Source organism: Chionomys nivalis, chromosome 21, assembly GCF_950005125.1.
Source record: "Chionomys nivalis chromosome 21, mChiNiv1.1, whole genome shotgun sequence".
In the NCBI taxonomy this organism is placed as follows: Eukaryota; Metazoa; Chordata; class Mammalia; order Rodentia; family Cricetidae; genus Chionomys; species Chionomys nivalis.
The window spans coordinates 40,584,710-40,656,798 of NC_080106.1; the positions used below are offsets into that span (position 1 = coordinate 40,584,710).

At 40.3% G+C, this 72,089-nt stretch overlaps 1 protein-coding gene across 2 annotated transcripts; it reads right to left on the reverse strand.

The window, feature by feature from the left end:
- Positions 1-11,889: 11,889 nt before the first annotated feature.
- LOC130864046 (zinc finger protein 25-like) lies at positions 11,890-40,199 on the reverse strand. Of its 2 annotated transcripts, XR_009055766.1 has the most exons (7): positions 40,063-40,199; positions 35,116-35,242; positions 32,424-32,516; positions 30,865-30,974; positions 29,600-30,371; positions 16,273-16,488; positions 11,890-15,789 (listed from the first exon to the last, which is right to left on the reverse strand). XR_009055766.1 is itself a non-coding variant. In XM_057754422.1 (6 exons), exons 1-6 carry the CDS (start codon positions 40,081-40,083, stop codon positions 15,767-15,769), a joined length of 1,146 nt encoding a protein of 381 aa, XP_057610405.1. In that variant the 5' UTR covers positions 40,084-40,199; the 3' UTR covers positions 11,890-15,766. The 2 variants fall into 2 exon arrangements, 1 of the variants encoding a protein (XP_057610405.1); XM_057754422.1 differs by lacking the exon at positions 16,273-16,488.
- Between the last annotated feature and the right edge of the window lie 31,890 nt (positions 40,200-72,089).

The window sequence follows — 72,089 nt, forward strand, 5'->3', positions numbered from 1 at the left end:
GGTGAAATTCCAAAATAAGAGAAAAGTAATGATCAGTCTTACTCACCTGCTGTGGACCCTGTGATCTATAGAAATGACTGGTCTGTTGAGGCATGTCCACTCATGCAATAGTGGTATGAACATCATGGGAGTAACTAACAACTTTATGATTGGAATTAAGTCTGACTTCACAAAATGAAACCCATTTCAGGGCCAAAAACCTGTGACAGATTATAATTTAGGGGGACCTATAACTACATTCTGCTAAATTGACATAGGATTAGACCAACACCTACTAATTTGTCATTCTAACCAAAGATTAATGCATCTCTCTATCTGCAGTAGAAGGTGATTCACACAGAGACTCTCAATGGGCCAAGGTGCCATGAATAAGAGACTGTGGAATGTTCTGTGCTAAATAGGGCGTTAACATCACACTCCTCCTGCCTGGTCTCATGGATCACCGCAGAAGGGCGAGTAGAACAAGTGTAAGAGCTGATGCAGTGGATGACCACAAAGAAATAGTGTTCTCTGGATACAGCAGGGCAGCTGCACATCTGAATTCACAATAGTTATGATGCATGGCATGCAGAAGACTGCAGAAAGTTCAAGCCAGAGCCAGTCTCAGGGTGGAGAGGAGAAGTGAGCACAAAGTCCCATGCCTGATTAGGAGCTATTTATAGCTGGTATCTTCTGGGGAAAGTAGAGCCCCTTTTCTTTAGTGTATCTAGAGTGGAAGGTCACATGCCTATGAATACATGAGCAGCACAAATTGAACTTGATGTGTTAAAAAAAAGTCAGAGGACACAAATTTGGGTGTGTGGTGAAACAGTGGATCTCAAAGGAGTTGGGAAGGGATGACTGTGATAGAAATGCATCCTATGAAATTCCCCGAGAACTAATAGTAATATAAAGAACAGCTTCCCTCAAGTGGACATGTGTGAGAAAGAAGCAAAAAGGTTGAATTTCCTAATCTAGCTCAGCCTTGCTACAGGTAATCAAAGCAAATTTAGGAGAAAAGGAGAAACTTTCCCAAGGCCATCAAGTCAAGACCCAAATCTAAGCCTCCTAACCCACACAGCTGCTATCAGCAAAGACCCAGTCATTAACCTTTTAAAGCAGAACATCAAATACTAAGGAGAGATCATCCAGTGGTCTCCCATTAACATCAAGGGTCTCATGTCGGATACAAAGCTTGGGTGATACTGAAACTCATACACATATGTAGGGGCTCCCACATCTATGGAGACATGGATTTATACACAATTCCTGTTACCAGGCATGCACCTGAAAATGTCCCCAATTCTGTGGCAAAATCTGTTACTTACACAGGAGAGAAACATTTTCCAAAAGTCCCATCAGCTGGCTTAGGGCTGCACAGTTGATTGATGTGGGACTGTGATGTGAATGAGACGATGATTGAATAAACAATGAACAGATTGGTGCCAGCAGTGAACACACAGCGTGCGTGTCAGGGTGACACACGTGTGCACTGATTCCAGAATCTACGCTTCACAGCTTTCTTCCATGCAGCCTTGCTTTGAACATCTATAGTGGTTTTACAGAGACAAAAACAATTCCAGCTGCTTCTCTGAAAATGGAGATATTTAAATACAAACATATGCAGAGATGAAATGATCTGTCTCTTGTGTGTCAAGGAACCATAAAACTCAGGGTTTGTATTTCATATTCTGCTTCCTGCTTGGCCCATTATACACTGAGAGGGAAACAGAGAAGAATATGCAGAGACAGAACTACCTCTCCCCTGACCTCCTTCCTCCCCTCTGCCTTTCCCACCTTCTTCCTCCCCTCTGCCTCTCTCACCTCCCTCCTCCTTTCTCCCTCCCTGACCTCTCTCCTCCCCTGCCTCCTTGAACTCCCCTGTTCCCCTCTGCCTCCCTGACTTCCCCTTCTCTCCTCTTCCTCTCTATCCTCCCATCATCTTCTCTGCCTCTCTTCTCGCTATCAAAGATAATCTTACCAAAGTGTAAAGGTGGCACTTTTATTGCTTAGAGGAAAATTGAAGACACAAATCTTTGTGCTATGTGGGCTAACCCATGCACCCCCCAATCAGAGAACCTTAGAACCCTGCTGTGGCCATATGAGCATAAATTCCCAGGGAGAAGAGACTCTGAGGGAGAAAAGAAGGTTCAGGTCCCTTATCAACCTGGTAGGGATATTTTACACATGAAGATAGTGGGAAAATTGGATAATGTAGGAAAAAATAAAATTCACAATCATATCAGAGAGAGCGCCTACTATATTGTAGGTTATATGTAGAGATTTGAGTTAAATTGTGTATGTTACATTTAATATACCATTATCACTTCACAGTATTAGCTACCCATCTAAAAAAGGCTTCAACAGTAAATGTCATTGTCACATGGGATGTAATTATTTAATGACCTCCCACAGCCTCCATCACAGCAAGCACAAAGAATACTTTTGTTAAACAGGTAGTTCAGTATCAAGAAGGACTTGCTAAAACCAGGAGTTAACATGTCTCTGCCACTCACTCAGATAAAGAGGAACTCGGACCACTGAGTAGCTTACTGCTACGCTGACTTGACATCATCTTCACGTGCAGGCGACAGAGGTGACACTCTTCAGGCATCTGAGAAAATTACAATTCACAACACCACTCTGGATCACACATGTTCTTTAGGTACTTACACTGGACATGCAAGGGGGAGACCACATGCTGACCCTGAGTCTGCTCCTGGTAACCACACTGGTGACACCATGAACCCTCTGCACAATGCTGACCCTGTTCTTGAAACTTGCTTAGAAGAGAACACAGCGTGGTAGATTCACTATTGATTATTAATCTGCTCTTGTTTGTGTTCCAGGTGACACTTTGGACCCTCCTCAGAACGCTAATATAAGTTTTCACGATGCAAATCCAGCTGACTACACCTGTTATACAATGAATACAAGTTTTTTCCACTTTGGGCAACAACCATGTCAATGGTACTGCTAAAATCTTCAATATGTTTTCTGAAATTCTTGGCATTGGTGATGATATGGGTAAATAATGTAATTTGGCAAGTGCCGGTGCAGTTAAAAGTACCATGAGCTTAAGAAGGTAAGTTAGACAGTAGCAATGGTTTAAAATAGATGAAGATTTTTGTACTAGAAATCCAGTTCTCTTTGGTACTAACATGTATGTTAAATAAATTTTGTGCTGTGTATAGGACTCTTTAGGCATTACCTAAAACTAGAAAAAATACTCATCTTTTCCAATCATATTGAAAATACATCACATAAAAGAAACAGAATCAGTTTAGTCCAACCAAACTGATCAAGTAAAGTTGATACTTTCTTTCACAGATGTCTCCTACGCTGGAATGGGGGAATAATTTTCACTCCTAACGTACAACTTATGTTTTCTAAATGGTTAAGCAGAGAAATGTAACTGTTAAGTATTAATTTCTATTTTCCTGTGTCCATACACTGTGACTTATATGGGTAGCGTCATTTTTTAAACAATCACCCCCAAAGAAGCAACATCTGAGAATAAAACCAATGTAATAAGAAATAAGATACCACTTCTCAAAGACAAAGATATTCATTGCGTCATGACACTACATAAGATTCTACTGATGATGTCTCTGTTACTGCTCATCCTGACGATGCCACCATGATGTTTTGGATACTACTGATAATTCTTGCTTTTCTGTTTAGTTGCTCCTGAAGCACCTATGAGGAGCTACTCACATGAAGTGACAATATCAGGAATATTTTACAAAATATAGAAATTTTAATGTTAAATATTTCTCTGAAAGTTGACACAGAATACATTGAATTCTGCATATAAGTTTATAATAGTTTCCACTAAAATGTGTTGTAAAGTATTTCAAACTGTTTCTTGGTATTGTACAAACTGATGACATGACCTTTTGGTGACGTGTTTAAAGAGTGGCATTAAGGAGAAATAAAAGCACTTCCACTGGGAGTCATTTCCAGGAATGAATTTTCTACAAGTCCCCTGTCTTCCCTTCTCTGTCTGTTGCATGGATCTCAATCTGCGCCTTTCTGAAGAAGTCTGTCTGTCTGTGTCTGTCCCCTATATCTGTCTGTCCCTACATCTGTCCCTGTGTGTGAATGTGTATATCAGTCCCCCTTTTTTGTTCTCTTTTATTGAATTTTACTGTAAGAATCACGTGGTGGAAGGAGCGGAATACTTTATAGAAATCATTCATGGAATCTTACAAGGGAGTAAGATAATGACTGCAACTGAACCCAACTCACCCAGACAACAACAACAAAAACATTAAAACACCATGTCTGCCCAGTAATGTTTCTGTGTTCAATTATTTTCGTGGATATTCATTTAAGAGTGTTTTCAATATCTGTGTTTGCCATTTTATACCAATGATACACATTTTTTCTGGATTAGGGAGCACAGAAGAGAACATAATTTAAGATTACAGTTAAGTATTAGTTTAGTTTGTAAAAGGTGGCTATGTAGGAAGACCAATCATAGTAGTGGTAATTGTTACATTATTCTCTTAAAAGTGAGCTAAACAATCAGTTTGAGTGCACAGTAGGGCAGCAGCCTTATGTCTTAGTGACATAGAGGTGTGTTATGAATTCTGTCTGTGATATACAGCAAAGGTTTCAGTCTCTAGAATCAGAGAGATTTCTGTACATCACCCTGGCCTCAGTCACTGGGCTTTGAACCAGGTTTACAGAACCACCCAAGAGTTTCCTACTGTGTGGTAGACCTAAAATGTAATCCCAAAGTTCATTGTTCCTATAATAGTCAACACACAATCACACAGATGTAACGTGAGGTCCTGCTCGTTGGGGTTTCTGTCCCACCCGGTACCCCACAGCTGGCAGGTCCCAAAGAAAATCACACGGAAAGTCTACATTAGGTTATCAACTGATTGGCCCATTAGCTCAGGCTTCTTGTTAACTCTTCTAGCTTATATTAACTCATTGTTCTTATCTACGTTAGCCACATGGCTCAGTACCTTCTTCTGTGGTCTGGGCAGAGTCTACAAATGGGTAAAATCATTGCCAACTTTCCTCATCCAGTAGCTTGCACAGAAGCTTCTAGTACTGCGAAAGCTAGCCAGCATGGATACAACTGTCCTGGTATAGAGAGCTCGCCTAAGACAGGGATTAAGGCCTCCCGAAGATGGGTAAGAGTCTCTATCTGGGGGAGCCCTAAGACAGGGGCTCTCATGGTTTTAAAATAAAAAGGGGGGAATTGTTGGGTCCCTAGAGGACAGGCCTTTGCATCCCCACTTGATCTGTTTTGCACTCTTGTGCAACACTCATTCATTGTTGGTGGGAATGCAAACTTGTGCAACCACTTTGGAAATCAGTGTGGCAGTTTCTCAGGAAACTGGGAGTCAACCTACCTCAGGACCCAGCAATTCCACTCTTGGGAATATACCCAAGAGATGCCCAATCATACTACAAAAGCATTTGTTCAACTATGTTCATAGCAGCACTATTTGTAATAACTAGAACCTGGAAACAACCTAGGTGCCCCTCAATAGAAGAATGGATAAAGAAGGTGTGGCACATATATACTTTAGAGTTCTACTCAGCAGTAAAAAACAATAACAACCTTGTCTTGTTCCTGATTTCAGTGGAATCGCTGGGAGTTTCTCTCCATTTAGTTTGTGGTTGGGTGTTGGCTTGCTGTATATTGTCTTTATTATTTTTAGATATGTTCTTTGTATCCCTGCTCTCTCCAAAACCTTTATCATGTAGGGATGTTGTATTTTGTCAAAAGCTTTTTCAGCATCTCATGAGATAATCATGTGGTTTTTATTTTTCAGCTTGTTTATACAGTGGATTACGTTGACAGATTTTCGTATATTGAACCATTCCTGCATCTCTGGGATGAACCTGACTTGTTCATGGTGGATGATGGTTCTGATGTGTTATTGGATTTGATTTGCCAGTATTTTATTTAGTATTTTTTCATCAATGTTCATGAGTGAGATTGGTCTGTAATTTTCTTTCTTATTAATGCCTTTCTGTGGCTTGGGCATCAGGGTAATTGTAGCCTCATAAAAAGAGTTTGTCAACGTTCCTTCTGTTTCTATTGTGTGGAATAATTTGAGGAGTATTAGTATTAGTTCTGCTTAAAAGTTTTGTAGGGTTTTTTTTTTTGTTTTTGTTTTTGTTTTTTGTTTTTTTGTTTTGTTTTGGTTTGGTTGGGAGAGTTTTGATGACTGTTTCTATTTCTTCAGCAGTTATAGGTCTTTTTAATTTACTTATTTGGTCTTGATTTAATTTTGGTAAGTGATATTTATCCAGTAAGACGTCCATTTCCTTTAAGTTTTTCAATTTTGTGGAGTACAGGTTTTCTAAATATGACCTTATGATCCTCTATATTTCCTCTGTGTCTGTTGTTATGTCCCCCTTTTCATTTCTGATTTTGTTATTTAGGATATTCTCTATTTGCCTTTTGGTTAGTTTGGATAAAGGATTATCTATTTTGTTGATTTTCTTGAAGAACCAACCCTTTGTCTCATTTATTCTTTGTATTGTTTTATTTGTTTCTATTTTGTTGATTTTAGCTCTCACTTTGATGATTTCCTGCTTTCTAGTTCTCTTATGTGAGTTTGGTTTTTGTTTATTCACCAGTGTGGGGTTTTTCCAGCTTCTTTATGTGGGCGTTTAGTGCTACGAATTTGCCTCTTAACACTGCTTTCATTGTGTCCCATAAATTTGGGTATGTTGTGTGGTCATTTTCATTGAATTTTAGGAAATCTTTAATTTCTTCCCTTATTTCTTCCTTAACCCATTGAAGATTCAGGTGGGCATTGTTTAATTTCCATGTGTTTGTGAGTTTTCTGGAATTAGTATTGCTGTTGACTTCTAGTTTTAAGCCATGGTGATCTGATAAGGTACGTTGGGTTATTCCAATTTTTTTTTGTATTTGTTGAGGTTTGTTTTGTTACCAAGTATGTGGTCAATTTTTGAGAAGGTTCCATGAGGTGCTGAGAAGAAGGTATATTCTTTTCAGTTTGGATGGAATATTCTATAGATGTCTGCTAAGTCCATTTGAGTCATAATATCTGTTAGTTCTTTTATTTCTCTGTTCATTTTTTTGTCTGACTGCCCTGTCCAGTGGTGAGAGGGGAGTGGTGAAGTCTCCCACTATTAGTGTGTGGGGTTTAATGTATGACTTAAGCTTTAGAAGTCTTTCTTTTATATATGAGGGTGCCCTTGTATTTGGGGTATAGATATTCCATATTGAAGTTTCCTCTTGATGGATTTTTCCTGTGACTAATATGAAATGACCTTCTTTGTCTCTTTTGACTGATTTTAGCTTGAAGTCTACTTTGTTAGATATTAGGATAGCTATAGCCACTTGTTTCTTAGGTCCATTTGATTGGTATATTTGTTCCCAACACTTTACTTTGAGACAATGTCTGTCTTTGAGGTTGAGATGTGTTTCTTGTATGCAGAAGAAGGATGGATTTTGTTTTCGTATCCAATCTGTTAACCTTTGCCTTTTTATAGGTGAGTTGAGTCCATTTACATTAAGGGATATTAATGACCAGTGATTGCTATCTTCTGTTAATTTAGTTTTCATTGTTGGTGATTTTAATTTATACATTTTTCCCTTCATTGGGATTTGCTGCTATGAGACCATCAATTGTCTGTGTTTTTGTTGGTGTAGTCAACTTCCTTGGGTTGGAGTTTTCCTTCTAGTATTTTGTCTAGGACTGGATTTGTGGTTAGATTAGAGAAATCTAGATTTGTCATGGAATATCTTGTTTTGTCTTTCTATGGTGATTGACAGTTTTGCTGGGTATAGTAATCTGGGCTGGCATCCGTGGTCTCTTAATGTCTGTATAATCCTTGACCACGACCTTCTGGCTTTTATTGTCTCCACTGAGAAGTCAGGTGTAATTCTGATAGGTCTACTGTTATATGTTACTTGGCCTTTTTCCTTTGCAGCTCTTAATATTCTTTCTTTACTCTGTATGTTTAGTGTTTTTATTATTGTGTGGCAAGAGGACTTTTTATTTGGATCCAGTCTATTTGGTGTTCTGTAAGCTTCTTGAATCTTCATAGGCATATCTTTCCTTAGGTTGGGGAAGCTTTCTTCTATGATTTTGTTAAATATTTTCTTCTGTGCTTTTTGAGTTGAACTCCTTCTTCTATACCTATTATTTTTAGGTTTGGCCTTTTCATGGTGTCCCATATTTCCTGAATATTTTGGTCTAAGCTCTTGTTAGATTTAATGTTTTCTTTAACTGATGAGTCTATTTCCTCTATTGTATCTTCAGTGCTTGAGAATCTCTCTTCCATTTCTTGTATTCTGCTGTTCATGCTTGCGTTGTGGTTCCTGATTGTTTCCTCATGATTTCTGTTTCTGTAATTCCCCCAGTATATGTTTTCTTTATTGCTTCTATTTCCATTTTCAAGTCCTGAATCGTTTCCTTCCTAGGTTTGATTTCTCTTTATTGGTTTTCTTTAAGTGACTTGCTGATGTCTTTCAATTTTTTGTTTCTCTTTTCCTCCATTTCTTTAAGGGAATTTCTCATTTCCTCTTTTAGAGTTTCAAACATCTCTTGAATTTATTTTTTTATGTCTTTTTTATTTCTTCTGCTTCATCCATATTTTGGTTGTTCAGGTCTTGCTGTTTTAGGGTCTTTAGGTTTTACTGGTGTGGTGTTGCTCTTTGTGGTGTAGCATGTGATCTTATCTTTTCTATTCATCTTTTCCTCTAATAGGTGTGGTTTGGGCTGTCTGAGATTCTGTTGCATAATCTTCTAGGTGCCAGTGAATCCAAAACTCAGATGGCTGTTCCTCATGGTCCAGTTAGTGTCACAGTTCTAGTTACCCCTCGGTTACTCCGTGTTCCTGGAGATAGCTCAGAGCTTCTGTGCTTTGCTCTGCTTTCTTGCAGTTTGCTGTCTCAGGCCTACTTTGGCCTAGGTTGCCAGATTTGCACTGTTTCTCTAAACCCTGGTCTGGAATCCCTCCTGCAGCAGTCCCTGGGTTGGAGTTGGACCTGGAAAGATATGTGGTTCTGGTCTACTGCCTCAGAGGTCCAGGCTTGGCTGTGCCCGGAATTGCAGAGAACCTGCTTACTCCCTCCGAGGTCCCAGACTCACGCTCCAACCTGCAGAGGTTCCAGGTTCCTCCCTATTCCCTTTGATGTCCCAGACCAACACCCGAACCCATAGAGGTCCTGGCTCAGGCTTACTCCCTCTGAGGACCCAGACTCCTGCCTGGCCCTGCTGAGATCTCTGGTTCCTGCCTATTTTTTCGGAGGTCCCAGGTTCACTGACACCCAGACTGGCAGAGGTCCTGGCTCAGACCTAGTTTCTGGGAGGTCCTACACTCACGCCCAGACCCACCGGGGTCCCAGCTTAGGTCTACTCCCTTGAAGGTCCCAGATTCACGTCCAGGCCCTCTGCGGGCTCTGGTTCTGGCTTACTTACTCAGCGGTTACTCCCCTGTAACTGTTCTGGTGGAGATCGCTGACTCTGGATCTGGTTGCTGGCTCAATCCTGATCTGCCTGTGTCCTGGGACTGGGTTGGCTTCCAGGGCTGGATTTGTCCTGGCTTCTGCTCCTGGTGGAGCTTGTTCGCTCTCTGTCGTAAGTAGCTGGTTCAGTCCCACTCCAGTTCCAGTGGAGATTGCTGACTCTGAGTCAGGTTGCTGACTCAATCCTGGTCTGCCACTGTCCTGCTACTGAGTTGGCTGTTTCTTATTATTTTATCAAATTTATTTTAGCACACAAAATATCGCTTCATTTAGTCATTCTAATAATGGATCTAGGCTCATATGTAAGTTTAATTTGTGTATACTCATTTATTGTGTGCCTTCTCTCTCTCTCTCTCTCTCTCTCTCTCTCTCTCTCTCTCTCTCTCTTTCTCTCTGAGTGTGTGCACGTGTGAAAGTGTACGTATAATAGCCCACAAATGGAGGTCAGATGGAGACTCACAAGGGTGGATTCTCTACTTTTACCTAGGTCTGTGGAGATCAAAGTCATGGCATCAAGTTTAACAGTAGCTATAGACATGAGTGAGGGAATGGGGTGGGAATTGGGAAAAGCAAAAGTGTGGGGTTAGAGCCTGGCCTGATGGAAGGTGTCTGATTGCAGGGGCTTTTGAAGCTGTGCCTGGGTAAGACTGGAGGGGCCGGCTGGACCCTGAGTGATGCTCTGTGCCTTGAAGCTGGCCAGCAGTGGGGTTCAAAGCTGAGGCATGACTCAGTTTAGCATCGCATGGTGAAATGTTTTTCCATCAGCCTCCTTGCCCAACCCTAGCTCAGGTCCCTGGTCTCTTCTTACCATGTAGGGAAACCACAGACTGCCCAATTTCACAAAACTTGGGCAAAGCTGTCAGTGTAAGTTAGTGTAAAGAGGAAAAGCCTGAAAAAGAAATGTAAAATGTACTGACTAGCAATAAGTACTCTCTTGCATATTTACAACTGTTTATTGATAATATCATAATGCATTTTTTATCTTTTGTTAGTATTTTATTTTTTATTTCCAATAGATAACCTCTGTACAAAATATCCTCTTGGGTTAATCATGTGATTCATTGGTAAATATCAGGTATGCTGCAAAAGCCTCATTATATTACTCAACCACATGTGTCGCCTGGCTTTTCTTCAGTCTGTGTAATCAACACTTGATGCTCATAGGCAATATGTGCCCGCTGTCCTTAATTGATGTGGGAGGGTCTTCTTTTTGTGTTGATTTCATTGGTTAATAAAGAAACTGCCTTGGCCCATTTGATAGACCATTTGATAGGTGGGTGAAGTAGACAGAACAGAATGCTGGGAAGAAGGGAAGTGAGCCAGATGCCATGCCTCTCCTCTCGAGGTCAGATGCAATGGAGCTACCCACCAGGTCAGACATGCTGAATCTTTCCCAGTAAGCCTCCACCTCATGGTGCAACACAGATTATTAGAAATGGGTTAAGCAAGATGTGAGATTTAGCCAAGAAGAGGCTAGATATAATGGGCCAGGCAGTGTTTAAAAGAATACAATTTGTGTGTTGTTATTTTGGGGCATAAGCTAGCCAGGTGGCCAGGAGCCGGGCAGCAGGTACACAGCCCGCAGCTCCTACTACACTTAATTTCCAAATATGTTTGGGAAATGTTGAACACAGAAGGGCTAAGCAAGTTTCTTCACTACAGGTCATTCTCAGAGTTTTTACTATGCTACTGTTCACTGTGAGTGTGCAACGAGGGGATACAGTAAATAGTTGATCAAATATGATCACCAGCTGGGGTGTATTGTAATGCTAGTGTGTGCAAAGCTCTGGGCTAAATCCTGGGCACTAAAAAAGAAAGACATTGATTGTCCAAGGGAGCACTTCTGCTTTATCATAAGGGTCCTTTTTTCCTAGAGATGCTCATTTTGCTCAAGTTCCATGAGGGCTACAAATATGCAGTGAATGAGAAGTGTCTTCATTTAGCTAATGAAAACAAGAAGGACTTATGTACAATACAGGGCATAGATGATATCACATGGGAGAGGAACAAACCGTGCAATGCTTGGCTGACATCTCATGAGCTCATTCATACTCACATGCAAGTGCCCATTCTTGGATTATCACGGTACTAAAATCAAGGGCCTAGACCTGGATTTGCATACATGCAGGCCTAGAAGAATTGGGGTATTTGGTGGTTATGTCTCCACGTTCCTATTCTTGTTCTCAATTTGATATATTGGCAGGTTTGAATGTTTTCATACTTTTCTTGGTCCAATAAGACTCTTAGTGGTCAAAGAACATTATCAAACACTCCCTTTATACATCTATACATCATAAAATCATGACATACTTTTACAAACATTACTATTAATGGGGGAAAAATGGATGTAAAGAGCAGTCTTGGTCCAAGCACTTTGGAAGTTGAGGTAAATTCAATGAGACTTTACTCACTAGAGTGATCCATGGCACAGATTTCATCATCCCAAGTAGCTCTTACTGCTTATGAGAGGACCTCAAGTCCCCCAGAGATGGAGGCTTGGTTTATTGCAATGCACTTATTCCTGGAATCTTGATTGCTTGCAGACACTGTGGGAAGTAACCCTGAAGCTGGACATAGCAGGGCACTGTGTCATCCTAGAACTTGGGAGGCTACAGCAGGAGGATCAGGAGCTCAAGGCCAGTTTAGGTTGCATGAGAACCTCCATCCAAGTAAGTGCTTACCCAGTGAAGCCACATCATTCCCGCAAACAAGTGTCCCTGTTGTGTATGATCAGGGTTTGCCTCCCAGTTTCCCCATTCTCACCTATCCTGGTTTAGGAAAGTTATCCCCTACTCTGCTCTGTCATTTGAACTGGACAACCCCAGCCTGGGTGTAGGTTTCTTTCTGTGTTTGAGACAAGGGCTGGCTATATTGCCCAGGATGTCTCAAATTATCCTCTAAACATAATCTTCATCATCACATTCTTCTTGTCCTTGAAGGTACCAGGCAGGCATGTGGTCCACAAATATACACAAAAAAACTCATAGACATAAAAAGCAAAAAACTTAAATTAAAAAGAAATTGAAGGACAAATGAATAAAGCTCGTAGAGTCAGGCATGGTGACCACACCTTTATTCCCAGCACTGGGGATGCCAAAGCAGACTGATGTCTGTGAGTGTGAGGTCAGTCTGGTCCACATAGTGAATTACAGGAGCTATAGCAAAAGACCCTATGTCAAACGAAAAAAGACAAATAAACGAGCTAAAAGAACAAACATGTACCTTTATTTTTTATGAGCTGTAGTTTCCAGGAAGGCTGAGGAGATGGTTAGAGCAACATCTCTGTGTCCTCCTGCTTCAGCCTCTGAAATGCTGACTAGAGGTACACCTCCAACCCCACCCCTGCTGTGGGTGTATAGTCAAGGGGAACAGATCCAGGATCTCTGGCATGCTAGGTCAGTCTCTGTGAACTGCGCAAATCCCTCAGCTCTATCATAGCTCTAAAAGCTCTAAATTCTTTAATATACTCGATGACATCAAGTACGATGTTTTGTGAGGAAGCTATTTTGACGCATGGGCATTGTTCATGACATACCCAAGCTCCAGAATTTTAACTAATTTGCATATAATTTGAATTTAAGTTTTGATATGGTAGTCTCCCATAAGTAGGTTATATTATTCTTATTGATTCAGAGCTGATTTTTTGTACTCACATTCTTAATAATTTTAAAATAGAAAATTCATGGTAAAGCAAACAGCCAAATAGTAGGTATAATAGTTTAAGAGTTTCAATCTTTTGGTTAAAGGATGAAACTAAAATATGGGAACTTTTTAATGCAATAAGAAAGTATAAACAAGATTATAAAGGATGCTAGGGTCCCACTCCTGGATGCCAGAGCAAAGGGCAGGCCATGTGTGCATATGGTAAGCAATGCTAAAAGCATTCCACTAGAAAGTACAAAATTGAGATTTCTATGACCTGTCAGAATATAGAGACAAATACTGTTACTTCTGTTACTGGGAGCATTGCCCAGGAAGCAATGGGAAGGTGTTTATGTTTGTAGACAGGCTCCTCAGCAAATCTAGGGGATCCCATTCAATGTCTTGTCCTTGTGGCTTTTTCACCTTAGTATCTGGCCATTGCAAATGACTACTGCCCTATTGGCACAAGGAGACACCACAGGGCAGATAGCTCCTTCAGAAGGAAATAAGATGATGTAATGGGGCCCTGCCTTCCTCCTTTGGCTCCCTTGATCAGTCTTCTGACTCTGTTGATCATTCAGAAGATGAAAAGTTCTCTGCTAATCATCCATTCCTCTGCATCCCTACAGTTGGTGTTTCTGGACTAACCCTAGAACTCAGTTAGCTCAAAAGCAAGAGGATCTGGAGCCATACTATCTGTGGCACCTTGAAGTACCGGTACATTTCTAACCCTTTAGACTCAGAGTTGGTGATAATTTTTCTAAGAGGGGAATGTGGGCAGAATAGAAGCCTATTGTGTATTAGATACTTAGTGATTTTAAACAAGTCATCTCCACTTACAGAGCTACATCTCCATGTATGATGGGATTGTTGAGTGGGATAGCTGAAATGCAGCAACTGATCCCCCATGACTGGGGCTAGTTGGCCAGAACTTGTTTAAACCTGCTGAATTCCTTCATTTCAGGATTTGGTGACATGAAAAGGTGGGTTTTCAATCTGATCTCAGATATTATAGAAATGCTGGCCTTTGACAATGTTAGCAGAGAATGTCAACAGCTAAATGTTCAAACAGCTAAAGGCATTTGAAAAGATTACATAGGAGCCTGCAGCAACATTGAGTCTCCAAGCCTGCTGGCTCTGCTATAGGATAGCCTTCGTGTTCTTGGGTCTCCTTGCCTTATGCCTGTTGTCTGCCTTTGCTTCTGCTTTACCAAGCATGAACATCCTTGCTTTTGTTTATACTTTTTAATTGTAAAGACACAGATGTCATCACTTTCTGGGTCCTTAGATGTTTCTTTTAAATGCCCTTTGGGCACAGATAATATTTAAAATGTATACAGGCACATGCTGTTTTAGTTCTCTGAAAAGCTGACTCTCAGATGGGATTGGTGTTATGGTTTTCTGTCTCTTTAAGAGACAAGCCACGCCCACTCCCTCCCCCATCTGCTGAGGCAGGCTGATTTTCAGCTTCTCGCCTGAGCTCACTCTCTTTTCCATCTTCCTCTCGGAGAGGCAGCTTCGCTTCTGCCTCTCTCCCCACTTCTCTGCTTCCCCCCTTCTCTGTCTCTTTCTCCTCTTCTCTCTCTCTCTCTCTCTCTCTCTCTCTCTCTCTCTCTCTCTCTCTCTCTCTCTCTCTCTCTCCCCTGAATAAATATTCAACCTCACCCTGCATGTCGTGTCTATCCATGTCTCTGTCTCCTGCCCGCCTGCCATGTGTCTCCCTGCCTGGGACCAGCCACTGCTCAGGGACCGGCAGCCATTTCTGCCTGGGACTGGCTGCTCCCAGAGCCCGCTGCCTGCCACCACATGGCCCATTACCACCATTTGGGACCTACAGCATTTCTGCTGCCTACTGCCGCGGGGATCTTGCAGCATTTTTTAAAAGAATAATAATTGGCCCAACTACTTCAGACCCAAGCATGCTTGTCTCAAGTTTCTTTCCAAGCTCCATGACTCAGGCTGTACCTCTGACTCAGTGACAGGAACAAATGGAGAGATGATAGATAGATAGATAGATAGATAGATAGATAGATAGATAGATAGATAGATAGGTGAGCATAAAAAGAACTAATGAGAAGAGTTAATACTTTAAAACATGGCTATTCTGTTAGGAGAAAATGAAGGAATTTTAAACAAAACATGAACTGCTACTAATTATTTACTGGTAAAACATGGTGCTGACTGTTTACTAAGCTGATTTGGAATGAGTAAATGTTATATACTGTGGTAGTTGGAATGTAATTGGTTCCCATAAGCTCAGAGGGAGAGGCATTATCATTGTTGGAGTAGGTGTGGCTTTGTTGGAGGACGTGCATCACAGTGTGGCAGGCTTTGAGGTCTCATATGTGCTCAAGCCTCATCCAGTGCTTCAGTTCACTTCCTCTTTCCTGCCAATCAAGATGCAGGATTCTCAACTACAGCACCATGTCTACTTGCTCGTCATCATGTCCCACCATGGTGATAATGGACTAAACCTCTAGAACTGTAAGCCACCCCATCAAATGTCTTCCTTTATAGGAGTTGCTCTGGTCATGGTGTCTCTTCACAGGAACAGAATCCCTAAGACATATACCGACATCTCTCTAGCAATGGATGTGATCAGTAGGGTGTTGACTCCTTCTCCAAACTGTGGGCAGATTCTGATGTAGTTCAGGTTCAGTGGGTTCATCTTCATATGCTGTTTTTGATTTTTCCTGGGAAGACACAAAACAAACATCCATTTACCCTAGGCAGTGCACCAACAACGGACCAAAATCCAGCTTGATGAATAAATGAGATTACATATTACTAGCATAACTTACAGAAGCCTGAGAAATGAGTGACTTACATAAGCATGGGCAACTCAAAGGCAGATGTGCACTGGCAAGACCGTACCGGCATAGGGATAACTCACAAAAGCTACAGCCCCAGATTTTTCTGAGTAACCTACAACCAGCTTATCAGATCAGTTTCCTCCAGACAGCTCAACTGTTCAACCTCCTCTCCTTAGTGTTTGATACTGCCTATATCACCTTGGGAGAAATGGACCTGGTGAATCTAGTAAGTTTCAGGGACTTCTTGACACTTGTGAGTTTATTTCCTGAGTACTAAGGAGCCTCCCTCCAGGATGGAAATGTTTCAATTTAGAGGATATTGATAAAAAAAAAAAAATACTCCAACCTTCCTACAGCTCTTACATTCTTTCAAGCCACCTCTTCCAGAACATTCCCTGAGGCTTAGATGGATGACATAGGTGTCTGATTATTTTCCTCCATCTGAGATTGAGCATTGGATCAGAATGTCACAACAGTCACTTAGTCTCAGGAGTTCAGGTGGTTATGAGGCTCTGTGGTACACTACTGTAAAGAGGAAGTTTCCTCCCATGGCGGATTGGAGTTGACAGAAGCAGTGACCTATGGGCAAAGCACAAATATGTAGGAGACAGTTTGATAAGGTCACACCCTCTCAACACAACAATAGCAGTCGTTTGCCCACAGAGACCTGTGACTCCTTACCCATGGGTTTTACCCCTGGCTTAAGTAGCAGATATGAGTTCCTGCCTGCAGGGTAGCCTTAAAATCCAATCAGAAAGCTGTCATGCCACCTGGGCATTAGCAGGCACCTTGCCTAGCACACAGCCAAGCAGCCAGCATGGAGCCTCCAGGCACTACCCAGTTCCATCACACTTTTATTTTCCTGAGTCCTGCAACCAAAGCATGTGTCATCTTCAGCAACCAGGTTTCACCACATAGTTCTGATGTACACGTCATAGCAGTGACAGTAACCCTTACTGTTTGGGGGACTCTGGGACCTTCCTGATCATAGCTCTGACAGTGGACACTTTATCCAGCCACGTTAAGTCTTAAAAGGTGTGCCTTTTAACTAAATCTTTTATCTTAACTTTAACTTTTATCTTAATTGTGCTTCTGGGTCCTTTTAAATATCCGTGAGGACGTGCAAAGGTGTAGACAGGATCCCTGAAGGCTCACCATCATCCATTCCAAACAAAGGCATTTGATCTCAGACAAAGTCAACAGTAATGGAAAGACCTCACTGCTTCTATCTATCGTTCCATCATAAGAGCCACGACGGGAACAGCAGCACAGATGTCGGCAACCATGTCTGTTAACTCATTAAGCCGGTGAGGAGGAATCACTCTACATTCGAGAGTGATTTATTTAAGGAAAAGCTCTATAATAGTGTTTGTTTAGCTGGGCTAATGCCTAAGGAGAGTTGGACATGAACAAAAGAATTTACTACTGTACATATACTTTTGGATTATGTATTCCATGAACACTGTCACCCATAAATCTGTTTTGGTCCCAAAACATACTTCAATATATACTTCAGAGACAAGAGACTGCAAGTTTGACCACTTAGGCAGACAGGAGATTTACACAGCATGGATCTTATATATTTCACAGAATTATTTTAAGCATACCAGTGTTGTCCTTTTAAGTTTTTTTTTTCAAGAGAGGGTTTCTCTGTAGCTTTGAAGTCTGTCCTGGAACTAGGTCTTGTAGACCAGGCTGGCCTCGAACTCACAGAGATCCGCCTGCCTCTGCCTCCCAAGTGCTGGGATTAAAGGCTTGCACCACCATGGCCTGGCTTAATTTTTTTTTTTTTTGAAATAGTTGTTACCAAGGGTCATCTTGTCTACCTGGAAGAATTATGCTTTTCTGATAAGAGAACAGGAGACTTAATGGCACAGTTGTGAACCTATGCTACCTTCCAGAGCTGCCCTTCAGAATCTTTGGGAATGGTAATCAGGGTCTAATGGCTGAATTTAAGTCAGTGCTGTTTCTTTAGTCTTGGGAATAGAGTCTAATGGTTGCTCAGCCCTGCTAAACAAACATTCATACCCTAGCATCCTATAGTTCCTTATTTCTAACAGGCCTGGTTGGCAAACTAATCTTCGGAGTATTCGGGGGGAGGGGGGGGCAGTTTTCCCCTAGCTAAATTCTACTTGTATGACTTACTGTCTCCTAAGCACATCTATTAACACGTCATTTCTAGCATCAATTTTACTACTTTTTTCTTCCTCTTTCTTTGACTTTTTTCTTTTTTTCTTTTTTGTTTTTTTGTTTTGTTTTTCAAGACAGAGTTTCTCTGTATAGTCTTGGCTGGCTGTCCTAGAACTTACTCTGCAGACCAGGTTGAACTTGAAGAACTCAGAATTCAGAGATCTGCCTGCCTCTGTCTCCTGAGTGCTGGGACTAAAGATGTATACCACCATCAGGCAAATTTCTTTTTCATCAAAACTACAAAAACAAGATTTATGTGACCTTCATTATATAGACAAATACTATGATTGGCTTCCAACACAGGGAACGTTGTCCAGAAAGCATTAGGAAGATATTTGTGCTGTTTAAAATAGGCTAATCGGCAGGGAGTAGTGAGCCCCTTAAATGTCTGGTCTCCTTCTAATCTTTGGATGGAAGTATTCAGCCACTGCAAGTGATCCTTGTACAAGAAGACAGAATGGGACAGTTCACCCCTTCAGACAGAAAGAGAAAAGATGTACATGAACCCCATCCTAATCCCTTGGCTCTTCCTACTTTCCAGTCTTCTGACTCTTGATGATTCAGAGATGAAAAGTTCCCTGCTAGCTGCTCCTCTGCATCCCTGTGCTCCTGCACCAGCCCAGGGAATTGGTGAACTCAAAGGTAAGGGGGGTTTGGAGGCTCACCTAAGCTCCTCTCCTGTGGCCCTGGTGACTTCTAGCCCTTTATACTGAGAGCTGATAATTTTCCTCAGGAGGAATACATGCAGAATGGAAGCCTATACCCTATAAAATACTTAGGAATTCTAAACAAGCCACATCCTTTTATTACAGACTTACATATTCAAGTATGATTGATGGAGGAATTACTTTCAATTAATAAAGAAAACTGCTTGGCCCTGATAGGACAGAAAATTAGATAGGCGGAGTAAACAGAAGAGAATGCTGGGAGAAAGAAGCTGAGTCAGGAGTCACCATGATTCTCCCACTCCAGACAGACGCAGGTTAAGATCTTTCCTGGTAAGCCAGCTCGTGGTACTACACAGAATATTAGAAATGGGTTAGATCAATATGTAAGAGCTAGCCAATAAGAGGCTGGAGCTAATGGGCCAGGCAGTGATTAAAAGAATACAGTTTCTGTGTAATTATTTGGGGGCATAAGCTAGCCATGCGGGCGGCTGGGTGCCGGAGACTCAGCCCCACCGCTCCTATTACAACAGAGTGGCACCCAACGTGCTAATGAACTCCACGTAAAACCTGAGAGGGCTTAAAAAGGACACAGAGAGAATTTAAGACAGCTTTTTGCTGTTTCTGGGTTGCGTGCCGCAAAGAAATTGTCCTGACTCAGCAACAGGAAAAAACTGGCTGTTTTAAAATGCCGGCTTTCTGGGCTGTGCCGCCATCGCGATCTCTGTCTGGCTCCTGCGGGAGACAGAGTCTTTGAACGGGGCATTTGGAGTAAAGTGCTACAGCTTGCTTGATCGCAATGTGGACTGCTTTGTGCCTGGAACTGTGTGTGGCTCAGGGACACCAAATGGCTCTGAGGCAGGAGCGGCTCAACTCCGCCATGCTAAACTCTGCTGGTCTCAGGCAGGAACTACCGTAATTATCATAATAACAGCGCAGTTAAGGTTTAAACTGAGCTGGACACAGGTGGTACCGTATTACCCCTACATGGTGCAACTTAAGTTTTTAAGAACTGCTTAACATTTTAAGAAATGCTCCTGGAAAAAAAAATTACAGATTCACAATAAAACAGATTCAGACATAAAAGACCTCTATGGGTCACAGTGTAGGATGAATGTACGTAGGCTTGAGAGAGAAAAAAATACATATATAGAGAGAATAAAGTTAATGCCCTTAAAAAAGGGGGATAAAGTCTTTAAAGAGACAGAGTACAGATAGTTATAGATTAAAAGAAATAAAGAAAAATAAGCCACGTAAAAATGGAAAATTCACAGAGAGTCTGGATTCTTTGTATTATTGTGTTTTCTTTAAAATTTTTGACCGTGAAGGAGCTAAGTGCAGAGAGACATTTCATTATATGGGCTGCCAAGCTAAACCAGAATGGATATAAGGGTATTATGATTTCAGAATTTGGGTCTAAGGATATGATGCTTTGGAGAGGGTCTTCTTTTGTTTTCACAGAGGATGAGACTCTGTGGATTGCGTCTATCCCAACATGGTATGATAGACCACGCCCTCCTGAAAGGTTGCTGTGAACACCTTCAGAAAATTACTTCACTCAACTGCCGACTGAGATGACCCTGACACACAGGTTACACCATGAAAGATCTAAATACAACGCCCCCATTCAGCAGGAAGCAGTTTGGAGAGAAAAAAACTGCGCCCATGTTCCCAAATATTGTTTATAAATGTTCTTTTACATTTAAAGGGGGATATGATATAGATATGAATAATTTGCATTGGTATAGATTTTAAGGTCAATTTTGTTATATGTATATGTATTTCTGATCTTGATTACTGTATTGTGATTGTATAGTTTATTTAAAATGTAATGTATAATTAGGAAATATAGGTTGTTAATGGACAATCATCAATAATAGTCAAGCTTTTAGTCATGTTAGATTTTCTAGATGTGCATAGATATATTTCAGCTAGGGATATATATTTCAGTTGGATAGGCATTCTTCATATCTTTCAAAGACTACAGAATATGGCATTTAATGTTTTAATAATTTAGGGCTTTTCATGACAATGAGACACGTCTGCTTCTGGCAGCACCAGCTACTTCAAGAGGAAGATGGGCATTGAAGAGGCTCCTTATGGAGTTTGATAGCCATTTGGGCAAGAAACTGCTCTTGCATGGACTGATGCATAAACTGGACACAAAGAACCCACAGAGAGAGGACTGCTGAAGTTGCCTAAAGGTGAGATGGTTTTTCGGGGTTCCTGACTCATGAAAGAGTCTGCGAGACATTCTGCAGGACACAGCAAAAAGTGACTGAACTGTCTTTGGAATTTCCTGCTTGATGAAAATGTCTGCTGGATACTATGGGCCTGAAGGCTGAAGATGGATGCCCCAACAGTACAAAAGAACTTTGGGTGACTGTCCAGGCAGTGAGATGTCTCTGTCATTTCTAGTTTTTGGATCTCTTGTTTGCTTAGGTAATATTATATCCTTCTGGAGTCTTTGATGGAGTTGAAGAATGGTTAGTTATAGTTTTCATTAGTTATGATAAAAGATAAAATAGATATAAATATTGTAACTGTAATTCTTGCTTAATAACTGTTCTATGTAATTTTACTATGTTAAAGTTAAAGCCTTTCTTTTTTGTTTAAACAAAAAAAGGGGAAATGATGGAGGAATTACTTTCAATTAATAAAGAAAACTGCTTGGCCCTGATAGGACAGAAAATTAGATAGGCGGAGTAAACAGAAGAGAATGCTGGGAGAAAGAAGCTGAGTCAGGAGTCACCATGATTCTCCCACTCCAGACAGACGCAGGTTAAGATCTTTCCTGGTAAGCCAGCTCGTGGTACTACACAGAATATTAGAAATGGGTTAGATCAATTGTAAGAGCTAGCCAATAAGAGGCTGGAGCTAATGGGCCAGGCAGTGATTAAAAGAATACAGTTTCTGTGTAATTATTTTGGGGCTTAAGCTAGCCATGCGGGCGGCTGGGTGCCGGAGACTCAGCCCTGCCGCTCCTATTACAACATATGATGGGATTGTTGAGAGGGATAGCTGAAACAGAGCAGTGGATCTCCCATGACTGGGGCGAGCTGGCCAGGTACAGTACTTTGAATGTAACTGGCCCCCTAAATGCCATAGGAAGTGGCACTATCAGAAGGTGTGGCTTTGTTGGAGTGTGTGTGTTTGTATGGCCTTGTAGAAGGAAGTGTGTCACTGTGGGGACAGGCTTTGAGGTTTTCTACGCTCAGGACACCCCCTACTGTCTCAGTCCATCTCCTGTTGCCTTTGGATCAAGACGTAGCCAGCACCATGTCTGCCTGCAAGCGGCCATGCTCCCCGCCATGATGATAATGGACTGGAACACCGAACTGTGAGCCACCTTCTCGATGAAATGCTTTCCTTTATAAGAACTGCCATAATCGTGGTGTTTCTTTAGAGCAACTGAACTAACTACGACAGCAGGACTTGTTTGAACGTGCTGAATCCCTTCATTTCAGGACTTGGCAGCATGAAGAGACTATTTCTCAATCTGATCTTAGATGTTATTAGAAATGCTGGCCTTTGGTGATTCTAGCAGAAAATGTCAACAGACTGTACCCACAGTTCCAACAGCTAAGGAAGCTTACACAGGAGCCTGTGCCTGCGATGACATTTGGTCGCTAAGCTGCTCCCACTAGGATCGGATATTTGTGTTCTTGGGACTCTTTGCATTACGCCTGTGGTTTGCCTTTGTGCTGTGGGATATTTTTACACTGTGTGAAGACGTGTTGTTGTGATTGGTTTAATAAAAAGCTGAACAGCCAATAGCTAGGCAGGAGGGGTTAGGCGGGACTTTCAGGCAGAGAGAGGAACTGAAGGGATGAATCTAGGCGTGTGTTTTTCACCAGTGAGACATGGAGGGAGCTGAATGTATGCAATGGAGGAGAGATAAAGAGCCACATGGCAATCAGTAGGTCAATAGAAACAGGTTAATTTAAGTTAGAAGAGCTAGTTGTGAGCAAGTCAAGGCTAAGGCCAAGCAGTCATAGCAAATGCTAGGTCTCAGTGTCATTATTTGGGGGCTGGTGCTCCAAATAAAGAACAATGAGAAAGCTTACCACACCTTAGTTCATGCCTTACCAAGCCTGGATACATCTGCTTCTGTTCCTTCTTTCATTCATAAAGACACCAGTGGTTCTACTTCCTAAGTTCTTTAGGTGTCTGGTATTATCAGCTCATTGAAAAGCTGCATCTGAGACAGGATGTGGCCTGCACACTGAAGACCCAAGCATGATTATCTCAAAGTGGACTTCCTAGTTCCTGTCCTGGGTCAGGCTGAGCCCCTGATTCTGTGACAGGGAGAAACAATCAAACACCTAAGGAAGATACTGTGTCCTTAAAACAGTTAATGATGTATGTTCATGGTCAAGAAAAAAAAAAATCCTGCCTAAAAATCTTTCATTAATAACTTCAGCTGTAGCCTAGCGGTGGTGGTGCATTCCTTTATTCCTAGCACTCACAAGGCAGAATCGGGCAAATCTCTGTGAGTTCAAGGCCAGTTTGGTCTACAAAGCAAGTTCTACAACAATCAGGGCTACACAGAGGAAACACTGCCTCAAGAAATAAAAACAATGAAAATCCAGCTATGCCTGCTTAAAATAGCCACAGCTGTGTATACAAAATATATTTGTGTTGGTTTGAATAAGAATGGCCCCAATAGGCTCCTACGTTTGAATATGTGGTCTCTACTCAATTGAACTGTTTGGGAAGGATTAAGAGGTGTGACCTTGTTGGAGAAGGGTGTGTCACTTGGGATGGGCTTTGAAGTTTCAAAAGCTCACATTATTCCCAGTTAGTGCTCTCTCTGTGCCTTTTACTTGCAGATAAAAATGTAAGCTCTCAGCTACCGACTTTAGCACCATGTCTGCCTGCTATCCAGAATAAAAGTGTCACAGAATGTCAGCAAAGGCACTCCTGAGCAGCTCAGCTTTGAGCTCCCTGGTTCTGTTTCATCTTGAATTGCATGGGTACTGGTCGCCGGCAGGTCTCACCGAGAGAAACATGAATACTAGAATAGCTCTGACTACAATGGGGCTTTAGATAGATATTGTACTTAAAAATAAATCAGTAGCCAGGCGGTGGTGGCACACGTCTTTAATCCCAGCACTCGGGAGGCAGAGGCAGGCGGATCTCTGTGAGTTCTAGGCCAGCCTGTTCTACAAGAGCTAGTTCCAGGACAGGAACCAAAAACTACGGAGAAACCCTGTCTCGAAAAATCCAAAAAATAAAAAAATAAATCAGTAGCAATGGCGTGGGGGGGCATCAACACAGGGTTTCTCTGTGTAGCCCTGGTTGTCCTGGAACTCCCTTTGTAGACCAGGCTGGCCTTGAACTGAGAGATCCACCTGCCTCTGCCTTCCAAGTGTTGGGACTAAAGGCAAACACAACCATCACTGGTTGATTGGGAAGGGGGGGCAAGCTAAAATTGCCTAATGACAATTTGGTGCAATGTCTTGCATGATTGCTCTACAAATAACAGAATATCATGCATAAATATTCAACATAAACAAAAAATACTGTATCGGCGTAAAATGAAGGCAGACAGAAATTATAAAAATATTTTCAGCTTTAATTAGGGAAAAACTCACAGAACGCATGGTTCCAGTGGAGAACAGGAAAGCAGAAGGGGCAGCAGGAGCACGCCCGCAATCTTTATAAGTAAAAAATATCCTCGAGGGACCCCGCCCTACCAGCAAGGTGATTGGCTGGGTCTCCCCTACAAAATACATGTAGGAAACCTAAAATATTAAAAAATTTATGTAGTATATGTGTTTACCAATGTGTGTTAAATGCATGGATGCCCATACTGTGATGTACATGTGAAGAAGTAGTTTTCTCCTTACACATGGGTCCTGAGGACTGAACTCAAGTGGTCACCCCATTGGTCATCATTGGTATGGAAATTTTAATATAAAAGAGACAAGCAACACAAACTTGATAAGTAAACTTTAACTGAGTAGATGTCCAGAAAAATAAACGCTATCACTTCAAATGCATTTTCTTTCTCTTTTTCTTCATTTTGATTTACGTAGTATATGCACAGGTATGTGAGCGTGCATGCACTACAGTACCCATGTAGAGGCTAAAAGGCATCTTACACGGGCTGCTTATCTTCTGACACATAGGCCCAGGAGATTAATTTATGTTGTCAATCTTGACAGCTATACTGATATTTTGTTTGGGACCTAACAGATAAAGCTTGCCTGAATATCAGAACGTGGAGTTAAGCCACTAACTAGTCATAGATGCCAGGCAATAGTGTCACATACTTTTAATCCCAGCACATGGGAGACAGAGGCAGACAAATCTCTATGAATTCAAGGCCACCTTGTGCTACGTGAGATTGAATCTGTCTAAAAGAGAAACAGAGCTTATAATGGTATATTATCTGTATTTTCATAAACAAATCTTGCCTGGATATCAGAGGCAAAGGTAAAGCCACTAGAGGTAAGGTAATGGTGACAGACCATTAATCCCAGGATTTGGGAGAGAGAGGCAGATAGAGCTCTGTGAGTTCAAGGCCACCCTGGGCTACACAAGATCAATGCAGAAACAAACCCAGTCTTGGTAGAGGTGAGACTTCTCCAGTGGCTTGGCTGCCTTGCTTTTCTGGTTTTCAGGTTGAACCCCAATTTCTGTCCCTGGGTTTTTATTATTTGTGCTACAATTGGCACCCAGCGTTTGGGGTATGAATTCATGAAAAAGCCATTTGCCTGAGGCACCACCAACAGACTGAGGCTGCACGTGGGCTCCAGCGCAACCTCTCCACTGTGGGTTGCAGGCTCTCTTGAACCCCTTCTTGGTCTGCTGACAAACTCGGTAGCTGCCTTGAAATCTCGTCAGGCTTCTACGGTTCTATGCAGCAATAATCAGCCCCATATCTTCATCAACATTGTTGGTAAATTTGGTAAGACAATTGGGAATTCTTAAAGGGAAGAATTAATTAAAACAGAGAGTATCCCCACACACATTAAAAAATGAGAAAAACTATTATAATAGAGGAGTTTGGGTCTCTGCATGAGAATATGTTAGACAGTTTAAAGACGGATCAATTCAATGAGAGGATATCTAATTTAGATGGGATTTATGTAACGTCAATTGTAAATATTGTCAGCATTATAGTTTTTGTCATATCACCAAAAAGTTGATTAATCTGAGTGCTAAGATGCAGGTCTTGGAAAAATCTAATAAAACAGATCACAGAGAGGTTCAAACCCAGACAGAGAAAGTTAATGGAGAGCCAGTTTCAGCATTGCATTATATAGAGAGGAACAGTATAGGATTTTCAGACAACCAGCCTTGATATACCCTTACAGAAATTGCCAAATGGCAGAGGCTCTGTTACAGCTAACTTGACTCTTGCTATATAAGATTGGCTTACAGAAAATTAGACCCTCAAGGTGCAAATTAGGAGAGATTGACTGCAAATTCTTAATGACTTCCAAAGATTACTAAAAGACATTTCCCAGTTACAGCTCACTATTGGGATAAAACCTGATGAACTAATTCATTTAAACAAAACCTTAGATGGCGACAAGGGCCTAAAAGTCCCAGGGAATTATCAGCTGAGGCTGAAAGGGAATTGACTTTGATCGAAGAGAAATTACAGAAGACACATGTGGATCGTGTAGATTCAAATCTTAACTGCGTTTTAGTCATAGTACTCTCCAAATATTCCCTACAGGAATTTTTTGTTTTGTTGTGTTTTGTTGTTTTTTGAGATAGGATCTGTAATGATTTCAGCCACATAAGGCTGATACTTCTGGGTTCTAGGGGCCATGCATGTGCAGACAAGCCCTCAGGCAGAAGTGCTTAATGGCTCCTGGGGATGCTAAGAGGCCTCGCGTGACCCGCGTGCTGCATGGATTACATCATCTACGCATGACTCAGCTAAGACCTTGTGCATATGCGTGAGCTCATCATCTACGTATGACGTAGCCATGACGTAGCATGCGCTAGGAAGCTTTTAAAAGCTGAACGTGCCGTCTTCTTCTCTCTGCACACCGATTCCCCAGGCCTGTGCACGCCCCCTCTAATAAACCCCTAAGCTGGTTTGTTGCATTTTCCATGTTTCCTTCTCACTAGCGCCAGGTAATTTCAGGATCTCTCTGTAACAGCTCTGGTTGTCCCGGAACTCACTTCATAGACCCGGCTGGGCTTGAACTCACACACAGATCCACCTGCCTCTGTCTCCCAAGTGCTAGGATTAAAGGTATGCACCACCACTACCCGGCCCCTACAGGAATTTTAATGCAGAGGGAAGATATTATCTTAGAATGTATCTTTTCACTACAAACTGAGCAAAAAATTAAAAACTTATGTGGAAAAAGTCTCTGAGTTAATTCTAAAAGAAAAATTGAGACTTCATTAATTAGCAGAAATTAGAGTACCGTTTAATAATGATGAAATTAACAAATTATGGGAAGAAAGTGAACCCTGGCAAAGAGCTTGTAGCAAGCTCTTTTTTGGCAGAGGGAAGATATTATCTTAGAATGTATCTTTTCACTACAAACTGAGCAAAAAATTAAAAACTTATGTGGAAAAAGTCTCTGAGTTAATTCTAAAAGAAAAATTGAGACTTCATTAATTAGCAGAAATTAGAGTACCGTTTAATAATGATGAAATTAACAAATTATGGGAAGAAAGTGAACCCTGGCAAAGAGCTTGTAGCAAGCTCTTTTTTGGGAGAGATTAACAATAACTATTCCAAAAACAAGAGAATTCGACTTATAAAGAAAACTAACTGGATCCTTCCTCACACTGTACAGGACCCACCAACAACTGGAGCCCCTACATTCTACACTAATGCGAGTAAATCAGGAAAGGCAGATTAAAAACCAGAAAATTTAAGCGGAACAAAACCCTTATGATTCCATCCAAGTCAGAATTATATGCTATTCTCATGGTACAAGGGGATTTTAAAGAACCTCTCAACATAGTTACTGATTTGCAATGCAGAAACAAACCCAGGTGGTGGTGACCTACGCCTTTAATCCTAGCACTAAAGGGAATACAAAATGGGAGGAGCGAGAGAGGCTTTTAGTTTGCAGTCACCCAGTCTTGGTGAGGTAAGACTTCTCCAGTGGCTTGGCTGCCTTGTTTTTCAGATTTTCAGGTTGAGTCCCAATTTCTTTCTCTGGGTTTTTATTATTCATGCTACAAGAGCTCACACAAAGGTGATCCCAATAATTGGGATCACGTGCCTTTAATCCCAGTACTGGGGAGGTGGAGACATGAGTGATATAGGGCTGGGCAGAGAGAGGACTATAAAGTAGAAGAAGACAGGAGCTCAGTGCATTCAGTCTGAGCATTCAGTCTGAGATTTTATAGAGCCAGCGTTTAGTCTGAGGATTACCCTTTGATCTGAGGATGCAGTAGAGGTGAGAACTAGTGACTGGCTGCTCTGCTCCTCTGATATTCCAGCTTTCACCCCTGATAGATGACTCTGGGTTTTTATTATTAAGACCAATTAGAATTCGCATGACAGACAGCAAGCACGTTTACCTGAGCCAACTCGATGGCCATGATTCTTCACTTTAATAAGTGATTTGATGCTTGCTAACATATGAGTGGCTGAATGCCTACTCTAAAATCCTTATATTTATAGAATAATATGAATTCTGATGCAGTGAGGTAACGATGAAGCATAGTTTTCTACATCATCAATACTTTATCATTTTTGTAGTTTTTATGCTGACAGATGAATAACCGATGATACACATTTGTTAAATTCTAGACAGACACCAAACAGGTCATTCCCATTTGCACCTGTATTTTTCTCCATTTTTCTTCCTCATAGCTGATTCTCCAAACAGGACCAAGGCTATGGTCTCCAAACTAATACTAATACCGTGCATAAACGTTAACTAAAAGGGCCTCTCGTCCCCACCTCACACAAGTTCTAAAGTTCACACATCCATTTCCTGGAATGCAAGGCCCCTCCACCACCGCCTGGGACTTGGAGGCCCCTCATCAACCACTTTCTATGGAATTCTCACAGCCCTGTGCTCTAATGTTCCCATAAGCTTTAGAGCCCTACACTGCAGTGAACTTGTGCACCAGGACCCAAAATGGGTGAAAAGCAAGTAACCCAGTATGAACCAGGTAAATGATCTGCTGTGCGCTTACTCTCACGTCTGCATATACTCTGTGTATGCTCTCATAGTTTGAGGTCTGAATTCTTCTGGGTGTTTTCTGGTTTTTACTTAGAGAAACCCCCATCTGTGTGAGCTTTTAATAACTGCGACAATGTTTCATATTAGAAAACTTTGTAATCATTAAATTCATAAGGCTATTAACCTCCTTGTATATCTTGAAGTCAAATCAACTGAGGCTCCATTAATTATACAACCGTGCTTACAGTCCTTCAATTCAAATGGTATTTCACATGTATGCATTGAATATGCAGAAAAGAAGCCATTTACAGTCCTAGGAAGTTGCACCAGTATGTGTTCCCTAGAGTTAAGACCTGGCTTGTGGAAGAACATTTTCAAACATTCTTTACATTCATCAATCTCAGCTGCATGCAATCTCTGATTTCAAGTGAGGACCAACAGTAAACAACAGGTTTTATGCAATACCTAAGGTTTCTCATATGAGTCACTCAGGAAGAGAGACCAGAGATAGAGTAGAAACATTTAATGCATTCTTTATGTTCCCAGAGCTTGCCTACTTGAGTTCAGTGAGGTGCAAAGAGGGCAGATTTAAACTACAAACTTCCCCTTAAACTCTCAGTGTTTCTCACTTGAATGCGATCTGATTTTGAGAGAGAAATGACTTCCATGGAGAAGCTTTTCTGCATTGTTTACATTAGTAAGGTTCCTTACCTGTGTGAGTCGTCTGATGGCGGCTGAGTTTTGATTTGCTGTAGAAAGCTTTCCAGCACTCTTTACACTGATAGGGCTTCTCGCCCGTGTGAGTTCGCTGATGCAGAGTGAGGTTGGACTTGTTGTAGAAAGCGTTCTTGCACACTTTACATTCATAGGGCTTCTCACCGGTATGGATTCTCCGGTGTGCAGTAAGGTTTGATTTCTGCCAGAAAGCTTTCTTGCACTCCTCACATTGGTAGGGCTTCTCGCCTGTGTGGGTTCTCTGGTGTCGAGTGAGATGGGACTTGTAGAAGAAGGCTTTCCTGCACTCTTTGCACCCATAAGGCTTCTCTCCTGTGTGAGTCCTCTGATGTAGAGTCAGAAGCCACTTGCGGCGGAAGGCTTTCTTACACTCTTTACACTCAAAGGGCCTCTCCCCGGTGTGAATTCTCTGGTGCTGGACGAGATGGCACTTGTGGCAGAAAGCTTTTTGGCATTCATCACATTCAAAGGGCTTCTTGCCTGTATGAGTTTTCTGATGTCGAAAGAGATGTGACTTGTGGTAGAACTCTTTCCGGCATTCTTTGCACTCATAGGTCTTCTCTTTAGTCTGCGTTCTCTGGTGTTCTGTGGGTGGTGACTTACCATGGATAGCTTCATGACAGTCCCCACAGTCATAGTGTTTCCCACACGTGTGAGTCTTCTTGTGCTGCGGCCTTTTGCGGGATGTTTCCACACAAGAATCTGGCTTTTCCCCTTGGTGCATTTTCTGTTGAACCTTTAGTTGTGCCTTAAAGACAGAAGAATTTGTTTTATTCATTGTACACATTGTCCTAACTTGGCTTCCTAATGTTTTGTGAGGTGTGATTATTTTTAACATGAAACCTCAATTTTTCATCTGATATGTTTCATCCTAAACAAACTATGTCTTGAACAGTAAGAGCTATTTAACAAAAGATTTGAAAAATTCCCTGAAAAAGCCAGAGGTCTCTTGAATATAAAGTTCCTTCATTGAATATTTCCTTTGTGTAGAAATATATTCCTGGTCAAATATGGCAGGATGCTCTTTCCCCCTTGCTACAGAGACTAAGATATACAACATATGGGAGGAGTTTCTCAGTTACCATCACTGGGCTCTTTTCAAGCCTATATGGTACAGGGCTTAGTATGGAGAAGTAGTGCATTTTGACAGGAGAAAGATTTAAAGGCAAACTCCCCAAACACTTCCACTCTTATTGTTCAGATTACAAGTAGTCTGTGTCCACAATAAAAATTGTACTTACTTCAGCCCCTTCTTCGTTAGATATATTGCTGGTGGTGGTTTTCTCTTCACACAAATGTCTCTCTTCATTTTCCTGGATGGTCTCAATTGGAACATGTGCTTTTCGAACATCTAAAATAACATAAAAATATCATTATCCAAGAATAACCATATTATTTATCAACTGAAACATACAGTCCCTCGGTTTCCTCATGTAAATTTTATGGCAACATTGGATATGACAATCTATTCTTTCTTTTGTTTGTTTGTTTTGAGACGGGGTCTTTTTTGTATCTCTGGCTGTCCTGAAACTTCTGGAACTCAGAGATCTGCCTGCTTCTGCCTTCCAAGTGCTGGGCTTAAAGATGTGCACTGTCACCACCCGGCTGACAACTGAATTCTTAAATGAATTAGTATAGCTCTGGCTGGAGAGATGGCTCAGTGGCTTAATTAAGTGCTGGCCATGCATGCATGAGAACTGGAGTTCAGATTTCCATAATTCAGGCAGACTAGATTAAACATTGGATTTATAGGATCAGAAAGCGACAAAAGAACCTTAGGGGGAGCTGGCAAGAGACCTTAACGGATGAAGAAGAAAAGCGATTAAGGATGATTTTGGGTATCAGACTCGGGCCTCCACAGTCAGACACGTCAAACCTTACACACCTCAGGCACCATGAGCATTTCTCTCAGTGCGTCTGCACTTTCAGTTTCCATGGCTGCTCTTGTACAAAGGAAACACAAACAAACAGACAACAAACACTCTACATAGGAACTGTCAGTGTCCACAGCATCTCTGACTGGCGATGATTTCTTTTCAGGTTCTTAGAGTACAGGATGTCTAGTTTTAGAATTCCAAGAGATGTGGCTTAAACGTAACCAGTTTCTTCTCCAAGGCCAGGCTGCTGCTATAGAGAAAGCCACAATGCTTGATTCAATGGTCAGAACACTGTTACCTCCTCCACTGAGGAATGCTCGTCTGCGATTTTTAGGTCTATGACTTTGGTTCTCCTACCCAAGAGGAGAACTCATGAACATAGCTAGCCTCTCAAGTTTTTCAGGATTTTGTTGTTATTATTTTTAAGTCAGTCAGTCTCTCTCTCTCTCTCTCTCTCTCTCTCTCTCTCTCTCTCTCTGTGTGTGTGTGTGTATGGGTATTTTGTTTTCCATCGGACAGTGGTGGTGAATGCCTTTATTCCCAGCACTCGGGACAGAGGCAGGAAGATCTCTGTGAGTTCAAAGTCAGCCTGGCCTACAGAGTGAGATCCAGGACAGGTAGGGTTGTTACACAGTGAAACCCTGTCATGAAAACGAAAAAGCAATCCACCAACCAATTAAACAAAAAACCCATATACATACATACATACATATTTGTTGAAAATATAAATACATAAATATAAATTTTCCCTTCAACAAACCAGAAAAGTGGCTCGAAAGGGAGAACTCTCTAAGGACTGCGAAAGTCATGGGTCTGGTTCCCATGCCCAGCTGTCCTCAGCAATGGTGAAAACAGCACACTAAGACCGCAGCCAGCTATCTCTCTTCCGGCTCATCTCCTTTATCCAGTACTCACTCACAGACCTGGAAAGTTCCAGACTGAGGCTTCTGCTTTACTCCAAGGCCCAAATCCATGCTCCAACTTAATGATCAACTCAGGTTTGGCTGTGCAGTGCCCTGCAAACGGGGAATCATAAGAGACATGGCGTCAGAGTGCTGTCAAGTCCACTGAAGAAAGACAACAACCCATTTTTGATTTGCATTACGGTGGATGTATTCAAATTTGCTAGTTTTACACTCATGTTCTTTAATCTTTGGAATATTACTCTCAAGTAACACAATACAGGGTAAATTATGCAACATAATTTTCAAAATTTCAATAAGCAGATTACAAGAGAAAACAAAAAGATGAAGCTGGAAAGACAGCTTTGTTGTGGGATATTATTTAAACTGTGCTATATTCATTTGTGCTGTGGAACGTTTGTTTAATGATGCAAAGATGAGTTGCATTCTTTTAAGTTGCATTCATTTAACTCTGGAAAGCTGTGTCACTTTGCCTACCTAAAACACTGAATTGGTCTAATGAAGAGCTGTCTGGCTAATAGCTAGGCAGGAGAAAGGATAGGTGGGACTGGTCTGTAGAGAGAATAAAAAGGAGGAGAAATCTAGGCTAAGGAAGACAGGTGAGAAAGGAACAAGAGAGGAGAAGGAGAGGAAGATTCCAGGGGGCCAGACTCCCAGCCACACAACCAGCCATGGAGTAAGAAGGAAAGGACGGAATAAAGAATGGAGAAAGGTAAAAGCCCCGAGAGAAAAGGTAGGTGGGATAATATGAGTTAAGAAAAGCTAACTACAAATAAGCCAAGCTAAGTCCGGACATTCACAATTAGAATAAGTTCCTGTGTAATTATTTGGGAGCTGGGTGGCTGATCTCTAAAAGAGTTAAAAAAAATACAACTTAAATGCTACTTAGGACATCCTAGACAGAGATAATGACTTTAAAAAGAACCAGCCATAAATTTTCCTGGAGTTCTTAACTGTGACCTTGCACTTGGCCATTAGAATAACTGCAAAATTGAACCTGGACAGTGATAATGAAGTGAACAAAGGTTTCAAGTTCCCAACAAAACACAAAATCAATTGGAAGTTTTAGAATCTGATGCCAGGAATATAAATTAGTATCGATAATAAGAAATGCATGAAAAACAGAGGCAGGTGGATGCCTGTGAGTTCAAGCCCAGCCTGGTGTGCAAAGCGAGTTCCGGAACAGCCAGGACTACACAGAGAAAACCTGTCTTGAACTCCCACCCCCCCCACCCCCCCAAAAAAAAGACAAAAAAAGAAGAAGAAAGAAATACATTTTTATGTTTCCTTAAAATATAAATACAGGGACTGGAGAAGTAGCTCATCATCAGGGCACTTGTCCAGTAGTCAAGAAGTCCTGATTTCAGTCTAAGCACCGAATAAACCAGTGCTGGTCTCACATATTGATTCCTAGATCAGAAATTCAAACTCTGCTATATAAGAAATACAAATCCAGTGTGACATACATGAGACCTGTGTCAAACAAACGAAACAAAATATGGAAATACTACATAGCAATAGTCTCCCACTGTTAAGTATGTGTGTGAATAAGCATATACATTTTTGCAGAGAAACTTGCACCATCCTCATTGCTGTAGCACTGTTCATATAACCTACGATAGTCAAGTCGTTGATGCTCAACAAAAGAAGTGGTAGAGAGAATGTGGCATACACACACCTGCATGGGCACAGTGGCATGGACACAGCTGGACGGGAGTTTTGTAAATGACAGAATAGCCTGAAATGAGCTGCAGCTGTGCTCTGAGCTGCAGGCAGCTTAGCCACAGCGTTGGTAATGAGGTAAGGAGAACCAGAGAGCAGATACCGAGGTCTCCCATGAAGGAGAAGGGGCTGGTAACAGTCCCTCACAGGACTCACACAATCACGCAACAGATTCCGTGAGGAAATGTGTCTGCTCGTCCTCGGGGTTCAGAGTTTTCGGTAGGAGCTGCTTGAGATTCATCTTTGCTGTCTGCTGGATGAAACTCGTTTATTCATCAAAACAGATAAAAATGCACAGAGCTTTTATTCTGTCTCCCCAGCAATGGCAGAAGACATAAGTAAAATGTGATAGACACAGAAACAGAACCTGGTATGTTCCCGTCATGCCTACAAGCTATAATTTACCTCAACACTATAAAGTACTGGTCACTAGAGTGTGGAAAAGATGCAGGAGAAAGCCACAGATAAAAGATGTGTGTAAGCCGGGCGGTGGTGGCGCACGCCTTTAATCCCAGCACTTGGGAGGCAGAGGCAGGCGGATCTCTGTGAGTTCGAGACCAGCCTGGTCTACAAGAGCTAGTTCCAGGACAGGTTCCAAAACCACAGAGAAACCCTGTCTCGAAAAACCAAAAAAAAAAAAAAAGATGTGTGTAGCCATTGGGGTGCCTTTGGAAGGAACGAGAAACCTGGAGTGCTCAAACCTGTCAAACTACCTGAGTATTTCATAACAGCTGTCAGAGAAGTTTTAGATGATCCTCATACAAAGGATATCTGAGCCGAGAGACTCACCAGCTACCATCATCTGATCATTACACACCAGCAAGTGTATTACAAAGACATACTGTCCCACATGAATACACATGGGAGTGTGTCTCCTAACATGCCTATCAAGTTACTACCAACAGTGAGCCATGTTCTCTCACTTATCACCAAGCAGAAAGCTAGTAGGTTTACAGAGGGTTAGCCTCACCCACGAACACCAGGCTGCTGTAGTTCTCCAGCATCACATCCCTGTAGAGCGTCCTCTGAGCAACATCCAGCTTCTTCCACTCCTGCCACGTGAAGTCCACAGCTACGTCCTCAAATGACACTGATCCCTGTAATGACAGATGAGGAACAAAAGGGGCTGAGGGGTAGGACTATGGTTTGATCAAGTAAGACCCCTGAGAGGTCTCCAATGGGAATCATAGCCCAGGTGACCCAACATCCAGAACAGCTTCAAGGCAACTGGCTGAGACAATATAGCCTCACAGACTACTACAGCTAAGATTTAACCATAATCCTAAACTTTCTCAGGATCCCCATAACATTACCCATGCTCCCAATAAGCAGGAACTAACATAGAAAACTACTACCAAATTCCCAAAATACTATTTATAAATGTTTGTTTTCATTTAAAGGAGATTAATTATAAATGATTAATGGTCATATTTAATCTCTTTCTTAAAAAAAATGGGACTATGATATAAAAATAATTAGAAAGGTAGATTATTAAATCTATTTTAATCCAAAAAAACAACTGTTAATCTCAAATACTTTACACTGGTATGGATTTTGGTTTATTGATACAAATTTAAGGTCAATTTTGTTATACTTTGTGTATATTTCTACCCTTGGTTAAGATATTATATTTATACAGCTCATTTAAAATGTAATATATAGCTAAGAAATACAAATTAGTAGTCACATGGGAGTCATGGGAAGGAGAGGAGGGGAGGAGGAGGAAGGGACAGGAGCAGAAAAAAAGTATAGCTCAAAAAAAAAAAACAATTAAAAAAGACAAAAAGAAAGACATGAAGATGGGAGGGGCATGTGTTGGGGAATGGGAAGAGAGATTGGAAGTGTCTATGACCAAGATACGTTGTATCTATGTATGAAATTGCCAAAGAATAAATAAAATAAAAAAACCAAAAAAACAGATAAAAACAAATTAGTAGTCATCTATAATAGTCAAACTTATAGTCATATTAGCTAGGTTTTCTAGATATACAGAGATATATTTCAGATGGATAGGTAATCTTCAAACACCTACAGAATATGGCATATAAAATGTTCTAAGAATTTAGACTTTTCCTGACTGTGAGACGCATCTGTTCCTGGCAGCATCAATTACTTCAAGAGGATGATGGACATCAAAGAAGCTCCTTATGGAGCAAAGATACAAGGGAAAAGAAGGCAGAGTCTGAGAGATGCCAGCAGCCGCCTGTAGGCAGGCTGTTCGTTTGTTTTCCAGTCGCTCAGACCTGAAATAATCACACTGAAACTATATTAATTAAAATACTGCTTGGCCTATTAGCTTAAAATTCTTTTTTTTTCAGAAGTGGCTACATTTTTTATTTTGAGATAAAATACCTGAGAAAATCAACTTAAGAGAAGAAAGGTTTATCATAGTTTCTAATTTAGGAAAATGGATCTCATCATGACAAAGAAGGTGAGATGCCTGGTCACATAGCACCAATAGTCAGGAAGAAGAATGGATAAATGCAAGTCATCCGATTGCTTTCTTTCTTTCTTTCTTTCTTTCTTTCTTTCTTTCTTTCTTTCTTTCTTTCTTTCTTTCTTTCTTTCTTTCTTTCTGCCTCCTCCCCGCCACGGCCTCCCATTTCCCTCCCCCTCCCCCAATCAAGTCCCCCTCCCTCATCAGCCCAAAGAGCAGTCAGGGTTCCCTGCCCTGTGGGAAGTCCAAGGACCTCCCACCTCCTTCCAGGTCTAGGAAGGTGAGCATCCAAACTACCTAGGCTCCCACAAAGCCAGTACATGCAGTAGGATCAAAACCCAGTGCCATTGTTCTTGACTTCTCAGCAGTCCTCATTGTCCATTATGTTCAGCGAGTCCGGTTTTATCCCATGCTTTTTCAGACCCAGTCCAGCTGACCTTGGTGAGTTCCCGAAAGATCATCCCCATTGTCTCAGTATGTGGGTGCACCCCTCGCAGTCCTGAGTTCCTTGCTCATGTTCTCTCTCCTTCTGCTCCTGATTTGGACCTTGAGATTTCAGTCCGGTGCTCCAATGTGGGTCTCTGTCTCTGTCTCCTTTCATCGCCTGATGAAGGTTAATATCCAGGAGGATGACTATATGTAGCCTTTGTTGGAGAGGTTGTGGAGTAAGGGGTACACTCATCCATTGCTGGTGGGAATGCAAACTTGTTCAACCACTTTGGAAAGCAGTGTGGTGGTTTCTCAGGAAATTCGGGATCAACCTACCCCTGGACTCAGCAATACCACTCTTGGGAATATACCCAAGAAACGCCCTATCATACAACAAAAGTATATGCTCAACTATGTTCATAGCAGCATTGTTTGTAATAGCCAGAACCTGGAAACAACCGAGATGCCCTTCAATGGAAGAATGGACGAAGAAAGTATGGAATATATACATATTAGACTACTACTCAGCAGTAAAAAACAATGACTTCTTGAATTTTGCATGCAAATGGACAGAAACAGAAAACACTATCCTGAGTGAGGTAAGTCAGACCCAAAAAGAGGAACATGGGATGTACTCACTCATAATTGGTTTCTAGCCATAAATAAAGGACATTGAGCCTATAATTCATGATTCTAGAGAAGTTAAATAGGTTAAAATTCTTATTAACTAACTCTTATATCTTAAATTAACCCATTCCTATTATTTTATATCTTACCACAAGGCTCATGGTTTACTGGTAAGGTTCCAGAGCATCCGTCTCCTTTGGCAGCTACATGGTATCTCTTCGACTCTGCCTTCTTTTCTTTTCTTTTCTATCTCTGCTTGCAATTCCTGTCTTGCTCTATTTTATCCTGCCATAGGCCCAAGAAACTTCTTTATTCATTAACCAATAAAGGCAACACATATACAGAAGGACTTCCCACACCAGCTACCAGAGAAGCAAGATATGAGGTAACAAGTCCCAAGTCTCATGGTAAAATATAGAATAATAGAAATGGGTTAGTTTAAATTGTAAGAGCTAGTTAATAATAAGCCTGAGCTAATAGACTGAACAGTGTATAAATAATATTAAGCCTCAGAGTGGTTATTCAGGAACTGGCAGGCAGAAAAGAAGTAATACACTCAAAGAGTAACAATACAATTAAAAAGACAAAGGAAAGGTTTGTACGAACGCATCTGCAGACATACAGATCCAGACAGAGAAGTCGTGCAGACCCTGGCCAGGTTTTGAGTGCAGTCCCTGCTTTTCTTAGGGAGCCTCTTTTATCTTTTTCCTCTGCCTCCTGTGACTGACGTACCAGGACTCAAGACCTCAGCAGTGGCCTTTTTCAGAGTGGAGGAATGTGCCTGTTCCGGACTCGACAACTCCAGTGCTTCTGAGTCATATTCCCACCAACAGTGTCTGCTCACCACTGCCCTGACCTCCCAGGTGTGAGAAGGAGAGCCTCACCCTCACCCCCCAGAGGTTGGTCCTGGGGCTCTAATGGTAGCCAACAGATTTATCAGTGCTTTTTGTATTGGGAGGGGAGGGAGCAATCAGGGTCATCATCTATGTACCTGACTACACATCTTTTGCTACTTCTTCATGGATTCCTTAGGCATCCTCTTATATGCAGAGGACTCTTGGCAAAGTTCAGGGGTCATGAAGGGCAAGACCCTTTCATGGAGTCTGTGCATCTCCAACTGGCTCCAGATCTGCCTCTAGTCATATGTACAGGAGGCCAATGTGTAACTGGGGGAAGGGGAGGAGAAAGGTAGTTAGTACCTGGAGTACTGAAAAAATGCCAATTCTTGACCTGGGCTCCGTTGGTTGCTTCCACAAAAGAAGGATAGACTCCTGAGGGCCCCAGACTTTGCTCTCTTTGGAGACCAGTGCAGGAAGGTGCAAGTTCAAGGCCACCCTGTGCTCCCTATAAGATCCTCTCCCAAAAACCAACCAAACAAACAAACAAAAAAAAACCAAAACCCAAACCAAAAAACCAACAACAATAACAACAAAGAAAACAAAGCAACACGGGGCAGGTGACTCTTGGCAAAATGTTTGCCTAGCAACCCCTAGGTTGAGCTTCAGAAAAAAAAAAAAAAAGCACACACACACACACACGCGCGAGAGAGAGAGAGACAGAGAGACAAAGAGACAGAGAGACAGAGAGAGACAGAGAGCGCTGATAGAGGGGATCATCTGCCTCTAACAGTAAGAACGTGGTTCTCGTGGTCCTCTGGATTCCAACCTCGTCCTAGTGACCTAGTTTTTCAAGGAAGTGAGTCTTGCAGAAGAGGTGGTGAGAGACCCAGGGAAAGATGAACTAGACAACCGAGCCAACGGGATACGTGACATACAGGACTAGATTCAAACAGTCAGACAGGCAGTCAAAGCAACTCAGAGATGAGAAATCCTGGAGATTCAGAGGAACAATCAGAAACACAAACCCAGGCAGAGGCAGAGCTACAGCAGCAGGTGGGACCCGGCGGTAGGAGGGGTCTGGGAAAGGCTGGAACACTGGGGCAGTTTTAGGAGGCGGCGAGCCAGGTGACTGTCAGCGTTGCAGATGTTAACAGTCCCTTAGGTTCCCAGAGCTGCAGGAGAAGGAATCCATAGCCCTATGCTGCAAAGGTTGTTTAAGAACTAGGGGCCCTGATCTGAGTGCCCAGCTGAGACAGAAGACCTGGTTTCGCAGCACGGAGCTCCCCGTGAGTCCCCCTGTGTGACCCCGGTCCCAACTCCCGCGCGGCGGTTTCACCGGCCGCTCGTTCCACTGGGGTCCTGTCCGGAACAGTGGCGCTTTCCGACCAGGTACAGCTAGCTGCCTTCCAGGCAAGACCACTGCACTCCAAGGCGACGCTCGAAGAGTGGGTTGAAACAGGACCCCAGTCCCGGGGCAGAGAGCCAACAGGGAGTCCCGCTGTCCGGAGCCGGTCCAGCCCCGACCACACAGCTACAGACGACCGAGTGCACAGCTGCCCTCCAGCTCAGCACGCGCCTCACTCACCATCTCCAGCTTCCCGAGCATCCCGAGTCCTCACTCTGTCTCTCCCCGCACCACCGAGGCACCAGGCCACAGACGTCAGCACAAAGTGTCCAGGAAGGGCCTCCTGATAGGGGGCAGTACCTGACGACAGGTCCCAAGATGGCTGGTCTGAGACAATAATGGGCCCAGCAGACTGGGTCTTTGCTCCTGATTGGACAAGCCTCACACTAATGTCTCTGATTGGACAGAACCTCACGCCTAGAGCCAGATTGACAGTGGCTGGATCCAAGTGGTTATTGAGTGAACAATAACAGGTTGTCTTGGATTTTTCTAGAAATTTTGTAGAATCTAGCCCCAGTGGAAGAGTTACATTTAACTTCGTACACATTAGCTTATGATATATATTAGAGAGATAGATGATAGATAGATAGATAGATAGATAGATAGATAGATAGATAGATAGATAGATAGATAGATGTGTGTGTGTCAGAGAGAGAGAGAGAGAGAGAGAGAGAGAATCTTATCTAACAATGGTCTGACCAATTTAATAATATTTCTGTAAAATTCTACTCTTTCGAGGAGTCAACTTGAACCTTGATGGAAGCAATTTCCTAAAGCACCAAGTTATAATAAACTGTGAGAATTTTAAAGCTTTTAAATTAAATTTTAGAATAGTATACAGAATGGTGTGTTTCACGTAACACTCCCATGCACTTTTTTCTTTATTCTTTGTCCTCATTCAGTCTCTCTTCGTATGCTCTCTGCCTGTGCCTCCTACATCTCTCTGGTTGGTTGCATTTCTTCCTCTTGTCAAGCCCTTAGCATTCATATCCCAACAATGTTCATAGGGACAGGCAACATGGCAAGGCGGTTAGGGGTGTTGTGAGATATCCAGCTGGGAAGACTACTCAGACAGTGGTTCAAGCCAATCGGAAGTCTTTATTGGATGTTGACTACACTGTGTATCTGAGAGCCCAGTGCAGCCTCGAACCTTTCTTGGGCTGGGCTTTTAGATACAAAAGTCATACTGTGGGTTGACACAGCAGTTAGCAAGAACAATTAGCCAGAAACAGAGCTACAAACACAAAAGGTCAAGGTTGGTGCATTTGGGACTTTCCCAGAAAGATTTGATGGATTTGGTCTTTGTTGTCGTTTTGGCAGGAGTTGCTACCTATGTGCGTTCAAGGCCTGAGTGGTACTTCCACCAGAGCATCAGCTGAGCCAAGGTCTAGAGGCCTGTTACAGGGCACTTGCAATAATATTTATCACTAGTATGATACTAACACAACAGTAAGAAGATACCAATACATATCTGTGATAAATGTTGTAAGATTAGCAAAGATCAGAGGTGCGAGGTGTTCAGTAAAAGAAAAACACTTCCCGCGGTTATGTAACTTTCTAAGCCTGTTTTGTTGATGATTTTTGTGGACAGATCTATAAGATGATAGGTTTCCACAGAATATAATCCTCATAAATATTTTCTGAATTGACAGACAATATGTGCTTTCATGGTTACCTATGAACAAAGATTTTATCAAAAACTATAAGCAATTAAGAAGATATTCAACACATCAGTATTGGTTAGTAAACTAAGCAAAGGAAAAGTGTTATTCTATGAAAAACAGAAATAAACTACTGAGTCTTGAAAGTACACAGATCGATGGATATCTAAGTACTTTCTAGTCAAATGAAGTTACCCCTGGAAAAATACATGACTATTTATGGAAAACATACATAAATTGCTTTATGTACTTTTGGGAAATGACTATCTCTAAAATATTAATTCCACTAATATAATTATTAGGCTTTATTTTTTTGCTTACTGATAATTTTATCATAATTGTTTAATGATAAGCTTAAAAAACAGATTCAAATAATGACTCCAGTAATAAATGTATGTATGCATACTTTCATCTGGTTGATAAGACTGCAAGTGGTATGCGTGCCAAATGGTGCCAAGAAACTAGAAAGTCTAAAGTGAAACTGAAGTTATATAGTCTTGGCCACACAATCTCCAGTCAGAATAGATGAACATAGAGAAACTGGACCCCTTGCACATTGTTGATAGAAATTCATAATGTTGTGGCCACTGTGGAAAATAGTATAAAGTATGCCCAAATATTTAAAATCTCCATACAATATTGTACAGTAAATTCTAGGTTTGTTATATAAATCTGTTATCTGCATCCCAATTAGTGTGTACTTTTTTTTTATCATATTGAGAGATCAACTATGGCATGAATTCTGAGCAAAAGGAAATGTATAAATAATCAATGCTAAATAACTCAAAACAATTCTGCTCCTTAGTCTATGCATAATCTATTTCTATTTATTGAAAAATGTTAAGGACATTAGTTTCCTATTATTTCCCATCATTTAAAATTGCTACTCAAAGTAGAAATAATTTTTTATAATTGTCTTTGTTTGTAGACAACTAAATATATGCATAACAAAAGAATATTCTATTTTAGTGCTGAAGCAAATTTAAAGAATAATTATGATGAATGATTTTTGGGAGAGAAAAATCTGAAGAACATTATGTACTCTATAAACGTTTAAAAATATGTCAAACAACATATGAATAATTATAAATATATTTTTGAAAGTGTATGTTACTCTTTAGGATATTATAAAATCAGCATCAAACAAATGGTATATGTTAGTGTTATTTTTAAAAAGAAATCAGGAAAATTTTATTTATGACTTCCTTTAAAATACAAATGCTTCATTTTGCATATTGCCACACAGGTCTATTTATTTATTTATTAAAGATTTCTGCCTCCTCCCCGCCACCGCCTCCCATTTCCCTGCCCCTCCCCCAATCAAGTCCCCCTCCCTCATCAGCCCAAAGAACAGTCAGGGTTCCCTGCCCTGTGGGAAGTCCAAGGACCACCCACCTCCATCCAGGTCTAGTAAGGTGAGCATCCAAACAGGCTAGGCTCCCACAAAGCCAGTACATGCAGTAGGATCAAAACCCAGTGCCATTGTTCTTGACTTCTCAGCAGTCCTCATTGTCCGTTATGTTCAGCGAGTCCGGTTTTATCCCATGCTTTTTTAGACCCAGTCCAGCTGGCCTTGGTGAGTTCCCGAAAGATCATCCCCATTGTCTCAGTATGTGGGTGCACTCCTCGTGGTCCTGAGTTCCTTCTGCTCCTGATTTGGACCTTGGGATTTCAGTCTGTTGCTACAATGTGGGTCTCTGTATTGCCACATAGTTTTATTTCTATTCTCAAGGCACTAGTCCTATCTGGATCACAAGTGAACTGTGGTCAAGTTATGGAAGCTACACTTTGATCCATATTTGAAAAATGCACCAGGACTATCTGAATTGCTTTACAAGGAAACAATTGACTCATTTCATGGTGTTCCTCTTGTAAAACTTCTCACATTGCCAAATGTTCAGTTAGCCTAGGTTGTATTTAATATTATCATTTATAGTGATTCAGATTTAGTCTTACAATCAAAATTTTCAGTTAATGAGGAATTTCTTATCTTGAGAAGTGACAAAATACATTAGGGCATGTCACTGGTTCTGTCGTATATAACTACAAAATAGTTGGCATTATTCCTCTCACTGATTTCCTTGAACATTCTCACCAAGTGGAAGGTTATATTAATTACTACTTTAAGTAATGTCTAAATCTGTACCCAACAACATGCAGTAGCATTGGTAGTGAGTCTTAAAAAATCTGCATGTTTCTTTTTTCCCACAATTATGTTTCTGTCAATCAAATAAATTTAGGGAAAATCATAGACTATGAACCATACATATCAGGCAACTGTGATACTATATCCGGTTACCAAAATCTCTAGACACAGAAAGGACTCAACACTGGACCACAAAAAGGTTGGCATTTAGTACTCTAACAGAAGACATCAGAAAAAAATTAACTGTAGATTGTTCATATCTGCTGAATATCTGCTTGCATGAAATTAGAAACAGTACTAGAATTGTGGTTTGAAACCACTAAAGCATTATAGAGTTTGGAATGTAGCCAAAGCAAATTGGTAAAGTCAATTAGAAGTCTGTATAATAATCTTTGTCTTGGTCCTTCTTCAGTCAGAGATGAATAAATCACTATGGATTCTATGTCATAATCAACTTATGATAAAACTTGAAAAGCATATTAAGTTGGTCAGAGAATTATAAAAGTGCTCAAATTTTGGTGAAATTGTAAAGCAAACCAAGAATATATATAATTGGAGTATTTTCAAAATTATGTGATAAAAATATATGAAAAAATAAGAACAAATAATAGAATACTGGATACAAAAGTGTTTGATAATTTACTGGAGTTAATTTGAACATAAATATAAAATAAATTTAATAATCAACTTTATTTACTAGAAAACTATCCTTATTTCAATGTGGATAAAAATACAAAAGTCAATAAGCTACTACTATATTTTGATATTTTTAGAACATATATTTTAAAAATAAATCAAGTTGGGCAATGGTGGCTCATACCTTTAATCCCAGTGCTCAGGAGGCATAGGTGAATAAGGACGCTTCTCTTCAACAATTGTCAGTTCCTTTCCGCTTCAGCTGTTAATTCTCTGGGACTATTCAAGTCTTTATCACCATCTAAGGTTTTGTTTAAATGAATTATTAGATCAGGTGTTATTCCAACATCTGGTCAAATGTCTCCTAAATATTTTTGAAAGTCATTAAGAGTCCGCAACCAGTTTCTTCTAATTTGTGCCTTTTGTGTTCTAATTTTCTGTACACCTATCCTATAAACTAGGTATTTGACAGAATCTTCTCTCTGTATTTTTTCAGGAGAAATTTGTAATCCCCATTTTGGCAGAAATTTCTTTATGTCTTCAAACATTCTTTCTAAAGTATCTATTTTGAATCAGATATTAAAATGTCATCCATGTAATGGTAAATTATAGATTTAGGAATTTTTTATGTATTATTTCAATGGCTGACATAAAGTATTGACACAGAGTGGGGCTATTGAGCATTTCTTGTGGGACAATGTTCCACTTGTATCTCCTAGTAGGCTGAGACTAATTATAAATAGGCACTGCAAAGGAAAATTTTTCTCTATCCTCTTCCTGTAAAGATACAGTGAAGAAACAACCTTTCAAACCAATAACTATAATCTTTTGGTAATAGTGAGGGCAGAGGGATTCCAGATTGTAGAGGGCCCATAGGTTGAATTACCTTGTTGACAGCTCCTAGATCTGTCACCATTCTCCATTTACCGGATTTCTTTTTTACAACAAATACAGGAGAATTCCAAGGGCTGGTTGATTCTTCAATATGGTGAGCATCTAGTTGCTCCTGTACCAGCTGTTCTAAAGCCTGCAGTTTCCCTTCTGTTAATGACCATTGTTTAACCCAAGTTGGTTTCTCAGTTAACCACTTTAAAGGTAGGGCTCTAGCTACCTCTAAAGGTTTGCTAGTTGCCTTGTTTTCTTGTACAGCCTGAATGGCTGATGGCTTTTGTGTATAGTACCTTATAATATCCTTCCTAGAATTATGAGTTTCTGGGACTGCAGGAATGCTAATCATTGCTGCAGCAGGTCACAACCTCATAAATTTACTATTATCCACATATGGCCTCAGATTTTCTCTCTGTCCTTCTGGCCCTATGTATTCAACCTATCTTGTGCTTTGTTTCACTTAAGATAGGGTTCCAATTTCTAGTAATTTAACATCTGCCTCTTGAAGAGGCCTATTTGGTTGTCAAAATTCTGTAGTAATGATACTCACATACACACCTGTGTCTATAAAACCCACAATTATAATGCCATTTATAGACACTCTTAGTTTGGTCTTTGATCATTTATAGAAGTCTGCCAGAATGTATGTTTCCTATTTCCTCATTGGAATTTTTGATTTATCCTCCATGTTTATTCCATCATCTAGAACAGTATTTTTTTTTTGTGTGGTGAGACATATCCTCCACAGTGACTGGGAATGAGTAGACCACTTTTGTCTTGGAGGCCCATGAACAGCCTCACAAGGAGTTTCCCAGTGGTATCAGGTTGCCTCGTCTGTCTTTTGTTGATCTGCATTCATTGATCTAATGTTGGCTTTTGCCACACCTTCTATATATACCTAAAGGCTGAGTCTTCCTATTCTTGCCATTTACAGAGGAGATATTATTCCTGGGAATTCCTTGTCTACAATCCCTTCTCAAATGTCCTGTTCTGCCACAATTAAAACATTTGGCATTTTGATGTTTCCTCATTCCTTTGGAAATTGCTTCTCCTACCCAAGATTCAGTATTATAATCAAATGTCTCAAAGTTCATTGTGTGCAGGATCCATTTACCCATAAGTCCTGATCGAACCTTTAAAGGCCCAAGTATCTTTTTGTATTCTAAGTTAGCATTTTCAAAACCAGAGATTTAATAAATAGTCACCTAGCATCTGGGTCTGCTATTCCTTTTTGTACAGCCTTAGTTAATCTTTGTAAAAGTCACTTACAGGTTTTCTCTGGCCCTGTTTAACCCTGGTATATGGATTTACTTTGTTTTTCTAGTTCTTGAATCCTGTCCCAAGCATTTAAGACTGTTTTGTGGCATAGGGACAAGATTTGTTCATCATAAAGTGCTTGAGCCTTTGGGTCAGCATAAGTGCTCTTACCAAGAATTTGATCTTGAGAAGTCTCAAGTCCTTTTGCTTTTCCATGTTGTTCTAAAATTTTAGCCTCTTCTCTGAAATAGCATTTAAACATTAGTTGAGGCCCGTCATCCAAGACTGCTGAAACTAACTGAAGCCTATAATGTGGTGTTGCCTTAATGCTAGAAGCCCTGTCTTTATCATCTTCCTAACAAATGCAGAATGTAAGCCATAAGTTATGACAGCTTGCTTAAGTTCTTTTAGATTATTCATTCCTATAGGTATCCATCTACCTTTGGATCATTTGGGGATTTTTGAACTTGATGCTTTGTCAGAGTAGATTACAGGGTAGGAAGCTAAAAACCTTGGTAAGTCATCTCTGACAGCTACTAGCAATGTTGAATCCTGTCCTTGTGCCTTCTTTCCCTGCTCATTGTTTTCAACGATTTCCTCAATCATTTCAAATCTTTTCACTATTGTCTTTTGTAAAGCCTGAATCTCCTGGCCTGTATAAATTTCTAGGGATTTCTTTGAGGCACCTAACCTTTGGTCCTCATTCTGCACATGTGATTCCAAGGTCTGAAGTTTCTCCTTTAAAGATAACACCTCATCCTTGAATATTAATTGGGTAGCATACAGATTGCCTTCCTAGAGAGATACTCTATCTGTTAAACAATCATAACTTTTTAACAAATTTTGATTGTCAAATTCAACAGCATAAATTCTTTCAGATAATTCCTCAGTATTCTTTGACATGGATTCAATTTTGTCTGTCAAATTAATGTTACCATTTTCAAAAGTATTAATTTTTTTCATGTAACTTTTAATTTTCAATGATATTAATCTTGTCATTATTAGTCTGTAATGACTGTATCATTTCTAAAAGTACCTCATTCTTGGCTCTGTTGTCAAACCATTTTCTTAAGGATATAATGTGAGAATATTAATCTGGTTATATAGCATTATTTTAATACTATAGCATAATAAAATTATAATTATTATATAAAATAATACTAGTATATTATTTTAGCATAATTTTAATTAGTTTGTGAGTATACACACATATATTTGTATTAAATGATACATACACACATAAATATACATTATATATGGATGCATATTATGTGCACACATATTACACATTATCATATATAAGTATTTCTTAAAAGCATCATTTTTAGCAGGGTGTAACAACTTATTTGACCATTCATAAAAGCATAGAGACAGAATTTGTAGTGAAATACATTTTGATATATTACCAGCTTCATGTATTGTCCTGACTAGTTTTATTTCAATTTGACACAAACTAGAGTCATCTGTGAGAAGGGAATCTCACTTGAGAAAATGCCTCCATAAGATTCAGCTGTGGGCACCTCCCTGGGTAGCCAGGGTAAATCACGACCTTTTCAGTGCCAGTAAGACATAGTAGGAAATGGAGACCCAGACAGCAAGGAGGAAACACAAGCAGTCAGGCACTATGATGGTGAGCAAATATGTGATGGGATTTGGGAGAGAGTGAGAACAAAAAGTTCGTGTCCTGTGGAGAGAGGCAAATCTGAAGAGGTGAAAGTGATAAGGAGCAGGCTGAGGTGGGTGGTTTGCTTGCCACCTGGGGGGCATGGTGATGCCTGAATCTGGGATGCTGCCAAGGCCCATGTCTAGTTCAGTAGCTCTGCTCTGCAGCAACCATGATGTCCATGGCTCCTTTTTACCATTGAAGGCCAAGATGATAGGGCTGCATAGAGTATGTCCTGCCCCTCATTGACTGTAACACTAGGAAGAACTGGCCTTGGCCTTAACCAGCAGCAGCAATCAAGAGAATAGGTTCTATACCTTGCCTGGGCATCATGAGAAAGCCGGTTCTTTTCACAGGGAGGATGGGGGAGTTGGCCCTGAAAGCATAAGAGTGGGAGAGTTGGTCACACATACTGTGAAGCAGTCTTTGTACACTGTACATGTGTATGCTCTCATTGTTAATAAAAAGCTGGATGGCTAATGGCTATGCAGATTCTTTGGGTTCACTTGGAAGAAGGGCAGAGCCAGAGAACCCACCAGTGAGACACAGAGAGAAAACAGGTACAAGTTGAAAATAAGACAATGTCACATAGCATTATGTCGATTAACGTAAATGTGTTAATTTAAATTGTAAGAATTAGTTAGTAATAAGCCTGAGCTGTCATCAGTCTAGCATTGATAATTAATATTGAGTGTCTGTGTCATTTATTTGGGAACCGATAGGTGGGAAAGTAAAGTTTGCCTACAAATAGTGTTCTGATGTGTGGCAAGAATTCCCATGTGAGACCTATCAAAGATTAAAAAAAATGTAAACACACAAAAACCAAGTTAAGTGTAGCTTCTTAGTAACCCCTTTTCTCTGGTAGTCTCTGTTTGCTAGAAGCAAGGAGAAGCACAACTCCTTTAAGAGACAGCTTCTTAGATAGCAGCAAAAATGGGTGTGGCTCTTTTAAGAGGCCCTGAAACCAAACATTTAAATGGGGTTTATGAGTCGTGGTTGGTGCACTATTCAGTAGTGAGTGTGCACCTCAAAACTCCCCAGATTTGAGGAAGTTAAGGTACCATCAGGATGAGCAGTAACAGAGGCATCATCAGTAGAATCTTATGTAGTGTCATGTTACAATGAATATCTTTGTCTTTGAGAAGTGGTGAGAATGTGGAGTCTTATTTCATTGGATTTATTATCAGATGTTGCTTTTTGGGGGAGTGTTTGATTATAAAATGGTGATATCCACATAAGTCACAGTGTATGGACAAATAAAAATAGAAATTGATACTTAACAGTTACATTTCTCTGCTTAGTCATTTAGAAAACATAAGTTTCACATTAGGAGTGCAATTTATTCCCTCATTTCAGCATAAGAGACAACTGTGAACCTACCAACTTTACTTGCTCAGTTTGGTTGGACTAAACTGATTTTATTACTTTTATGTGATGTATTTTCAATATGATTGGAAAAGATGAACATTTTTTTCTAGTTTTATGTAATGCCTAAAGAGTCCTATACACAGCAAAAAAATTATTTATCATACATATTAGGGCCAAAGAGAATTATATTTATAGTACAAAAATCTTCATCTATTTTAAATCATTGCTATTGTCTAACTTACCTTCTTAAGCTCATGGTAATTTTAATTGCATGGCACTGCCAAATTAGATTAAATACTCATGCCATCACCAATGCCAAGAATTTCAGAAACCATATTGAAGATTTTAGCAGTAACATTGAAATGGTTGTTGCCCAAAGTGGAAGAAACTTGGGGTTAGTATTCTTTGTATAGCAGGTGTAGTCAGCTGGAATTGCAACATTAGCATTCTCAGGAGGGTCCAAAGCATCACCTGGTACACAAACAAGAACAGATTCCTGATCAATAGTAAATTTACCACACTTCTGTTCTCTTCTAAGAAAGTTTCAAGAACAGGGTCAGCATTTCGCAAAGGGTTCATGGTGTCACCATTGTGGTTACCAGGAGCAGACTCAGGGTCAGCATGTGGTCTCCCCCTCGCATGTCCAGTGTAAGTACCTAAAGAACATGTATGATCCAGAGTGGTGTTGTGATTTGTCATTTTCTCAGATGCCTGAAGAGTGTCACCTCTGTCACTTGCATGTGAACATGATGTCGTCAAGTTAGTGTGGGCAGTAAGCTGGGGCACAATGTCATGCTTATCAGGTGCATGAAGAAAACCTTCTGCCTTCTTCAACCTTTAAAAAAAATTGACATGTTAGTTTTCATTAAAAATTTTCCTGAATTTTATTCATTTTAGAACTTATCTGTTAATGTTAGGGTCTTGAGTTATAGTCCCCAAATATTTGTTCGTTCAGGGTAATTTTGTCACTCTAACCACTGATATCCTGTGATATTCTGCTTCCTTTCTGTTTGAGTCAAAGCCCAGATTTTAAGAATCTTAAAAGGGGACCTGCTCAGCCCTATGCCTTCTTTTTGACTGCTCTTTGCTACCTGACATTGTCATCCTCTCTATAATGGGAAGAGGTAAAAAGAAAAGGATACAATGTGTCCTCTCCTGTCTTTATGACCGGGATTTTACATTCCAGCCAAATTAGTTGAATGTGACAATCAGGGGCTTTGGGAACAAAAAGAACCTCTCTCTTCTGCACCCCACTAATGCTTTCCCATGGCTTTCACAATTGCCCATTAGGTTCCTGGGATAACAGAACAGTGAGGGTGACTTTTGAAATGCATGAATAAAGTGTGCCACTACCCTTCAGTGTGAAGCTGAAGTAAGGATTCTGGGAGATGCCTTCCAAATTCTTACTCCCTAGCCATGACTGTTCTTATACATGGCTGATGGATGTAATGGTCTGTTCCAGCATCTCTGTGGCAGCTTAAATGAGAGCAGACTCATGGGCTCATATATTTGAATGCTTGGTCTCCAGGTAGTGGAACTACTTGGGGAGGGTTAGGAGGTGTGGCCTTGTGGGAGGAGTTGTGTGGCCTTGGGTTTCAGAAGACTGGTGCCATTTCCATTGAGCTCTCGGTTTCTTGTATGAGTTAAATGTAGCCCTCAGCTGGGCACCATGACTGCCTGCCTGAACCATGGTGGTGATGGAATTGTATGTATCCATTGGAACCATAGGCCCCACTCCAAACAAACCCTTCCTTTTAGAAGTTGCCTTGGGCATGGTGTTTTTTACAGCACTAGAAAATAATATAACCATGATCCAATCACAGTCTGAGTGACATGGACAAAGCTGGAAGGCCTCACTTGATGTGCTGAAGGGGTGTTTAATAGTGGATTATGTCAAAAGAGTTGAGACAATTCTATAATGTTTGCTTAGAAAGGTTACATAGAACACCAACTGATTTAATGAGATACATTTAGGAAGTGTCAGTTTTGAAAAGGCATTTGATGCTGTTTGTCAGAAGGGGCACCTCATCAACTTTTATTCCAATTACAAATAATGACTTTTGGTCATTTTCATTCATGACACCTTAGGGAGACTCTTAATTTAGCAATCTAGGTTTACCTTTCTGTATCAGGTTTGAGGAGACTTTGTGCTGCTTATATGAAAAATTCAACATTCCAAAGCTTACCCAACATCAGCAAACAATGTAACACGGAGATGATGTCCAGTTTGAGAATGACAAACTTGAACACATCAGAGCACAAGATATTTGTGAGCCTTAGACACATTTTCACATGCCGTATGTTTCACTAATTTCTTCATTTACTATGTATGCTTAAGCCATTTATAAAAAGGGCATAAAAGGGACACATGGTACAGATATAGTTTTCCAGGACACATGCCACATAGAAAATAGAAACACTGAAGATGAGTGAGAATACCCCGAAGATATTTTTTGAACAGTTAGTTATACAACAGGAGCACCAATTAATATATAGATACCATTTATTTATCAGGATACATAATTTCTTATCATTCGAAAATTTTTTGGTGTGGGACAATTGTCTATATTCTGTCAATTATGTTTTAAATAAAAGCTGATTGGCCAGTAGCAGGAAATATAGGCAGGACAACCAGACAGGAAGTAGAGGTGGGTCAATGAGAACAGGAGAATTCTTGAAAGAGGGAAGCTCCCTTGCAGTCCTGTCCTGACACAGAAGAAGCAAGATGTGACTACACCACTGAAAAAGGTACCGAGCCATGTGGCTAACACAGACAAAAACAGTGGGCTAATGTAAGTTATAAGAGTTAATAAGAAACCTGAGCTAATGGGCCAATCAGTTTATGATTAATGAAGATATCTGTGTGATTTCTTTGGGGCTTAATGACTGTGGGAACAGGGCAGGACAGAAACCTCAGACAACACATTATCATTGGTGTGTATGTGCTTATGTGTGCACATTTCTATGTTTGTTTGTGCTATGCTAGATACTAGTGTGTGTGTGTGTGTGTTTGTGTGTGTGGCAGACAATAACCTTCAGAAGGTGGATCTCCACCTCCACTGGGTGAGACAGTTGCTCTGTTGTGTTCCAGGCTGGCTGGTTTGTAGGTTTCAGGGCTGTTCTACTATCAGCCTCCAATCTGGATTTAGGGGTGTTGGGATTACATATGTGACACACTTGCTGTTTGTTGTGTTCTCTGGGATAGAATTCAGGTCATTAGGATTGCAAGGTAAGTGCTCTATTCTGCTGGCCTCTCTCTCTCTCTCTCTCTCTCTCTCTCTGTGTGTGTGTGTGTGTGTGTGTGTGTGTGTCTGTGTCTGTGTCTGTGTTCTATCTTTTTAATGGAAAGGTGTGTGTGTGCAGGAGAGAAGAGAGAGACAGAGATAGATATAGAGATTGGTTTTTAGCAGTTCAGAAAGACAATGGAGAAAACTCATTGCAATGTGAGCCTTTTCTTTCTCCTAAGCTAACCATCATCTTTGTGCCTTTGGGGCCTGTATACAGCATGTCTGGCTGTACCTTTTCATGAAGACTTCTAATTACTATTGTGTTAGCCTGGGGAACTGACATCTTATTGAATGAGTTTTCTGTCCTGCCCCATTCACGCATTTGTTACGTCCCAAAGAAACCACACAGATGTCTACATTAGTTATAAACTGTTTGGCCCAGTATCTCAGGCTTCTTATTAACTCTTACAACTTATAACAGCCCATTATTCTTATCTGCTAGCCTCATGGCTCAATACCTTATTTGGCTGGACAGTCACAACTTGCTTCTTCTGTGGCTGGGACAGGACTACGGAAGTGTCCTCTTCCCAGAATTCTCTTGTTCTCCTTGCCCTGCCTCTACTTCCTGTCTGACTACTTGTCAATCAGTATTTATTTAAAATATAATTGACAGAATACAGACCAAAGTCCCACACCATTATCTAGCTCAGGTTTGTGATTTTATAGTCATTACACTGATTTTATAGTCATTACCAGATAATGGATTCTGAAAAACTCATGTGTTAATATTGTTTTATGCAAATCTAACGTCATAAAAGTGATCTCTCATTTTATTTCAGTCACATCTTTGAAAGATAGAAACCACTGCCTTTTGCTTTATTTGCCTCAGGAATTTGCTAATATCTCATTTCTGTTAGTGATACTGTGTTTTATATTCTAATCCTTTGCATATCCAAGATGTTGGTCCCTTCGTGCCAAGGGGAACACCCATGGTCACCACACTCATCACATCACCACTTACTTTCTGTATCAGCCTAAAATTTCTACTTTAGTCTAGAAATTATATCTGTATCAATCATTTTCATTTATATGCTAATTATTTTCACTGAAATCTTGGAAGATGTCTGGCAAGTGTATGCCTGCTTATTAAATCTCTTGAGATCTATATCCCTACTAGACCCTCCCTTGACCAATTACTCAATTTGATCATATTTAATAGCTAATATTAATTTAGAAACCAAATTAAATTAGACTTAAAAGAACATTTGAGTTTGGTTCTGACAATAATTACAGTTACCAATGGTTTCATTAGGTGTAATAATTATGTTGAATCTATCCCTGTCTCCTAATGTTGAACTTAGATACTTCAAGGTAATTACCTATCTATTAGCCATTTGTAATGGAGATTGGCATTTGGTGTAAGTAGGGTGTAAAAGTACAAACCGATGATTCTTTGAATTTCCTCAGTGTCTGATGGTATGTCCCTCTTCTCATTTCTGATTTTGTTAACTTGGATATTTTCTCTCTTTCTTTTTGGTACTTTGGATAAGGGTTTGTTCATCTTGTTGATATTCTCAAAAAAACCACTCCTTGTCTCATTGACTCTTTGTATTATTTTCCTTGTTTCTATTTTATTGATTTCCGTCCTCAGTTTGATTATTCAATGCCATCTACTCCTCCTGGGTGAGTTTGCATTTTTTTCTAGAGCTTTCAAGTGTGCTGTTCAGACGCTAGTGTGAGATTTCTCCAGGTTCTTTATGTAGGCACTTAGTGCTATGAACTTTCCTGTTAGAACCGCTTTCAAAGTATCACAAAAGATTGGGTCTGTTGTGCCTTCATTTTCATTGAATTCTAGGAAGTCTTCCTTTATTTCTGTTGAGAATTGTTCAGTTTCCATGAGTTTGTGGGATTTCTGCAATTGGTGTTGTTGAATTCTAACTTTAACCCATAAGTGATCCAATAAGACATGGGGTTATTTCAATTTTATTATCTGTTGAGATTTGTTTTATACTGAGTATGTGGTTGATTTTAGAGACACACACAGCTGACCCACGGTCCTGGGAGCTCACTGGCTCTTGAATGACAACGGGGAAACCTGTGTAGGACCAAACTAGGCCCTCTGAATGTGGGTTACAGTCAAATGGCTTGGGCAGCTTTGCAGGGCCACTGGCAATGAGACCAGGATTTATTCATCCCAAGTGTGTGAACTGGCTATTTGGAGACCATTCCCTATGGAGGGATACTTTGCTCAGCCTCCATACTGGGCAGATGGCATTGGTCCCACCTCAAGGGATATGACAGATTTTGTTGACTCCCCATGGGAGTCATCACCCTCTCTGAGGAATGGGTGTGGAGAAGGAGAGGGACAAGGTAGAGGGAGCAGGAGGAAATGAGGGAGAGGGAACTGGGATTGGTATGTAAAATAAAAAAGTTTGTTTTAAAAAATAAAAGAAAAAAGAAGTAAAATAAATAAATAAAAACACAAAAGAAGGCTAATACTTTTATAGTTGCTGTGATAAAATACCTAGCAGAGATTATTTAAAGAAGAAAGGAAGGCTCATGGCTACAGAGAACTCCTGTTTGCCTGACTGACTTTCCCTGCAGCAGTTACAGTAGGGAAAACAATCAGGCAGGCTTTGTCTGTGGCAGTGGTCTATTGCTTCGCTGATAGACAGGGAAGCAGACTCAGAACTGGTTCCAGATTTAGTGATGACCATTAAGACCCACCACAGACAACCTACTGCTAGCTAGACCATATCCCAAAGGTTAAACCATCTCCTAAATGGTAGCAAAATATTGAAAACATGATCTCCCTTCTCTCTCTGTCTCCCTCTTTCTCTTGCTTGGTGGTGGTGGTGGTGGTGGTGGTGTGTGTGTTAATGTCAAAAAATTTCAGTCAAAGTGTAAATCCGAGGTCCCGTGTGATGGCAATGGATAAAGGCACTTGCCAGCATCACTGACAACTTGGATTTGATCCCTGAGACTGCAATGGTGAGGGGAGAGAACTGACTCCCATAGATTATCCTGCGACCTCCACACTTCTGCTATGGTGCACGTGTTCTGTGCTTCCCTCCATCCATCAGATGAATAGAGACCAGGGTGTCCTTGAACTGACAGAGAACAGCCAGTCTCTGCTTCAGGAGTGCAGGGAGTAAAGGTGTGCACCAACATGCCCAGCCTCCTATTGCTGTTTGTGCTGCCTCTGTGTTCTCTGGATTTCCATGTGTCAAACTGGCAGACTGATGAGGACTAGGGGCAAGGAAGTTAGCAAACATGCTGAGACTGACTACTCATTGCCACTGACGATACACTCTGAATATTTGTGTACCAAACATACTCATTCTGGGGGCAGGAAAGATGGCTCTGTAGTTTATAACACTTGTTGCTCCTGCAGAGATCTGGGCTTGATTCCAGCACCCACACATTGGCAATCTAAGGCCTTCTTAAAATATAGATATTAAATTTACAATTCGTTACATTATGAAAATTACAGTTATGAAACAGCAGCAAAAATAATTTTATGGTTAGGGTCTCCACAACATGAGGAACTATATTAAATGATCACAGCATAAGGAGGTTTGGAACTACTGCCTTAGAAAGTGACTAGCTAGCATGGTTATTCACAGGAGTGAGGGTTGAGGGTTTGAAGGAGGCAAAGGATATTTGAGGCTCATTTCCTCTTCTCTGACACTGTTTGCAACTATGCAGACATAGAAACACAAGGCATCACTCCCCTCACAAGCAAATATGTTACTTTTCAAAGTAGAAGGAATTACCATCAAGCACGATTTTTTTTCCAGAGTATTCAGGCATTGCCTCTCCCAGAGAACTTAGGTTCATCACCGATTTCCTAATAACTGCTTGGTCCCACTTTATTGCAGAGATTTTGTTAGAATATAAAAATTGTTTCCATATGTTCTGCAATGAAAAGACAGAGGATTAACTTTCCTGGTTTGATTATGAAATGAACTCTTTTGTTTTGGGGTGCACAATTTCAAAACTACTTCATTCCTTACCAGGCACAGTGTATTGAAACATGAAAAGTAGAAACTATTACTTAAAAGTGAAATATCTTCTAATATACTTACCTATTTACACATTACTATGATATCATCAAGAAGTAAAAAAAATATTTTTGCTATCTAGATTGAGAAAATTATGAACTGAGTAATTTGGCCTTTCCCTATGACTGAGACTAAGCTGAACTCCCTATATTTAAAAATTCCAAAATATTTTATGAAATGATTTTTAATTTTATGGGGCCCCTTTCATCAGTTTTTCTCTTCTATGGTTGGGAGGCAAAATGCATATTATTTTCCTTTTATAAATAAACTCTCAATTACTAGTGTCCTCCATATCATAGGATCTGTGGAACTGCTTTATAGAAACCCATTTGTCCACTGAGTCACATTCAAAAGTCATTCATATTCAACTTCTAATTCACACCAACCCTTACTCTAGGGCTCCAGGTTACAAACAGGTTTCCTAACCTCCAGCAGCTCACCGTGATGAGGTCGCTTTACTATGAATAGATTAATATCTAATTACAACCTTAAAATATTGGAGATGTGCAGCTTTAGATAATGGACCTTCCTTGTTGTTTGGAATCTATTTCAGAGAAGAATCCAAACATATGGAACAGCAAGGAAGAGCAAAAGGTGTGGAAGTTTCCCAAGATCAAATTCTTGGTGCAGGAGAATATGCTGATCCACAGGTCCAAGCTCTTTATGATGATGAAGTACTGTGTCTATGTCACCAAGCAGCTTTAAATGCTTGGAATAGGCTACAAGATCCAGCAAAAAGGGTGAATCATATACCAGAATTAGGCAGGGACAGAGAGAACCCTTTATTGACTTTTTGCAAAGATTAATTAAGGCTCTGAACATAGGGGTAACACACCCAGAAGCTAGACGAATACTTCTTGAATCTCTAGCTTTTGAGAATGCAAACATAGAATGCAAAAAGATAATTGGACCTTTAAAGTTTAGATCAGCACCTATGGATGGATGGATTCAGCATACAATGAATATTGAGACATTTAGCTATAATGATGAATCTTGGGTAGGAGAAGCAATTTCCAAAGCAATGAGGAGACATCAAACTGTCAGGTGTTTTAATTGTGGTAAATTAGGACATCTGAAAAGAGATTGCAGGCAAAGAATTTCTAAGAATAATATCTCTTCTGGGAATGACAAAAATAGGAGACCTCGGCCTTCAGGTATATGTAGGAGATGCAGTAAAGGCCGGCATTGGTCCAACGAATGCAGGTCAAAAACAGACAGACAGGGCAACCTGATATCATCGGGAAACTCCTTGAGGAGCCTCTCGCAGGCCCCCAAGCCAACAGTGGCCCAGTCATTCCCAGTCACAGTGGAGAACGTGCCTCACCAAGAAAATTAAAAGCTCCAATTTCTGCTGTAAAAAGTAATACTGGTCTAAATGATAAATTATGCGTGGAGGATGAGTCAAAAAACCCAGTAGGACAGAGTAAACGTATATTTTGGCAGACTTCTATTAACGATCAAAGACCAAAGCTAAGAGTCTGTATAAATGGCACTTTTATTGAAGGTTTATTAGACACAGGTGCGGATGTAAGTATCATTACTCCAGAGTCTTGGCATCTGAATTGGCCTCTTCAAGAGGTAGATGTTCAGTTCCTGGGAATTGGAACCCTATCTCATGTAAAACAAAGCACAAGATGGGTTGAATGCATAGGGCTTGAAGGGCAAATAGGAAGACTAAGGCCATATATAGCCAATATTGCAATAAATTTATGGGGCCATGACCTCCTACAGCAATGGAATACACAGATTAACATTCCTGTAGTTCCAGGAACTCATAATTCTGGGAAGGATATGATGAGGTATTATGGAAAAAGGTCACCAGCCATTCAGGCTGTATAAGAACATACAGCAAATACCAAACCTTTAGAGGTAACAACAGCCCTACCTTTAAAATGGCTAACTGAGAAGCCAATATGGATCAAACAGTGGCCTCTAGCTGAAGATAAATTACAGGCATTGGAACAGCTGGTGCAAGAGCAACTAGATGCTCACCATATTGAAGAATCAACCAGCCCTTGGAATTCTTCTGTGTTCGTTGTAAAAAAAAGAAATCCGGTAAATGGAGAATGGTGACAGATTTAAGAGCTGTCAACAAGGTAATTCAACCTATGGGCCCACTACAATCTGGAATTCCTTTGCCTTCTCTGTTACCAAAAGGATGGCCTCTTATAGTTACTGATTTGAAAGATTGTTTTTTCGCTATACCGTTACAAGAAAAGGATAGAGAAAAATTTGCCTTCACAGTGCCTACTTATAATAATTCTCAGCCTAATAGGAGATATCAATGGACTATCCTCCCACAGGGTATGCTCAATAGTCCTACATTGTGCCAATATTTTGTAAGTAAGCCATTGGAAATAATTCGTAAACAATTCCCCAAGTCCATAATTTATCATTACATGGATGACATCTTGTTATCTGATTCAAATAAAGATGCTTTAGAAAGGATGTTTGAAGAAGTAAAGAAAGTCTTGCCTAGGTGGGGATTACAAATTGTCCCTGAAAAGATTCAAAGAGGAAATTCTATTAATTACCTAGGTTACAGAATAGGGTTAGAGAAAATTAAAACGCAAAAGGCACAAATTAGGAGAGACTGGTTAAAGACTCTTAATGACTTCCAAAGATTGTTAGGAGACATTTCCAGTCTACGACCAGCTGTTGGGATAACACCTGATCTAATAGTTCATTTAAACAAAACCTTAGATGGTGATAAAGATTTGAATAGTCCAAGAAAACTGACAGCTGAAGCAGAAAAGGAACTGACAATGATTGAGGAAAAATTACAGGAGGCACATGTGGATAGGGTGAACCCAAATCTTAGCTGCATCCTAGTCATATTGCCTTCCAGAATTTCTCCTACAGGGATTCTAATGCAGAGGGAAGATATTATTTTAGAGTGGATATTTATACCTAATAAACCAAGTAAAAAATTAAAAACTTATGTGGAAAAAGTCTCTGAATTAATTACAAAAGGTAAGCTGAGACTTTGTCAACCAGCAGGTATAGATCCAGCAGAAATTATAGTGCCTTTTACTACTGAAGAAATAAAAAAGTTATGGGAATACATTGAACCATGGCAAAGAGCTTGTGCTAATTTTTTTGGAGAAATTAATAGCAACTATCCCAAAAGTGGTAGACTTAACCTCATAAAGAGAACTTCTTGGATTCTTCCTAGAATTGTACGTGATGCTCCAATAACTGGAGCCTGTGCGTTCTATACTGATGCAAATAAATCAGGGAAAGCAGGTTATAAGTCAGATGAATTGAGTAAGGTGGAACAAAGCCCTTATAATTCTGTCCAGAAGGCAGAATTATATGCCATTCTTATGGTGCTAAGGGATTTTAAAGAACCTCTAATATAGTTACAGATTCACAATATGCAGAAAGAGTTATCTTGCATATTGAAACCGCTGAATTTATACCAGATGACACAGAGTTGACTTCATTGTTTATCCAGGTACAAGACATAATCAGGAATAGGCTTTGTCTGATGTACATAACACACATCCAGTCCCATACAGGTCTGCCTGGTCCTCTAGCACAAGGCAACGCTGAGATTGATCAATTATTGATTGGAAGCGTGTTGCAGGCTTCAGAATTTCATAAGAAGCATCATGTCAATAGTAAAGGCCTAAAGAAAGAATTTTCCATTACATGGCAACAAGCTAAGGACATTATAAAGAGATGTCCTACTTGTTCTTTCTATAATCAAACACCGTTGCCTGCAGGGAGTAACCCAAAGGGTACTAAGAGAAATGAAAACTGGCAGATGGATGTGTTCCACTTTATGGAATTTGGTAAATTAAAATATGTACAACACACCATAGACACATATTCAGGATTTCAATGGGCTACTACCCTAAGCTCAGAAAAGGCTGATTCAGTAATCACACATTTATTGGAAGTTATGGCCATCATGGGTATACCTGCACAAATAAAGACAGAGAACGGTCCAGCATATGTATCTAAGAAAATGAAACGCTTTTTTGATTATTATAATATAAAACATTACAGGTATACCAAATAATCCTACAGGTCAGGCAGTTATAGAAAGATCAAATCGTACTATAAAGGACATGCTGAACAAACAGAAAGGGACCAAAAATACCACAAGAAATAGATTACATAATGCTTTATTAACCTTGAATTTTCTTAACGCTAATGAGAAAGGAATGACAGCAGCAGAAAGACATTGGATAATGGAAAAGTCTACTAAACTAAATCAACCGGTTTATTTCAAAGATGTGCTGACCTCTCAATGGAAGCCAGGAGATGTGCTACGTTGGGGAAGGGGTTTTGCTCTTGTTTCCACAGGAGAAGAAAAATTGTGGATACCATCAAAATTAATAAAGGTTCAATTTGAAGAGAAGAAACCTCTTGGAAAGGAGAAATGACAACTCATCCACAATGATGATATTCATACAGGTGGTAAGAAAAACATATAGAATGGGGGCAGGGTTCTGTTCTTATCTCCACAGGAAAACACTCATCTTTGAAAAATTCAAGGGACCCTGGATGTTTGGATACTGACAGATGAAAAAATACCTGCCCAATAGGAACTATCAAGAAAACTGAATAGGTTGTGTAAGTAAAATATATTAAACCATATTTCTAAATTTATAGAGTTGGTTTTGAAGTTGGACTCTGGCTCAGTCCCTCTCCAATTCCAAGCCTGTGGTAAGAGAAAAACCCAGAGTTTCTGGAGTTTCTGTCTCATGTCAAGAGCCATGATATGGGACAGAAAGAAATATGAGTTTAGAAAACATCTTTGCTTTTCTTCATATCTATCATACTTTTCATTAAATATATCTATCATGCCTTTCATTGAATATATATATATGTCTATATATGTCTATATGATTAATGTTTAAGTTTTTCACAATGAACAATGAGTTTTTCGTGAAGTAACATTTGAAGTTTCCAGGAAGATGATGGGGCCCCACAACAACAACTCCACCTGGTTGATATGACGTCATGATACTGATAGCGCTACTACAAGACCTGTTTTGGGTACCAGCTGCACAAGACAGTTCCAACTTGGTTAGCTGAAACAGTGCACATCTTATACAACATTCTGGCCAGACCTGCACAAAATACTCAGAGACTATTTGCAATTTTAAAAGACATTGATCTTGAAATTTAACCATCATTTTACTTTCACAGGATCCCCCAGAAAGAACGTTGCCCACATGACAGCTGGAAGTAATTCTAGAGGACGACGTCCCCTCTCCCAGTAAAGTTTGCCCTTGGGTTTAGGGACATCATTTAGGGGTTGATTATAATTGGTATACGGTTGAGGGTTGGGGGAGGAATTTTATAAGCTCAGGGATCATTTGAAACAAAAAGAGGGATAATGGGATGATGGGATAAGAGATTGGTACTTGTTGATATTTGTGAGTTATTGTTTTGAGACAAATATATTGGTATCGATTCTTATATATTGATACAAAGTGAAATTATATTGACTATTGTATGCATGCATGTTTCTACCTCTGTTTAAAACATTTTTTATGTGTTGACATATATTTTATTGATATATATTATATTTATTTACCATATTGCAGTGTACATTTCTACCTCTGATTAAGATACTTATATATTGTTTGTGTATTGATATATATTTACCATACTGCAATGTATATTTGTACATTGTTCATATTTGGAGGTCATTGTCCTCATTTGTTTCACAGTTGTTTATTGTCTTAGTCTTTAAGTTAGATAGGTATTGAGAATTATATAGATCAATAGTATTCTGAGTTTGTCATTTATAATTAGACTAATCAGGTTCTTTAGATACATAGAGATTATACTCAGTATAGATAGATAATCTTCAACCTCTTCAAGGAGCTATAGAAAATGGCCTTTAATCTAACTCAGAGTTTTGTGGTAGTGAGACACAATTGCTCCTGGCAACACCACTCTATTCCCGAGAGAATGTTGAGCACCAAAGACACTCCACCTGGAGCATTTCTTTTTGGCAGAACTGGCCTTTGGGCAAAGAAATGCCCATACCTCAACCACTGACATAGATACAGAGCATGCATCAATGGATAAAACAGGACTGTCATATCCTGCCAAGACAGGGTAAGATAGTTTTGAAAAGTTGCTTGCCTTTGAAAATGGTATGTCAGTTATGTTAGGCCTTAGGCAAAGTTGGTTGCTTCAACGCTGCAAACGTGAACTTGGGTGATTGCCCAGGTAGCTAGTTGTCTCTGTGATTTGTTTCATGTTTTGGAAGTTGTTTTATTGCACTTCCTAATTACTCAGGTAACATAATTTCCCTTCTCAGATCTTCAATGGGGTTGAAGATTGTATAAATGTAGTTACTTTCCACTCATGACTTGGCCAAGCTATTTATTATATAAGACTTAAGCTAGTTAGACTAGGATATTTGCACTTATTGTATATAATTTTGTAGTAGGTTTAGAACTCTCTTACTTAAACAAAAGGGGGAGGGATGAAGGCAAAGACGTAAATCACCAACAATCCCACGCTAGTTTGGAATTATGATTAATAAAATGGTTATTTATTTAAAGGGGAAAAAACTTACAGATCACCGTCCCAGACAACAGCCCTCTGCGCAATCAGGAATGGAGTCTAGTTGCCGGAAGCGGAGCAGGAAGTAAGAGAGAGCGAGGAGGGAAGTGGCCACTTTTTTAAAGGGAGAGAGACCACGCCCCAATGGGCTGGTATCTCAGTGGCTATTGGCTGGAGGAGTGGAAGGACCTCCCAAAACATGGAACCAAATAGAAAACTTGGTGTAATCTCTTCACAATGAAAACTTATTTGAACAGATTACAAATAGCTAAATTTCCACAATTTCTTGCTAATGTAACTAAAGAAACAAAGAGGCAGACAGAGGTTATACTCTTCTAGGTGATCCTGAAATAGTAATATCCAAAAGAAGAGAAAACCTTCCTGCAATTATGCTGAAGGAAAAGGCATCTGGCTGATGCCTGGACCATGGAAATAACTGGACCCTTAAAAATGTATTCAGGTGTATTACCACAGTCATTTTTAAAATCAGTCTAAGGTTTATTTCTTTCTGCAAACCATCCTTTGTCAAGCATCAGGTCCCTTCTATTATATGAGAACTGCACTCCATCTCCCACTCCCTGTGTTTCCAGCTCATTCTCTTATTGGGCCACTGCTATCTGCAAGTACTTATGCTCACAGGAACTTATAAACAGGATAGTTCACAAATACTAAACACTTTTCTCTGACCAAATTTCCATATAAAACTGTGATAGGTAGACCACTGTTGCATTGTAACAAAATTCATAAGAAAAAAATTTCACAAAGGAGAATTTTACCTTAATAGCAGAGGTGCTGGCCTTGTCCTCTGTTAGAGATGCAGGGACATAAGGGTTTTCAGAGAGCCTGTAGAATAGAAACATGCAGTGATGGGTGAGTATGTTCCTTAGAAAAACTGTTGAAAGATTTGTTACCTGTATACTAAATACTAATATACTGAAATTTTTACCTGGTATGCCACTGCCACGTGGCAATATGTAGATTAATAGAATGCATTAAATCAAGATGTCAGAGTTAACCAATAAGTGGCTAGAGCTAATGGCCAAGCAGTGATTTAATTAAAACAATTTCTGTGTGGTTCTTTCTTGGCTAAGTTAGCCAGGCATCTGGGATGAACAAGCACCCCTTTTTCAACAGAAGTAATGTAAAGAAAAGTCACCCACATTACAATAATACTGACTCTTTTCACCCCATCTCCTATGGGAAGAGGGTCTTTCAGATTCCGCTACACTCCATGTACTCCTGTTCACTTGATGCTGCGCCCTCCATAGGCGAGGTTGGTGTGAAAGACACTGGGGTGACGCCTGCTGAAAGCCCAGACTCTGCAGTGTTCCTCCCTCTCTGAGAATCTTATCCAGACTCAGTGGATCAGTCAGAGCGGTCCACTGCAGAATGATGCTCTTTTCTCAGCCTTTCTCGTACTGAGAAAAATTGTTCTGGAAAGTATGTCTATTCGCATGTAAACCAAGTATCATCACATCCTACACAAACTAATAAGAACAAAGGAAAATGGTGCTGGCAGTATAGCCATTAGGGTGAGCACTAGCCTAGAATGCTTTAATGGCAGTGATCAATCGCCAGCAGTGCCTACAGGACTGAAAATCAATTCCTTTTTTTAATAATTGAGCAAGCCCATTATTTCTTATGTCAAGAATTTTGTCAAGATATATGCAGATTAAATGGCATAATTAAAGATACTCATAAAGCCATAGGTGAATTGCCTAATATGTCTAAATTGAGATATTATAGAAAGGAAGAAACCCACAAAAACTTAGTTACATTTAAACCTCAAAAACTTAAAGAGGAGGGAGCGCGGGCCCCTGCTGCTGGGGCTGCAGGGTCTGCTGTGCTCTTCTGGACCTGCCCTGCCTGCCACGTTCTTCCCTTTGTCCCTGGCTCATTGGGCTACCAGGCGTCCCTGTGTAGGTGCTGAGAAGTTCCATCTGGATGGGTGAGTGTGTTCTATCCAGGGGCGGACAGTCCCAGAAGAGAGCACAAACCCCTGTCCCCCAACTCCTGCTGCAGTGCTTTCTTTCCTACACATGACCCCCCCCCCAGCCTGCCTTGTCTGCAAGGTCCTTTGCTGAGGAACATCTTCCTGCTCCTACACTAAGGCTACCCACTCAGAGTGGTGAGTGCCTGCCTACCAGGCAGGCCTCAAGAACCCCCGAAAGGGAGCACAGGCACCTCCAGCTTGTGCTGCAGGGTCGCCTGTGTTCTACTCGACCCCGCCCTACCCCCCACATTCACCCTTTTGTCCATGGTTCATTGGACTACCAGGCATCCATGTTTTGGTGTTGAGGAGTCCATCTGGAAGGGAACGGTTCCTGCCCCTACACTGAGGAGATACACCCAGGGGGTTAGTCACAGCAAAGACTGGACCAAGACACCAGGCCTCTCCTGGCTCCATTTGAAGGAAGAGATGGGCAGGCACCAATGCAAGAATTCCTCCAACAACCTGAAAGGCAACGTGACATCACCAGAATCCAGGAATCCCGAAATAAGAAGAATCGTACACTCTATTCCAGAAGAATTAGAAGAATTCGACTCAAAAGTGAATTATATGAAAATAATAGAGGACCTTAAACAGGAGGTGAAAAACTGCTATAATCAATTAGAAATTACAAACAAAAAGGTAGAGGAAATGAATAAATCTCTCAAAGATACCCAAGAAAGCCAAGAGAAACAAGAAAAAGCAATCAAACAGGTAAGGGAAATGGTTCAAGACTTGAAGAATGAAATGGAAGTAATGAAGAAAACACAAACCGAGGGAAGGATGGAGATGGAAAATTTGAATAAATGAACAGGAACTACAGAGACAAGTACTACCAACAGATTACAAGAGATAGAAGAAAGAATCTCAGACACTGAAGATACCATAGAGAAAATAAACACACTAATCAAAGAAAACAGAAAAACCAACAGATTCTCATCACAAAACATTCAGGAAATCTGGGACACAATAAAAAGACCAAACCTAAGAATAATAGGGATAGAAGAAGGAGAAGAAGTACAGCTCAATGGTCCAGAAAATATATTTAATAAAATTATAGAAGAAAACTTTCCCAACCTTAAGAAAGATATTCCTTTGAAGGTCCAAGAAGCATACAGAACACCAAATAGACTGGATCAAAAAAAAATCTCCTCGTCATATAATAATCAAAACACAAAACATACAGAATAAAGAAAGAATATTAAGATCTGCAAAGGAAAAAGGTCAAGTTACTTATAAAGGTAAACCTATCAGACTTACACCTGACTTCTCTATGGAAACCATGAAAGCCAGAAGGTCCTGGATAGATGTACTGCAGAAACTAAGAGACCATGGAGGCAAGCCCAGACTACTATACCCAGCCAAGCTTTCATTTACTATAAATGGAGAAAACAAAATTTTCCAGGATAAAAACAAATTTAAACAATACGTAGCCACAAATCCAACCTTACAGAAAGTAATTGAAGGAAAATCACAACCCAAGGAGTCCAACAATGCCCACAATAATTCAGGCATCTAATGACCCTTCACCAGCACAACTTGAAGAAGGGAAACACACAAACTCTACTACCAAAAAAAGAAAGAAAGAAAGAAAGAAAGAAAGAAAGAAAGAAAGAAAGAAAGAAAGAAAGAAAGAAAGAAAAAATGACTGGAGTTAACAACCACTGGTCATTAATATCACTTAATATCAATGGACTCAACTCACCTATAAAGAGGCCCAGGCTAAGAGATTGGATACGAAAACAGGATCCAACATTCTGCTGTTTACAAGTAACACACCTCAACCACAAAGACAGTCATCTACTCAGAGTAAAGGGCTGGGGAAAGGTTTATCAAGCAAACGAACCTAAGAAACAAGCAGGTGTGGCCATACTAATTTCTAACAAAGTTGACTTCAAACTAAAATCAATCAGAAGAGATTGAGAGGGACATTTTTTACTCATAACAGGAACAATTCATCAGGATGAAGACTCAATCCTGAATATCTATGCCCCTAATATAAAAGCACCCACTTATGTAAAAGAAACATTACTAAAACTCAAGGCAGTCATCAAACCACACACACTAATAGTAGGAGATTTCAACACTCCTCTCTCACCAATAGACAGGTCAATCAGACAGAAACCTAACAGAGAGATAAGAGGATTAAGGGAGGTAATGAATCAAATGGACTTAACAGACATCTATAGAACATTCCACCCAAATAGGAAAGAATATACCTTCTTCTCTGCAGCTCATGGAACCTTCTCAAAAATTGACCACATACTCAGTAACAAAGCAAACTTACACAGTTACAAAAAATATTAGTAACCACCTGTGTCTTATCAGATCACCATGGATTAAAGTTAGAATTCAACAACAATGCTACCACCAGAAAGACTACAAACTCATGGAAACTGGACAGTCAACTACTGAACCACACCTGGATCAAGGAAGAAATAAAGAAAGAAATTAAAGTCTTTCTTGAATTCAATGAAAATGAAGACTCAACATACTCAAACCTATGGGACCAATGAAAGCAGTGCTAAGAGGAATGTTCATAGCACTAAGTGCCCACATAAAGAAAATGGAGAAAGCACACATTGGAGACTTAATAGCCCACCTGAAAGCTCTAGAAAAAAAAAGAAGCAGACTCACCTAGGAGGAGTAGAAAACTGGAAATAATCAAACTGAGGGCTGAAATCAACAAAATAGAAACACAGAAAACAATCCAAAGAATCAATGAAACAAAAAGCTGGTTCTTGGAGAAAATCAACAAGATTGATAAACCTCTATCCAAACTAATCAAACGGTGGAGAGAGAATTTGCAAATTAATAAGATCAGAAATGAAAAGGGAGACATAACCACAGACACAGAGGAAATTCAGAGAATCATTAGATCTTACTACAAAATCCTGTATGCCACAAAACTGGAAAATGTAAAAGAAATGGACACTTTTTTAGATAAGTACCATATACCAAAGTTAAACCAGGACCAGGTGAACAATCTAAATAGACCTGTTAGTTGTGAAGTATTAGAAGTTGTTATAAAAAACCTCCCTACCAAAAAAAGTCCAGGTCCAGATGGCTTCAATGCAGAATTCTACCACAACTTCCAAGAAGACCTAATACCTATACTCCTTGATGTATTTCACAATATAGAATCAGAGAAGTCATTGCCAAATTCCTTTTATGAAGCTGCAGTTACTCTGATACCAAAACCACACAAAGACCCAACCAAGAAAGAGAACTACAGGCGAATCTCACTCATGAACATCGACGCGAAAATAAAATACTGGCAAACCGAATCCAAGAACACATTAAAAAAATTATCCATTATGATCAAGTAGGCTTCATCCCAAGGATGCAGAGCTGGTTCAACATATGAAAATCTATCAATGTAGTCCATCATATAAATAAACTGAAAGATAAAAACCATATGATCATTTCATTAGATGCTGAAAAAGCATTTGACAAAATTCAACATCCCTTTATGATAAAGGTCTTAGAGAGATTAGGGATACAAGGGTCGTACCTAACTATAACAAAAGCTATTTATAGCAAGCCGACAGCTAACATCAAATTAAATGGAGAGAAACTCAAAGCTATTCCACTAAAATCAGGAACATGACAAGGCTGTCCACTCTCTCCATACCTCTTCAATATAGTGCTTGAAATTCTAGCGATAGCAATAAGACAACATAAGGGGATCAAAGGGATTCAAATTGGAAAGGAAGAAGTTAAACTTTCATTATTTGCAGATGATATGATAGTGTACATAAGCGACCCCAAAAGACTCCAGCAAAGAACTCCTACAGCTTATAAACACCTTTAGTAGCGTGGGAGGATACAAGATCAATTCCAAAAAATCAGTTGCCTTCCTATACTCAAAGGATAAGGAAGCAGAGAGGGAAATCAGAGAAGCATCACCCTTCACGATAGCCACAAATAGCATAAAATATCTTGGGGTAACTCTAACCAAGGAAGTAAAGGATCTATTTGACAAGAACTTTAAGTCTATGAAGAAAGAAATTGAGGATGATACCAGAAAATGGAAGGATCTCCCTTGCTCTTGGATTGGGAGGATCAACATAGTAAAAATGGCAATTCGACCAAGGGCAATTTATAGATTCAATGCAATCCCCATTAAAATCCAATCAAAATTCTTCACAGATCTTGAGAGGACATTAATCAACTTTAATGGAAAAACAAAAAACCAAGGATAGCCAAAACAATCTTATATAAAAAAGGATCGTCTGGAGGCATTACCATCCCTGACTTCAAACTCTATTACAGAGCTTCAGTATTGAAAACAGCTTGGTATTGGCATAAAAACAGAGAAGTCGATCAATGGAATCAAGTAGAAGACCCTGATTTTAACCCACAAACATATGAACACCTGATTTTTGATAAAGGAGCTAAAAGTATTCAATGGAAGAAAGAAAGCATCTTCAACAAATGGTGCTGGCATTACTGGCTGTCAACCTGTAGAAGAATGAAAATAGATCCGTATCTATCACCATGCACAAAACTCAAGTCCAAATGGATTAAAGACCTCAATATCAGTCTGAACACACTGAACCTGATAGAAGAAAAAGCGGGAAGTACTCTACAACATATGGGTACAGGAGATCACTTCCTACGTATATCCCCAGCAGCAAAGACATTAAGGACAACATTGAATAAATGGGACCTCCTGAAACTGAGAAGCTTCTGTAAAGCAAAGGACACTGTCACTAAGACAAAAAGGCAACCCACTGACTGGGAGAAGATCTTCACCAACCCTGCAACAGACAAAGGCCTGATCTCCAAAATATATAAAGAACTCAAGAAACTAGACTTTAAAATGCTAATTAACCCAATTAAAAAATGGGGCACTGAACTGAACAGAGAATTCTCAACAGAAGAAATTCAAATGGCCAAAAGACACTTAAGGTCATGCTCAACCTCCTTAGTGATAAGGAAAATGCAAATTAAAACTACTTTGAGATACCATCTTACACCTGTCAGAATGGCTAAAATCAAAAACACCAATGATAGCCTTTGCTGGAGAGGTTGTGGAGAAAGGGGCACACTCATTCATTGCTGGTGGGAATGCAAACTTGTGCAACCACTTTGGAAATCAGTGTGGCGATTTCTCAGGAAATTTGGAATCAACCTACCCCAAGATCCAGTAATACCACTATTGGTATTATATATATACCCAAGAGATGCCCCATCAAATGACAAAAGTATCTGTTCAACTATGTTCATAGCAGCATTGTTTGTAATAGCCAAAACCTGGAAACAACCTAGATGCCCTTCAATGGAGGAATGGATGAAGAAAGTGTGGAATATATACATATTAGAGTACTACTCAGCGGTAAAAAACAATGACTTCTCGAATTTTGCGTGCAAATGGATGGAAATAGAAAACACTATCCTGAGTGAGGTATCCCAGACCCAAAAAGAGGGACATGGGATGTACTCACTCATAATTGGTTTCTAGCCATAAAGGACATTGAGCATATAATTTGTGGTCCTAGAGAAGCTAAATAAGAAAGTGAACCCAAAGAAAAACGTATAGTCATCCGCCTGGAGAGGGGAAGTAGACAAGAGTGCTGGGCAAAAGCTGGGGACTTGCGGGTGAGGTGGCATGGGGCTAAGGGGAAATGGGGTGAGAAACGAGAGAAGGGGAGGATGGGAGGAGCTTGGGGGAATGGGATGGTTGGGATATAGGAAGGGTGGATACAGGAGCAGCGAAATATATATCCTAATTAAGGGAGCCATCTTAGGGTTGGCAAGAGACTTGACTCTAGAGGGACTCGCAGGTGTCCAGGGAGATGTCCCCAGCTGGTACCTTGGGCAACTGAGGAGAGGGAACCTGAAATGACCCTATCCTATACTGATGAATATCTTGCATATCACCTCAGAACCTTCATCTGGAGATGGATCGAGATAGAGACAGAGACCCAATTTGGAACAATGGACTGAGCTCTTAAGGTCCAAATGAGGAGCAGAAGGAGGGAGAACATGAGCAAGGAAGTCAGGACCACGAGGGGTGCACCCACCCACTGTGACATTGGAACTGATTTATTGGGAGCCCACCAAGGCCAGCTGGACTGGGACTGAATAAGCATGGGTTGAAACCGGACTCTCTGAACATGGCAGACAATGAAGGCTGATGAGAAGCCAAGGACAATGGCACTAGGTTTCGATCCTAATACATGAACTGGCTTTGTGGGAGCTTAGCCTGTTTGGATGCTCACCTTCCTGGACCTAGATAGAAGTGGGAGGTCCAGGGAATTTGGACTGCTCTTCAGTATTGAGAGGGAGGGGGAATGGAGTGGGAGGAGGAGAAAAGGAGTGGGGATAGGGGGAGGGGAGTGGGGGGAGGGGGCAATATGTGTGAGGAGGGGGAGGGAAATGGGAAACGGGGAGGAGGCGGAAATTTTAATTAAAAAAGAATAAAATAAAATTTTAAAAAAAAAGAAGAGGAAGAAGAGATAACCGCAGTTGGGATGTAAACTGAATGAAAAAATAATTAATAAAAATTCTTCAAAAAAAAAAAAGAAAAAAAGAAAAGAAAAGAATACTTTGAAACAATTATTTACTGTTCTGTTATTTGTATGAAACTCTAATTTGGAAGACTGAATAACTATAGACTAAATAACCTCACAACTACAGACATGATCAAGGAGCATGTGGGCTGTGGAGAATCTACTGTTGAGGGTCATTGTTTCCTGCCTATAATCTAGTGAGAAATAAGAAACAAGGACTAGGAAGGAGGGCTGCAGTGACTGTTAAAACTC

What these genes read in the sequence shown, in the direction of transcription:
- LOC130864046 (XM_057754422.1), bottom strand. Translation starts at nt 40,083, where the DNA reads ATGCTCGGGAAGCTGGAGATG. An exon ending in CAGCAGCCTGGTGTTCGTGG is followed by an intron (nt 32,517 to 35,115) that starts GTGAGGCTAACC and finishes CCCCGTTTGCAG; the next exon opens with GGCACTGCACAGCCAAACCT. An exon ending in CCATCAGACGACTCACACAG is followed by an intron (nt 15,790 to 29,599) that starts GTAAGGAACCTT and finishes GTGTCTTCCCAG; the next exon opens with GAAAAATCAAAAACAGCATA.